Source organism: Neltuma alba, unplaced genomic scaffold (genome assembly GCF_004799145.2).
Source record: "Neltuma alba isolate B1F8T4 unplaced genomic scaffold, ASM479914v2 tig00002910_pilon, whole genome shotgun sequence".
Taxonomy (NCBI): domain Eukaryota; kingdom Viridiplantae; phylum Streptophyta; class Magnoliopsida; order Fabales; family Fabaceae; genus Neltuma; species Neltuma alba.
Window position 1 is genome coordinate 1 of NW_021633068.1, and position 68,288 is coordinate 68,288.

Sequence of the window (68,288 nt, forward strand, 5' to 3'; positions counted from 1 at the left end):
TGTGAAAAAGATCTCAAGGAGAATGACATTAACACCATCATGGAATTAAAAAAAAAAAAAAAACAAAAATCGAATGATACACTTATATAAAATTATATTAATATAAAATTAGATAACTAATTTTTAAAAATTAAAAAAATTAATTAGTTATTTATTAAAATATATATAGATTGTTTTTCATAAAATATCATCTTTAATTTATTTGCGCTTTCACCTTTTCCTTTCTTTTTTATGGAAACCCCCTTATTCATATGTGCAATCAAAATGATTAGTTTTAAAATATATATAAATTAAAGATATAAAATGGGTTGAGATGAGCAAATTAATCCTAATTAACTTTTATATTTTGCATTGGAGAGAGTATATAATTATAAACTAAAATCATATTAAAAAAAAATCTAACGTAGAGTATACAGTACACCACATTCAATTATAAGTTTTAGAAATATTAATTACAAATTTATCATAAAACGTGCACATTCTATAATCTTAAAACTTTATTTACAAACCTTAAAAAAATGAAAACCATAATAATTCATCCGGTCCTAAATATAAGATCCCTTTTATAGTGTAATTTCACAACAAAATGTGTCTTATATTTAGAACCGGAGGAGTATAAATTGTTGAAATTGTGTTGGAAATTACTAGCAATCCAATTTCATTACCTAAAAAGTTGATTAGATGATCTTTTTATTTTTCTCAACTAAAATTTTGGAATTTATGAATGATTTTTTTTAGTCACAAAGTTTACACAACTTATATATATATATCATATAAAAATTATAAAGCTATTTCATTTAAAATATATCTTTAAAATGCACCTCCATTCATTTTTTTCCCTTCACTTCTTAAGAGGTAAAAAAGTCTTTCATTGTACCAGAAGGATCATTAATGTGGGATTGTACTGAATCTCTCTTGCCCATGAAATCCTCCTCCCATTGATTCATTGACTATGTTTTGATAATCTGATGCCCAAAAAAAAAAAAACAGAGTTCATTTTAGTACTTCTCTAAAATAATAAACAAAGGCGCTTTACTCGTCATCTTCAAATAAATTACTCACTTCCTAAATTCTAATGAATCCTAACCACAACCATTAACCAACAACACAGAATTCCATGCTTAACAAGGAATTCCAATCCTTGCCTATGAAAAATTCCAAGTCTTGACCTAAGTTAATTTAGCTACCTACTTGAGTTAACTTGCCATGCCATGCATTTAATACTTGTCTTTGTACCAGTAATCAGAGTCATCATTCTTAACTTCATACAAGAAATTTAGAGTAGTCTTGACCCAACTTCCTTCTATCTTTTCATCAGCTAGAGCCAACATACACACATGCATTTCCCACCCCAAAGAAGACACTAAAAAAGAGGTAGCCAGCTGGCAAACAACTAAGCAGAGATTAAGATCATCACTGATCCTCTTCCATTATATAATTCACACCAACCTGCCATGTTTCTTCTTCATCTCTGCACTAAACATGGCATTATGGCAGCAAAAGCATGTTCTCTCAGTTCTGATGATAATTCTTTGCCTAGTACTTTGTGTTTGTTCTCATGAAAGGCATTATTATACCGCTCCAAGTGTCACTCCTTTAACGGATTCTTTTCCTCATGTTCTAGTTGATCTTTGGTTTTCTAAATCCTTTGGTGCCTCAAATATCAAGTTTCTGAATAATGGGTCCATGGCCACTCTGGCTCTGGACAAAACTTCAGGTTACAATCATGGCTTGCTCAAATCAATGCATAAAGTTTTAATCTTTGAGAGCTTTTTGTGATACCCATTTGAGTTCCTGTTGTTTCTCAGGCTCTGGTGTGGTCTCGCGAACCAGATACTACTATGGATTCTTCAGCGCTGCCATCAAGTTACCCGCTGGTCAGTCATCTGGAGTTGTAGTAGCCTTCTATGTAAGCTTCTTCTCTAATCTCTCTAATAATTTCATCTTTGAAATGTTTATGAGACTATAGCTTCTGAAGAATTAACAAGAGGAAATCTCAGCTGTCGAATGCAGATGTGTTCCCTCACAACCATGATGAGATAGACATTGAACTGCTTGGTCATGACAAGAGAAACGACTGGGTCATTCAGACAAATATATATGCCAATGGGAGTGTCAGCACAGGAAGAGAAGAGAAGTTCTATCTCTGGTTTGACCCAACACAGCAGTATCACCATTACAGCATACTTTGGAACAACTATCACACCGTGTAAGGCAAATCATGTTTCAACCTTAAAAGACAGGAGAAAATGTTAAATTTACTCTGAGTACCTAGATTCTTACTAAAGTTTTCTCTTAATTCGGTTATGTTTTCAATGAAAGTCCATCACTATATTGCTAGATTTTGCTGACATGACCAACCATGTGCCCGTTAAGCATTAAATATTCAGATACCAAATAATCAAATTTTTAGTTTCAATCATCCATATTAGAGTGACAATATAATAAATGACTAGCCATGTTAATTGAATTTTAACAGTATTGATAGGATTTTAATGAGTGATTTTTTCCCAAGACTATAAAAGACTCAAGTACAAGCTTTTAAACTTGAGAAGCAGAACTAAAACTTCAGCAAAATTTTGAAAACAATTTTGATATAACCAGAACTAGACATGTTTTTTCATGCATTATGGGAATTTGAAAAATGAGTCGCACTATTTTTTGGTTTGTGAATAGCGCAACTTGCTATAGAACTTATATATTTATCTTGATGTCTCTGAATCTTTTAGTTTCTTGGTGGACAACATACCAGTGAGGGAGTTCACACACGGCAGCAAATACCCTTCTATATACCCATCAAAGCCAATGTCAGTGCATGCCACAATATGGGATGGTTCAAAATGGGCCACTCATGGAGGAAAATACCCAGTTAATTATAAGTATGGTCCTTTTGTTGTTTCATTTACAGAAATGGAACTCACTGGCTGCAAATCAAATCCCACAGAATCCACAGTGCCTTCTTGTGGCGAGGTCATTTCTTCAAGCTCATTGGACCCAGTTAATGGACCAGAGTTTACAAAGCTGTCACAGCAGCAGATTGAAGCCATGGACTGGGCAAGAAGGAAATTAATGTTTTACTCTTACTGTAATGACAGACCCAGGTTCAAAGTTTTACCACCAGAATGCCACTAAGGTGCATAAGCTATTTTGAAATGTTTACTTTTTTTTCTGTCATTGTTTTTTCCCCTCTCTATAATGGGGAAGCATGAGGAATGTTGTAATTCTATTTTATGGGTCAAGAATGGGTATTAAACTGATAACACAGTAAAAAGTCAATTCGAAAGGAAGCATTTTTATTTATGTGTCTGCTCTAATTCATCAAGTAATGTGCATGCTAAGTATTTATGATGAAAAATGCTGCACGATGCAAGCATCAATTGAAGTATATCTTCAATAATATGTATGTCTCCCAAGTAATATGAAAGTACTGCTCTTTTTCACCCCATAACTTCCACTCTTCATTGTTTTTTTTTTAATAAGCTTTCAAGTAGTTAGGAAATTAATGAGTTTGAATCACCAAAGTTGCAGGAGTTATTCTACTTACCATTAATTTACCATTAAAGAGAAACGGGTGATTTCTTTTTGTTAGACAAGAGAGAGGAAAAAATAAATATAAATAATGCTACTTGTTATAAGTTTTATTAGATGCATTCAGCTAAGTTACTGACTTGTGAATTATACAGCTTATTAGAGGTCTTATATGACAGATTAATTGTTGTCTTGTATGAACTTGACTAGAGAATAGTGAAAAGGGGAACATAATATAAAGATGTACAATCAAAGAATAATGCAAAGTGCCTGATCTAGCTCAGCATATCCACACATGTACAGCAAAAAGAGATTTCCCACTTAATTCTAAAGTCACAAAGCTTGAAACTAAAGTATCAAATTCAGAAGAAAAAAAAAAGAATATTTTATTGTCATGAAAAATAGTAGGTCTATATAGCATGCATTTTGGTCTTTGACCATGTTATATTTTAAAATGTCATCAATCTTGCCCTCACAGGTGACAATCTATGACAGGATTTTATAAACAAATGATGGCATGTCAAAAATATATCATCAATATAAAATATGTAGAAAAATATATTAAAAAAATATAGTTAAATTTCAATTATGGTGAAGATAATATTCTTATTTATCAAATTCAGTTGACCTAGGAATAATACTTTAGAAAAGGAAAAAAATGCCTATATTCTGTGATTGGTTAATTGTCTGAACAAAAGAATAATATCATTTTTAGAATATTGTTTGACTATTGATTCTCAGTAGAACTTTTATGCTGGAAAAATAAAGTGATTGCCTTTTAATAAATCTGAAGGAATGATATTAAGTTATCAACGCCTTTTTAAAACAAGGTTTTTTTTTTTTGGCTGGGTACAAATATTCTCTTGGAGGTAATCATACTTGAAACATTATTAGTCACTAAATGAAAAAGATTCATCAAGTTGTGAGAAATAGGCTCCTTAAGATAATCATATTTAAGACATTGTTAGTCGCTAAATGAAAACGATTCATCCATACCAGCTGTGAGAAATAAGCTCCTTCCATAGTTGTTTTTCTAAAACAAGGTTGAGTGGGCCATGAATGAACTTAATGTAGAAGCCTTGGACTTGTTAGGAGAAGAAAAGGCAAGTGAAACGTAAGATCTAAGTCATCACTTGAGCATCTCGTTCAATTTGTAAATTCTTATCTAAAGCTATAATAGATGCTACCTTTTTTGCGAATTTGAACTAAAATGAAATTATGGATCAAAAGTAGAAAGTTAGAAAAAAAATTTGGGATTAAAAATAATGTTTGACAAAAAATTTTCTTTTCAAATGACATCTTTCTAAAATTTAAATATTTAATCAACCCTATTTAGATTTGTTAGGTCCTTTATGGGTGAGAATATCAAATGAGGCTTTTTGCTAAATTAATTAGAACTTGATTTATTTTCTGGTATTGTAACTATATAAGAAGATTTAATAATAGTAAATCCAAATCATATATTATCTTATTAACTAAGATATTGGGAAGACTGTAGTAAATCTATCATAATATATTACTCCTCCGGTCTTTAATGTATGTAGAGCTTAATTAACTAATTTGAGTATATCAAATATGTTAGTTAAATTAGTTAATATAATATGTTTTTTTCTAAAACACTTTAATCATCTTCTTTAATTCCTTTCATCCCTCCCTTCCTCCCTCACTTGATTATTATTGAAAAAATATCAATAGGGTTAATATAAAAAAAATTTGATAAACATGTGAAATATGTCATACATTTAAGCATCCGAGTAATTGATAAGTATCATGGAATGTCTTATTTTCAGAAAATGCAAATATTTTACCTTCCTAAAATATTCTCTCTCTATAAATACAATGTCCGCCTATGAATACACAGTCCAACCTTCGAGTTTTCAGGTTATCTATCTAGTCCCTCTTTCTTCAATGAAGAACTCAGTTTTTTTCCCCCCAAAAAAACAATTGAAGTTGAATTTTGCATGCAAATAAAGTTCTTAAACTTTGAACTATTTGCAAATAAATAATGAACAAAACTAATAGGATAAGAGTTATCAATATAAATGTAAACTTTCAAGGTCCATGAATTTTAAGGATTGCGAAGATTATTTATATATGACATAAAATTCAGAAGGATTTTATATAATTTAGCCTATATGGCTTGCTGCAATTTTTGCTAATATTAATATTATTCTTGGCATCAAATTGCTTTACACTGGGAAGCCATAGTGGTTTTTAACTAATGTGAATGTAGATGGTAAGCATCAAGAGACCCTGATATTAAAATTTTCGCCATATATTTTTACTTTTTCTTGTTGCTTTGTTTTTAAGAAAATCTTTTATCTTTATAATTTTAACTGGACTGTAACTTAATCTTTTTATTTTAACTTGGTGTACGCAGCACTCATAGTTTTGGCTGTTTCGTCATCCACACTCTATACAACTTAGTATCTATAGTTTAAAAGTTTTAAAAATTAGTTCTTGTATTTTAAAAAAAATAAAATTATGTATTTTATGAAATTTAGGGACTTAAAGTATAAATGATTAAGATTATAAATTTGTAAATTAAAATTTAGGAATCGAATTAAGTTAAAGGTATAAATATTAAGGTGCATCAAGTTAAAAGTAGGGCCTAAATTATAATTAGGTAAAAATTTTAAGAAAAACATTTAGGGACAATGACAAAAAAAACAGCTGGAATTTTGTAAATGCCAAATAAGAAATGTTAACAAAAATTTATTGTCATTTACAATTTCAGATTATCAATACCAAATAAAACTATGTTATCAAACCTAATTTGAGATTTATAATTTTCAGTTTTTTTTTCCTGTCATTCTCCTAAAGATCTATATATTTTAAATATTTATACCATTTCGTTTTGGATCCGTCCCTGACCACAAAAACGAGGGAACCCAGATGGTGCAAAATGCAAATTGCGAAGAGCACCAAATCCCAAAGGAAAACCCTAATCGAGAGCTCTATCATTTTCCTTGTACTTGGCAAAAAGTAACACGTAACATGCATTTCTTAAGGCTTTGTTTGGATATAAAATTTTCTTCCCTTTCATTCCTCGCCTCAATTCCCGCACCAATCAAACGCTTTCCCTTCAAAGCAGATTCTTTTACTTTCCAACGTACCCCACACAGTCTTTATGTGATTCTTTTTTTCCAACTCGCTTCATATTACACCATGCCAAGAGTGTTGGGTCGTCCCTTGTAGTGAAGTCTATCAAAATCATTGCTTTTGGAGTTCCAAAGGCTCAATAATTGAGATTTTCTTTGACACAGCTAGGTGGGGAAGCCATGGCTGAAGAGAGTGTCGTTGAGTCTTGCGATTTGCCTGCGAAGAGGCAGAGGGAAGACGAAGAGAATGGGGTCTCTGCTTCTACCGTTTCCATGGAGACAGACATGAATGGTGGCAAGCATCCTGATTTTATGTCTTCAGTGATTCCTGGCTGGTTCTCCGAAGTTAGCTCAATGTGGCCGGGTTAGTTCTCTCTCAAAACCCTTTATATGATGTTTTCAGAAGCTGCCTCCTTTCCCCTGTTTGGTTGCTAATACAAGAACACGTTACCATTCTTTCTCATATGAGGATACGAAGATAGACCATTAATCATTGATAATTGATATTAATCATTAATAATAATTCCTGGTTCCATTTCTTGTAGATTCGTGCCTGCGCGAAAGCACACACTATAGTTTTAGGTGATTTAGTTGATTACTTGTTTTGGTGTCAGTTGGCCAGGACTTTTCTCTTTTTACGGAAGCTGTTTGCTTTTCTTGATTTCTGTCTATTTTGCATCATTTGCTTTTCCCTAATATGATAATTAAGCATTTTTTAGGATTGATAATAATTGACTGTCTGAATGTGCCCGAAAGTATAACCACCGCTAGCGAGTCTTCAATAATGTCCCCCTAATTGCTACTACAGGCAAGTTGTTTTTAATGGTTGTCATGTTTTATACTTACATTTGCAAGTTTGATTTCTCCCTTATCTGCTCACCAGATTCGCTGAGCACATTTTTTTTTTGTTTGTTGCTCTGATTTTGATGTCTGCACATATGAGAGCCGCGGTTCGGCTTGGTACCTTGCACCAGAAAGAAGTTAATTTTTGGGTAGATGCAACTGTTATCACTTCTTTCTGTGCTCATGAAATATATGCATTGTCGCATACTATAAAAAAGAAAGAATTTTATTACTCTCTGTAATTTTGTCCTATGCACCAATGAAGGACTATTTCCTTTGCTCAGGCGTCTATACAAGTATACATAATTTCTGTTAGCGACTGTCGTACGTTAATTGTTTTGTCTTCTGTGAAATGAATATCTCTGCATCTTACAGCCGTAGTTTGGCAAGGTCAGAGCATTACTGATACACTGGAGATGTAAGCCAGATCTTATGGATCTACCTTTGTGATTATATTTATGGTTTGGAACTTGGTTGTTATTTTGCAGGAGAGGCACACTCTTTAAAAGTTGAAAAGATCCTATTCCAAGGGAAGTCTGATTACCAGAATGTGATGGTCTTCCAGGTACAGGAGGCTTCAGTTTCAGCATATTAAGTTATTTTTTCTTTATACCATTTTCACGGCCCTTTCTCTATTTACAATGCAATGCTGTCAATTTTTTCACAGTCATCATCATACGGAAAGGTTCTTGTTTTGGATGGTGTGATTCAGCTCACTGAAAGAGATGAATGTGCATACCAGGAAATGATCACACATCTTCCTCTATGCTCCATTCCAAATCCCAAAAAGGTCCTCAGATAATTCCAAAATTCTACTATATGTATTGTTTACATTTTTTTTCTCTGTTACCTAACATTTGTTGGTTGACAAGTCGCTCAAAGTACTGTGAAGTAGTATATGAATTCATCCCGAAGCTTAGAAGAATTGGTAATGAGCATATCTTATTGATCTAACCATGGCATAATATATGCAGCACCATTCGTTATATTTAGATTGGCAACATTAGTTTCATTTCCTATTGATTTGTGCCTGAGTTGACCATAGCCTTTCACAGATAGTTTGCTGAATGGCAATAGTTTGAGTTGAGGCTAACACTATGGAATTAGGGGAAACATCTAATTTATGGCTGGCCAGAACCAGTCTTGGTTTTGTTTTAAAACAAAATTTGAGGGATATAATGAACATAGACATGTTTGAAGTCAAATAGGGATACATTTTGCTGTTGGGGAATGATTAGCTGGTTATATTGTTTTAGTTATTATTTTCCTCATTGCAATTTTCTTTCTTAGGTTTTGGTTATTGGTGGGGGAGATGGTGGAGTCTTGCGGGAAGTTGCACGGCATTCTTCTGTTGAGAAGATAGACATTTGCGAAATTGACAAAATGGTTGTTGATGTGAGTAACGACTCAGGCCTCTACTCTATTTTTTCATGCATTACTTCACTCATCCGTGTATTTTCTCAGCTGAGTGGTAATTTACTGAAGAAATATTACTTATTACATGCTGATTCTTTTTTACTTTGTCTCGAAATGATTATATTGTTGAGCTCAGTGGCTTCTGGCAGCTGCATGCTAAGTGTTAAATTAAGCTCATAATTACAGGTTTCCAAACAATTTTTCCCTGAAGTAGCTGTAGGGTTTGATGATCCACGTGTAACACTTCATATTGGTGATGGTATGATCATCTTCGTATTATTTTTCATAAATACTTGCTCTTTTTGGAGAATTCATCTCATTGTCACTTGTCTCAATGGTTTAGGAGTTGCCTTTTTGAAAGATGTTCCTACAGGAACTTATGATGCAGTTATAGTTGACTCATCTGACCCTATAGGTATGTGTGTCCTCTAAAATTTTGGTTCGTCAATGGCAATTTAATTTATTATCTAAACATATGAGATATTATCCAGGTCCTGCTCAGGAGCTTTTTGAGAAACCCTTTTTTGAGTTGGTTGCGAAGGCTCTTCGTCCTGGAGGAGTTGTGAGCACTCAGGCTGAAAGTATATGGCTTCATATGCATATTATTGAGGGCATTGTTGCCAATTGTCGCCAGATATTTAAAGGCTCTGTTGAATATGCTTGGACTTCAGTTCCCACATACCCAAGGTATTGTTATAATTTTTGTTTTGACTGAACTATTGTGAGTCCTTCAGAGATGTATGAGCCACCAATATATCCCTTAAAATTCAATTACCATCATTTTAACTACAATTGTTTTTAATATGGTAATGTCTTGAGCTCTTCCCAATCATCAATTCAAATTCATGACAGAATGATATCGAAGTAGAATGATATGGTTTTTTTTTTTTTTTTTGGTAAAAAAAAATGATATGGTTATTTTGTTTCGAGTACTGATGATGGAGAATGCATTTTTTAGGGACCCAAGTGATAAGTTTACTCTTTACTATTCTTCTAGGAAAAGGTCATTCTAAAATTGACTTGTCTCAATCTGTATGCTGCCTTGCAGGAGAACTCTGTTTTAATAACTTGAAAATGAGTATCCACGCTGATGTTGCTTTTATTGTTCCTTTTCAGTGGGGTAATTGGTTTTATGCTTTGCTCAACCGAAGGACCTCCTGTCGATTTCAAGCGTCCAGTGAACCCCATAGATGCTAATGATAATCAGAAATCAGTAAGGCCGCTCAAGTTTTACAACTCTGAGGTCTGCTTCTGTTTCAACCATTTTCTCTTATATTCAAATTGGTACCTTTTGACAGTCTTTATTCATAAGTCCTCTCGTTTCTATTCAGATTCATGCAGCGGCATTTTGCCTGCCATCGTTTGCCAGGAGAGCGATCGATTCTACAGCAAATTGAGAATATTTTCCAGATTCTGGAGGAGCATGTTAACTGTTGCAGAAAGCTACCTTCCCTTTCTTACTAGAGTGGTTTGCCTATCAATGAATCACCAAATAATTTAGGACTCGAATTCAACATCAGCTAGTAAGACTTATGCAGAGGATACTTGGAATGAACTAACCTATGTTTCTTTATGAAAAAAATGATTGGTGATGTTGGAATTAGTTGAGCTATTAATAAACCTTCTCGTTTCATGCCAATTGTTCACCTTCTTGTTCAAATAAGAATGCATTCTTATGATTTGCTATCTGTCTTGCTTGCTACTGGCTTATGAACGATGTGGTTAGTCAATTTTTGTATTCTGCTTATTATCTATCAGTCTGATTTCTTGAGAAAAACAAATTCGTCTTGCTTTCACTTAGATAGTTCTGTGGTAAAACTTACGAATCTCATCGTAGACTTCTCCCATAAAATGATAGATAAACTGAACTAATTATTAAACAAAGGGAAGATTTATACGCAGTCTGTTATATCTGTAATCAAAACAAAACCAATTTATGGTTCACCAGTTTAATCATCCACCTTTTATGGTATTATAGAAAATCATGCACTTGTCATATTTGATTATTCTAATATTTAAGTATATAAAAAAGCTACATATAAATATAGCCTTAAACGTGTCAGCAAATCAAACATGGATTTGAACCTTTGTAATTCAAAACACACACACACACACAAAAACTCAGAGATTTGGTTTGGCCTGTTTATATTGTTTAAACCAATCATACAAACAAAGTTTTACATACCAATACCACATGCATCTGGGAACGGCAGATAGAAAGCAAACACAACTACTCTTGAAGCCTTCATGGGATGAGCAGGTTGAAATTTGATAAGAAACAACTGATGTTTTATGATATATATGTATACACATAGATATTTCAGATTATTTATAACAATAGAGATAAATATAACTCCTTACTCAACTAGATGAGAGTAATTACTAATCTCTTTCTCAAGCTTGATTGCCAGTAGCCCAATCTTAGTTCTTATATCAAATAAACTGCACCATTCACTTTGTGGCCACCAATTAGTTCTTTCATTCATGAACAGCTTCAGTGTCTTTGCCCAGTTCCTCATCAACCTTCTTCTTCACTTTCCTTTCCTTGCACTCATGGAAATAGATCATACAGGCCACCCATTTCAGCAGATTCACCACACAGAACAATCCTGCCTGTACTATGATTCCATTCCCCTCTTTGTAGCATCCTATGTACAGGCATGGAATCCTTAAAAATTGTCCCCAGGCAAAGAAAAAAAGCATCAGAAACAGCCCTCTCCTCTGACAGCCTCTGTTGAAATAACCAGAAAGTACTAACGCATCAATCCCATGAATCCCTTCCAATACTGAGATCACAATACTCATGTTCCACGTAGCACTCCATTCTAAATACATTCCTAACAGTTTTGCAAAACCCAGACTGCAAATTACTGCGAATAGCCCATAGAAACTGACATATCTCAACACAACTAAGTAGATGGTGACTATAAATAGTAATCCAAGCATATGACAGTTAGTTAAGAACTGCACAAATATGGAAGTTATAAACGTGCCTCCCAAGTTGGTTGTGTCAATGCATTTCTGAAACATGTCCTTGAGATTCATATGCTTCTCTCCTGAACGTAGCTTTGATGCCAAATCAATAGTAACAATTGCAGAGCAGAGATCTAAGACATGGAGAGGCACCAAGTAGATTAATCCGAGTTGAATCAGCTTAAGGACATAATTTTTACTGAATCTTCCAAGGATTTCGTCTGGATACGAACGATGATAATATCGCGAGTAATCAGGTGGTATGTTGAGAATGTCTGAGGTTTCAGCTAGAGTTTCTTGGAGGAAGGTTTCGAAGTAAACCATGAAACAGAAGAGTGGAAGCGAACAGAGGAAGGTGAAGATGATGAAGTTGATGTTCTTAAGAAAGATTAAGCCAACAGCTTCCTTTAGGATATCGAAGACCTCAAGCTCCTTCTTCTTCTGCTTCTTATCCTGCTGCATAACTTGTTTGTTTTCACTCTCCATATCTCTCTCAGATTTCAAATTCCAAAACCCAACTTCTGATGATGTTCTAAGAAACCAAGCTTAATGCTAAGTTCAGATTCACACAAACGACTATCTTCCCTTGTTTCTTCTTTTTTGGGGCAACACTTGAGTTGACTTGAGAAATCAGATTTGAGGCAAAGACTTGGTCTTTTTCCTTGCATGTGGTTATGACTTGGGCATAAATTGGCGTCACAAACGAGCCCAAAACTGAAAGTTCTGAACGCTGGCCCCTAATCTAGTCATTATTTTCATGTACGTTGACTCTGTACATTATTTGACTTATGAAGCGGTTGGTGTGAATTATTCAATGATAAGGGATGCACTATTTTATTCTTATTTTTGTTTAAGTCTATCCTTCTACAGTATTTTAAAAAAATCAGATTCATTTTTTTGGTTTTACTTCTGTTTAGTTCAGTTTGATTTTAATCTATGTTTGCATATTTTTATGTCTCCATATTTTAAAATCTTCAAGTTTAGGCATATTTGTTCTATATTTGTTCAACCCAAAATTATATGAAATGTTCAAAATTATAACTCTATAATAAATAATTAATCTCAAGTTACTAGTTGTTCTTAGTAATAATCAATTTAAGCACTTGTATAGAAACTATATATTTTTTCCCATGCAGCATAATAACCTGGTAGGAACTTTTTTTCATTATTGATTTGAAGAGAATTTTAGGTGAGAAATTAAACATTTAAATTCAAACAGAAAACTAACATAGATAAGAGATAGAAATAAAGAGATAAAACTGAAAAAATGATCCAATAAAAATATGCATAGAATTTAATACGAGCTGCACGTTTGCTAAACAATTTATATTTTAAATTGATCTATCTATTGAATTAAGAGTACAGACACTACACCAAATAAAAGAGAGAATATATCATAAAGAGATGAGTAAGTTCAATGAAGACACTTAAATTTAAAACATTAATTAATCTGTAAGTCTTTATAGTTTCAACTAATTTTAAATCAGATCCTTATAGTTTTTTACTTTTTTATTAGGTCCTTATACTTTTACTTGTTTTTAATTAGGTCCTTACATTTGTTTTTCTTTTTATCAAGTCTTTATAAGTTTACCTTATTTTTAATTAAGTCCCTGAATTTTTTATTCTTTATTTTATAAATTCTAATAGTACTATTCTATAAACATAAAATAGTATATATTATTTAATATTAGTTTATAAAGAATAATATTCTAAAAATAATGAATTATTATAATAATTTTATTTTTTTCAACAAAAAAATTAATTGTTCCAAAAAATTTTCCTGAATTAATTATTTGTATTACTTTTTTTATTATCTAATTATTAATTTAATTTAATTATTAATATTTTATATTTCAGTATTAATCTATTTAATTAAGTCTATATTTAATTAATAAATAAAAATTAAAACTACATGGACCTTATTAAAAATTTAGTGAAATTATAAGGACTTAATAAAAAGAAAAGTGAGTGCAACGACCTAATTAAAAACAAATAAAAGTATAAGAACCTAATAAAAAAAAACTATAAGGATCTAATTCAAAATTGATTGAAATTATAAGAACTTGTAGATTAAATAATGAAAACATTATGAATTATTACTTATAGCATGACCTCAATTCACAGATGCTGCTCAAAAGAAAACGCAAGTCCAAGTAACAAATTTTTTTATATGGCTATCTAACTAGGTTAGATTCGAGCATTGTCTAGTTCAATTACTAGTAGTTCTCCTAAAGGTATTTTCTGCCTTTTTATATAACTAATCTGATTGGATCATATCCAAGCATGATCGGGCTTAATTAGAAGTAGTTGTTTTAAAAATGTTTTCTTCATTCACACAGCTCAAACTCGAAACGTCGTGCTTAAGCTATCAAAACCATGGATGAGTTAATCATGCTTACATGTGAGTCTCTTGCCGCATAAGTAATGTACCTTTCCTCCGTGACCTTCTCAAAGGTAAGTTAAAAACATATTAATAAATTTAATAACTAATAATTTAAAATCCATCATAATTTCTGAGTTAGTCAGAACTGTGATGGGGAACCAACTGACTATTAAAAGGATTGCAAATTGAGTCTTACTTAACGGGCTAATTTGTGAGTCGTTATTATCTAAACCCAACTTCTGAGTCAAGATTTACGCAAACTGGTATCTTCCCCGTTTCTTGTCATTATTACATTATATCCATTTCATTTTGATAATGCCAAGAATTTAAGATAATCACAGCCAAAGAGAAGTGAGATAACTCTGTGTACGGCAAACAAAAGTGATGAAATTGAATCGGTGATGTAATTATTATCTTTTTGATAAACAAAACAAAACGTCAGTCTATTCTTTTTTTTTTTTTTGGGAGTATAAAGAGAATGTACTGCTAAGATATGTACAAGAAGTTCAGGCTAAACATACAGGCAATTAGTTGGAGCTAGCAACAGCATCTAAGAGCCTCCTGGCATTAGAGGTGTGAATAACAAAAGATTGGACAAGAACAAAGATGTTTTCTTGGGAAAAGGGATCATCAGCAAATATGCGCTTGTTCCAGTTGTCCCAAAGTTTCCAACATAGCATGCCAAAAGTGAGCCACCAATGAGTGCCCATGCATCGAGGATTGAGATTCCGAAGTAGCCAGTCTTCAAAAGGTTTGGAGAAGAATTCCTGGGTTTTGTCATGGGGTGTTAATTGCAGCCAACATGCCTGTACTGTGGGACAAAAACGAAGAATATGGCTCAAATCACAAGTTCCTTCCATGGCTATGCCTCTTCTCAATCGCTCTGAATTAGAAAGGAGTCTATTCTTCTTGGCTAGCCAAAGAAAAGTGTGAATCCTTTGAACCCCAGGCCTCTTCCAGATCCAATTCCAGCATTTTCCGTGAATTTCATAATCAAATTGGTGATTGGCTTGATACACCCAATGAACTGTGAAGGCTCCATTGGCGGTTAGGTTCCAGTAGCATAAGTCGTCTAACTGAGGCTCTTAAGGGGGACCAGTTGCAGCGATTTGTAAATTCAGGCTTGTTGGAAGCAGGTGTTGGAATTTAGTCCGGTCCCATTCTCCCTAGCTAGTAATGTAATCAATCGTTGATTGTCTTGTTAAGTTCGGTCTCTGATACATCTGTGAAAGTAAGGTATTTGAGAGGACCCACTTCACCAACTCAATAATCAAGCTAGAATCTAGTCGTCTTACCATTCCCAATATGCTAAGTGATATTTAGTTCAGTGTCAGTCTATTCCCTTGTGTGTATCACTATATACATTTGGTTCAGTTCAATCCCATGCACGTTTGTAATATAGGTTTATCTATCTATCTGTGCGTACTACATACATACATAATCTTCAAGTTTAGGTAGTCTATCTATATTTTTTTGACCCAAAAATTTGCAAAACAATCATAAAAGGTTCAAATTTGTAATCCTATAATTAATCTCAAGTTACTAGATATCCTCAGTATAACCAATTCAAACATTTATATAGAATTTTTTTTTTTCATGCAAAGTAATAACCTAATAAAATTTTTTTATTGCAATTTGAACAAAATTTTTAATGAAACTTTTTAATAGTAAAAAAACAATTACAGAGAAGAGATAAAAGTAAAAACAATGATGCTCTTATGCGCACAAGATTCTAAGTTTTTCAGGTATTATCATGCCTGTAGAATTACAGGGCCAGCCTGTTTTACCCTTTTTTTTGGGGGGGGGGGGTTTGCATTTGAACTTTTTAGATACGGCAACAGAAGATTTCTTTTTTTTTTTTAACATGGAAAGGCAAGCCGAAGCTTGAGGAAAATAACGCCTTAAAAGGCTACACAAACGAACAACAGAATAGTCATGTTAACATCTTGTCTTCCAGGAATATTCCTTTGCAACCGTTAGGCACCTCCCAAGAGAGAATCATTTCTGTCAATCCTGTGTGGCCCTGTCTTGCCATAGAAGATTTCTAAAGTAGTGCATAAAAGACATATATGTATGTACGTACGTAAGTTTATTTCTACACTTTCTACAATACGATCCATTAAACAAAATACGATTCGCTGTTGGATAAGTACGTTGCCTTATTGTTTGGGAGAGAACAAAAGATGGTGTCCCATGTGCATAACGAAATAATGGGTCCGTAGATGAATCAAAACCTATATTCTCATGCAAAAATTGCATTGAAAGAAACTATTCAGCCTAATCATTGGCCTCAAGTGATCAGTCAAATAGATCTTCTCCGTTTATGCAAAGAAGGTGACCTTTTGATCTCGTAGCTGCTCCTGCGTTTACGTGTTCTGCCCTGTTGTACTGGAGATCCCTCAGGGGTTCTGTAGCAGAAATAAGCAAATTCAATGCGGTAATTTTAGATATTAGCTCTTTCAAACAGATCATCCACACTAATTATAATAACTGAGCAAAGAATCACTACTGTTTATTATTTCAGTTTTATATGTTTCTCATCAGTCCCATTTGCCAGCAAATTAGATTTCACCAAGTTTACAGAGAATATGAAAGCATAAGAAAGAAGACACTGAATCAGGCCTTCGGTGATCCTAAAAAATGGAGTAACGTAAGAGAATGCCGTAATTATAATTCCACATTTTCAACGAAGCCATCAGTGAAAGGAGAAGACAACAAATTCCAGAATGACCGTGACTCCCCAAACTTTGCAAAACAAAACAAAGCGATTACCACAACCAAATCAGATGCCAACCTTATGGTGATTTAATGAAGAATCAACATTAAATTTAAGGCAAATTATCAATTCTTCAAACAGGGAACTTATCAGTAATCTTTTCAGCAAACAGTTCGCAAACATTATACATCAGCCTCGAGTCATAAAACACAATTTACAAGTGAATTCATGCTCTGCAATCTGTGAACCTATCATCTTTATTATTTCATTTACTCTGGGGTTCAATATTTGATGAAACAGCTATAACCCTATAACTACTTGAAATGCTTAATTGTGTTAATTACTTTCTCATCACATGGCCTACAGAGCAAACAAACCTGCGGGGCTCATGCCTATAGCCTGGAGTAATTCCGATATGCTCAAGGCGGCAACGAATCCTCCATCTTCCTCTGACCTCTGGACAGTCTCGAGCTAAATGACCAGATTTACCACACCTGTAACATCTACTGTCGGGATTATGATGTTTTACATGCCAACCATTTCTACCTGTATGGCGTTCAACATTCGTATCAATCTTGAGACAAATTCTAAATGAGGATAGAGTAAAGAAGAAACAAGTATGAATTTACTACGACAAAAGAAAAATGCCATAACGTATGCACAGTAATAACTGATATATTGAGTACTGACCGTTCAAATCATGAACTGCATTAACTGCATCCCTCAGGTCTCGAAACCTTACAATAGCGTAGAATGTCCGTCGGCTTTTAGTTTCAGAAACCCAGTGGGAACTGCATTGAAGGTATCAATTAGTCAAACATTAGCAGAATTAAGTGCCTCAGAAAGATGCAGAGTTCAACGCCGGATAGAGCAGTATATCAACAACTCGGCAGATAGAGAAAAACGCAAATGACAATAATAGCAGAATGGTGGAATTATGATGTTTAATTAAATCTTTCCTTCACAAACACGCAAATATAGTAATCGAATTATAGAAAGAATTAAAAAAATCTGTCCAAGAAACTTGGTTTCTTTGGCAAGAATGTGCAAAGAAAAGTAAAATCTAACTGGATTACCTCCTATAAGAAGGATACAGACGCATTTCATTCGGAAGATCCAAATCAGTAAAACCCAAATTCCCAACGTACACTTCGGCATACATTGTCGAGAACCAGCATCAACCTACTGAAGAGATGGCGAAAATAAGAACCAAAACGTCCGATCAGATAGCGAGAATTCGCAGAACTTAAACAATGGAAGGGAAGCAAATGGTTCGAGGAATCTCAGAGATTGCTTTGCGTATTTTGAAAACTTTGAGAGAGAAAGAAAGCGAGGCCTAATATACTCAAGACTGGTAACTCGCAAAGCTTTTTGTTGGCGCGCTTTAATAGTTTCTTTACATTCATTTTGAAATTAATATTAAAAATAAATCATTTATAAATAAAATTAGATTAAAACAACCATTTTTTTGGGCCAAGAAGATTAAATTAACCTTTTTTGGCCAAGAAGATTAAATTAACTTTAATCATCTCTATTTAATACTACCTCCGATTCTATTTATAAGAGCTAGTTAACTAATTTGAGAAAATTAAAGAAAGAAATTAAGTTAGTCATTTATAATAAATAAATACTATCTTTCCTAAAATATGTTTACTAATCAAGTGTATTGGCTAAAACTATTATTATTAGAAAGACTATCTTGGAAAAAAATATATAAATATGAGAGACAAAGTGAATTGGAGTATTATATTTAGGACCAAAATAAAAGTCAAACGAGGTCTTATATTAAAGATCGGAGGTAGTATATTTTTGCTTTGAAGCATGTTATTCAACTTCTCTAGCAATTGACATTCAGTTTTTATTTAGGTTCTGTTAATCATTTAGTTTATTTCAAAATATTAACATTGGCACTTCGTAATCCGTAAAAGCACTTCTGAAACCATGGTTTGGTTTCTATCCAAACACCCCCTTAATAAGAGATCCCCAAAACTTTTAATTAAGTCCGTGCAGATAATCACAAACTATCAATTTTATATTCCTTAAATTTTATTTTATTATACTTTTTCTCAATTTTTTATTTGATATCTATACCTTTTTTCTTAATTAATTTTACTTTATTAATACAATTATTCATTGAATCTCGATTCTGTTAGTACTTAGTACCGGTAATTCAACTGTAGTTAACGATGCTGACATACCAAACTTAAATAATTTAAAACATATAAACAGCAAATTAAAAATTGATAACACACGCGCACACACACTTACGCGATAGTTTTCTTCCCTTCATTCAAGCACAGAAACATTGCACCGAATCTTTTATTAGAAAGGCCAGTGAGGGAAGCAGTGAGCAAATTAGTATCTTCTGGATTTCCTCTCTCTATTGCAGAGCCACTTTTGTAAAAATCTCATTGACTCTATCCTTGGAGATAAAGGTTGAAGGGTCACTTGTAGCACTACTGTACTGGAAATTAAAGGGCTCCTGGCTCTGAGGTGGACCATCACGGTTCAATTTGTTCAAAAAGAATGCAACCAAACTGCTGATGGGCTAGCAAGTTACAACTACTGTACCTCTTGACATTGCTCCTCCTCAACACATGAGGGCACTGATAGATAAAGAGGCTTTGGGATCTCAATCCCTATTGGTCTAATTTGTTTTCAGCTACTATCTTTTGTGCCCAAAAAAAAATCTTGGAGTAAAATACGGTCTGACCATCCTTTTATTTTGTTTTAATTATAAAAACTTTAAAGATACTTTTTAATCCAAACCATTAAGTCTGTTAAGACTTTTTTAAAAAAAAATTATAAAAATATATTTTTAATGAAAATCTATATTTTAACCTGTAGGACCCGTTTAGATTGATAGTGGAAAAAATAATTTATTTTTATTTTAGTTTTAAAAAAGTTAAATTAGGTAATATGATTTATATTTCGATAGACTTTTTGTAAATAAGTCAGTTTCTAAAAGTGAAATTATTTGTGTTATTATTGAAAAAGTAAATTTAGTTGTAAAATGAACAAAAATTATATGAATTTTATTAAATAATATATATAATTTATTCTCTCTCATATGGTATACTCTCTAGTTACATTTTTCAATACATTTTTTTTTATCATTTATTATAAGGACATATATTTGAAATCAAAAACATATTTATAACATATTTATTACTTTCAATTAATTCTATCTAATTCTATGTTATTTGTAAATTAATTATTTGAAACTTATAATAAGAACCGGAAGAACTAGTAAATTTCTTAAAGATAAAATTCAGCTCCTTTTTTAACTTCTTCTCTCTTCACTTTTCAAATGTCATAAACTTATAGCTTATTATGACTTTTTATACAAAAGTTAATTTGTGCTATCGTCAATCTAAACACTACAATTACAGCTCAATCGTTCTTAAACTCCATAAACAGCTTACAAGTCACCGCCAACCCAAACAGAGCATCCCAAATCCCAAATCTGTTTTTAATACTCGTTTGCAAACCTCAAGAGAAAAACAATGGCTACAGCCATGAAGTGGAGTGCAGGTGCAGCGATAAAGAATGGTGACACCAAAGAGGTACGAAGCTCCCCCCTCCCCCCCAAAAACAACAAAAAACCAAAAAAAAAAAAAAAAAGAAAATTCAGATGCCGTTATAACATTGTTTCGCGGTTTCCATCCTTAAAACTATGGAAAAGAAATTGTTTTCTCATCTATGGCTAAAATGGCCAACACAATAGAAATTTCATTAACTACTATCTCATATTCTTAATATAATATCTTGCTTGACTTTTAATTTAATTCTAAATATAAAATCCCAATTCACTTTGTTTCTCATAATTATTCATTTTTTCCAACGTAATCCTTATAGTAGTTATATATATTTAGGGTGTGTTTGGATTGACAGTAAAAAAACTGACTTTTATTCTATTTGACTTTTATAAACGTAAATTAAAATAGAAGTTAGTGTAATATAATTTATGTAAATTAAAAAGTTAAAACTTGTTTAAATGATTAATAAAAAAGGTTTAAATATAAAATAACTGAAAAGGATATAAATTTATTATAGTGAAATAATTTTAGAAGAAATATTAAAATGAAAAATATAAAAAATAAACATAGTTAATTTATTATGAGAAAAATTTTGAAAATAATAAAATACTAAAAATTTTCAATACTTGAGTTTTATTAAGCACATGTATTCATATATATTATATGTATATAATTTGACAAATTTAAGACACATTAAAATATAAAAAAAAGAATTATTTATTTATTATTAGAAACATTATAAATATTAAAAAACAATTGGGTTTGTAGCGGACTCTCATTAAATTTTATTAGTTTTTTTTTCCTTGTAAATATCAAATTGTTGGGGTTTTTTAAAGAGAAATTCTATCTTTTTATTTTTTATAGAGCAAAGACGAATCCCATTTTATCTTTTTCCCTCTTGTACATCGTCTCTATAGAAATGTGCTTTTTCTCTAAAAGTAACATAAAATAGTTTTCACTATCCCACACAGGGAGTGTTTAGCAATATGATGAAACCATGGTTTGGGTCTCAAATTTGCCAAACAGGGAGAAAAATTAACAAAACACAGTTTCAGGCCAAAACCATGGTTTCAGTATAATTGAGGGGGTGTTTGGGAATGCTTAAAAGTGCTTCTAAGAAGCACTTTTTCACAAAACGAAACAAATTTCTCTACATATTTACTTTGTAAACCGTAAAAGCACTTTTAAAATCATGGTTTGGTTTACATCTAAACACCCTCTGAATCCATTTTGCTTCTGGCTTAAATTAGAGAGTATGATTGTGCCTGTCAGAGTAGATCTCAACGATAATATGACTTTAACACATCTCAATTATTTTTTTTATAAACATATTTAATCTTATATTTTATAAATATATACACATATTAATTAATTATTAATTATATTATCTTATGTATTATTAATTATGTTGGTAAAAAAATATTATTAACGATTTTATTCCTTCAAATTAAAATGTATCATAAAATTTATCTTTTATGTAATTATTATATTAACTTATGTTTTTTTTAGTAATTTGTACATATAAAAAGTGCTTCTAATAATAATTATCTAAACACTCTCACTTCTCAGAATCACTTTTTCACAAAATTTATTTTCCTAAAAATCTATTCTCTAGAAACTATTCTCCAAATCATGATTTAATTTTATCCAAACAGTCCCACTGCAAAACTAAAAAGTTCACTTGCACAAAAGCTATTCCAAACAAGTACTCCTCCCTAAATAACCCTGCACTGCACATTGCATAATGACCCAAGTGTGTTTTTCACTCCACATGAAGATCCAAACACTTTCTAAATATTTCATGAAATGATATTTAATTAGTAAGGATATTTTAAAAAAGATAATACCTATTTATTACAAACAACTAACTTAACTAATTTTTTTAATCTACTCAAATTAGTCAATTAGCTTCTATATTAAGAAATGGAGGTAGAATTAGTAATTAAAATAAATAATTTTTTTATAAATGTGACAAAAATTAAAATTATAAAATTTCATAATAACATGAAAATTAATAAATTTCATAACATATTAGAAAATTTGAAAATATATATTAGAATTATTTTTTATTGTATAAATGTTTTTTTTGGCAAATATAAATATTAAAATAGTTCTTATGTTAAATAAGGGTATTTTGGCCAAAAAAATTTAATGGTCAAATTCAATAATCAACTAACAGTACGATGGATAAAAATATAATTTCAAATATATAAGAAAAATTTGTGTAATATATATTTTAAGTTTAAGGAAGACTTATTCGAGTTTTCAAAATCAAGAGAAGGTATATGTAATTAAGACAAAAATGAAAAGTTGTTAGAGTATTCACTCTCATGATTAACCTAGTCTGATTTGATCTATGCGCACTCTTGACACCAACTAATCAAAACTCACTTGAAGCGAAATATTGGTTAAAATTTAAATGTGTAAAAGTTATAATTTTATTTGAAATATACCCTTACTTACGAAAATGTTGGGTGAGAAAAAGATAATGAATGAAAAAGATATGAGAGATAATGAGTGAGAAAAAAATATCTAATTAATTGAAATAAAACACAAAATATTGCTTATATATGAGACCAATCTTACATAAGATAATGTTTTTTGTAGGAAGTGCAAAAAAAACTTTAAAAAAAAATCTAAAGACCTCCGGTTTTTAATATCAAAGTTAGTCGGAGATTCAAATTGATTATAAATATAAAATTTTAATATACTTTGTCTTCGATATTTATCTATTTTACTCCCAAATAATTCTCATCGAAATTGCATATGTCAAGTAATATCTATGAAGGGATAGTTTCAATATATATAATTAATATGAGTATTTTAAAAAAAAGATATCCATTTATCATAAATAATTAAATTAATTTTGTTAACATTTATAAATTAGTTGGATGTAGTAATGAATAAAAGACATATGTATGGATGCATATATGCACTTCTAGAATGGATTCCGTTGCCCGGTAAGTACATTGCCTCATTGCTTAATCGCGAGAGAACAAAGAATGGTGTCTCATGTACATAACAAAATAACGGGTCAGTAGTGTAGATGAATCAAAACATGTATTCTCATGCAAAAACTATATTAAGTGTAGATGAATCAAAACATGTATTCTCATGCAAGAACTCAACCTAATCATCATTGGCTGCAACTGATCAGTATTCAGTCATGGCGAGGACAACGATGATATGAAGGAGACCTGCTGAACCTGTGGCTGCGTCTGCGCTTAAGTGTTCTTTTCCGTCGTACCGGAGATCTTCTCCCAGAAGGTGATCTGCTCAACCTGTGGCTGCCGCTGCTCTGAGGTGTACTTCCTCGTACTGGAGATCTTCTCCGGGGGGTTCTGTAGCAAAATCAAGCAAATTCAATAATTTTAGGTATTGGCTCTTTCAAATTGATCATACAATAAAAACTGAGCAAAGAATTACTACTATTTATTATTTCAGATCTGTGTTTGTCATCAGACCCTATTTGCTAGCAAATTAGATTTCACCAACTTTACAGAGGATATGAAACCATAAGAAAGAAGATACTGGAGCTCTTAGGATCCTAAAAACTAGAGTAACGTAAGACAATGCTATAGTTATAGTTCCACATTTTCAACGAAGCCATCGGTGAAAGAATAAGACAACAAATTACGGACTGGTAGTATAAGTGCTAACTTCCCAAAATTTGCAAAACAAAACAAAGAGATTACCACAACCAAATCAGATCGATGCCAACCTTATGGGGATTTAAAGAAGAATCAACATTAAATTTAAGGCAAATCATCAATTCTTTAAAGAGGGGAAGTTATCAGTAACCTTTCAGCAAACAGTTCGTAGACATTACATCTCAGCAACTACTCATAAAGCATAATTAGAAGTAAATTCATGCTCTGCAATGCAATTTACGAACCTAGCTAACGTCTTTATTATTTTATTTACTGTCGAGGGTTCAATTATTGATGACGCAGCTATAAGCCTATAAGTATTTGAAATGCTTAATTGTTTTAATTACTATATCATCATATGGCCTATACAGCAAACCAACCTGCGCTTGTCATGCCTCTCGTTTGAACTGCTTCTATGCTCAAGGGGCCAATGATGCCTTACATGCCAACCATTTTTGCCTGCACGAAACTCAGTATTCGTATCAATCTTGAGACAAACTCTATAAATAAGGACAGAGTAAAGAGGAAACCCTACGAATTTACTATGACATAAGAAAAATTCTGTAACTCTATACAATACAGAGAAAAATGCAAATGACAATGTAATAGCAGCATGGTGGAACTATGATCTTTAATTATATCTTTCCTTCACAAACACGCAAATATCGTAATCGAATTATACGCAGAATTAAAAATTTTCCAAGAAACTTGGGTTTCTTTGGCAAGAAATGAGCAAGAACAGTAAAATCTAACTGGATTACCTCTTAAGAGTAAGATACGGACCCAATTCGTTCCGAAGATCCTGACTAGTAAAATCAGCGCCCAAATTCCCAAAATACACATGGGCCATCGTCGAGAATCAGCAACAGCCTATGGAAGAGATGGCAAAAATAAGCATAAAACATCCGATCGATGGTGAGAATTCGCAGAAGTCTTAAAACAGTGGAAGAGAAGCAAATGGTTCGAGCCAATCTCAGAGATAGCTTTGTGTATTTTCAAATTTCTGAGAGAGAAAGGAAGGAAGCGATGGCTCATATGCCCAAGACTTGTGCTCGTCAGGCTTCTGTTGGCGTGCTTTTGTAATTTCCTTGCATGCATTTTGAAACTAATATTAATAATGAATAATTTATAAATAAAAATAGATTAAACTAACTTCAATCATCTCTATTTAATATATATTTTTTGCTTTTAATTATGTTATTCAACTTCTCTGACTGACAATTGACATTCAGTTTTTATTTAGGTTCTGTTTATCATTTGTTATTTCAAAATATTACAAATATAACATTGGCATATATTTTTATTATTGAATTAAGGATAAATTATATAAAATTTTTAACCTTTAAAACTTAATAAGAGATCTCCCTAAACTTTCAAGCCTATGCACATCACCCCAAATTATCAGTTTTATACTAGCTAAACTTTATTTTTGTAAGCATATAACTCCTTTAAATTTTAAATTATATGCAGATAAAGTTCTTAAATTTTAAGTTATTTGCACGAACAAAACTAATACCATAAGAAATATTTATAAATTTAACATTTTGAGGTGGTTTATTGTAAAATTTAAAGGAGAGACTGGATATTTACAAATTAAATGAGTCGAATAAACTTTATTATTATTTTCTGTACCAAAAATTATCAATACTATTAAACTAAATAATTTAAAAGTTATATTTACAGTGATAAAATTTTCAAAGATTATTTTCTTGCTTCTTTTTCTTTGGAGGGAAAATGACATGAAAAGACCACCAATATTATAAGGAACAATGTCTTTAATTAGAAATAAAATAAAAAATGTCCTGATTACATACATTCAGCTTTAGGTCCAATCCAAAAGTTAACTCATAAGTAGGAGGTATCCAAAAGATATTTAAACATTGTGGGCGTCAGGGCTTCAGGCAGTGGGACTTATCATCACCGCTCTTCACCCCCTCCCGCAATCAAGGCTCTGATACCACATCGGGCTTTTAGGTCCAACTTAAAAGCTAGCTCATGGTGAGGTGATAAGTCTCACATCGCCTGAAGTCCTAACGCCCATAATTTAAATATCCTTTGAGTACCTTCTACTTATGAGCTAATTTTTAGGTTGGACCTAAGAGCTTGATATGGTATCAGAGTCTTGACTATAGAGGAGAGGGATCCGCATTCCGTGCTCATCATCTTAATGAGCACGGATTGCTCAGCACTCAAAATGTGGACGTTTTGAGTGCTGAGTAGTATAATGAGAGACCTTTATTTCTTTTAAATTTTTTTCACTACAAAAAAAATATATGTATTAAAATTAATTTTAGTTAAGGTTTATCTAATACTCTGAAATATTTTTTAGATAAATTTAATATTTTAAAGTATTTTATGATATCCTAAAATATTTTCTCATGTGTATTTAGTGTTTTAAAGTATTTTATGATAGCGCATTTGAAAAATATTTAAGAATCCTATATTTCAAAGTATCTTGTGGTTCATCTAGTATCCTAAAATATTTTTTGATATGTGTTCATCATTCTAAAATACTTTATGACCGGACACTAAAAACATATTTCAAGGTCTAGTATTCTAGAGTTTTCTATGATTTATCTAGTATCTTTAAATATTTTTTTAACATTCTAAAATATTTTGTGATACAATATCACAAAATAGAAAATTTTTTAAGACATTAAATGCATGTGAAAAAAATATTTTAAGGTATTAAATGAATCATAAAATACTTTAAGGTATTGAAAACACCTAAAAAAATATTTAGAGTACTAGATAAATGTTAATCCAAAATAATTTTAATACATACTTCCTCTGGTTTTTAATATAAGAGGTAGTTCAACTAATTCAAATATATTAAAAAATTATCTAAATTAGTTATTTGTAATAAATAGATAATATTTTCTCTAAAATACCTTTTACTAATCATATGTTTTAATTAGAACCACCAATTAATTAAATCTTTAACATGTCTAATTATTACAAGGACTATTTTAAAAAAAAATAGATATATATGAGAGTCAAAGTAGATTAGGACCTTATATTTAAGATTAAATTAAATTTCAAACTAATTTTTATATTAATAATTTGAGGTAATATAAATTTTTTTAGCAAAAATAAAGTCAAAAAAAATAAAGCGCTCACCACTCAAAACGCGCAACGTTTTGGGTGCTGAGCATGGAATGCGAACGCCAAGAGAGGGTGAAGAGCAGTGGAATGATAAGTTTCATATTGCCTGAAGTCCTGACACCCACAGGGTTTAAATATCATTTGGGTACTTCCTACTTATAAGCTAGCTTTTGGGTTATATCTAAAGGCCTAATGTATCATACTCTTTCAATCCTAAATGAGTCTTATATTTAGAATCAAAAGAGTAATTTGTAATTTATATCGTCCCATAATTGGCAACTAAATTTTCATCACTTATTATAAAATAATGAAAGTAAAATTGCAAACTTTTTTATTTACTCATCACAATATGTTATTAAGGGTGTTTTTAAAGTAGAGATTGCTTCTAACAAAATGAATTTATCTGATTTTTTAATATATACCTTAACTGCAATATTTACATTATCTGCTTATAAATGAGGTCCATGCATCAACAACGAAATTTAATCACATTGTTTACTAGCTTAGCTAATTTACATTGGCTCTTAGAATATCAATTAGAAATATGTAAATAAGTTTAAATAGTTAAAATTTAATATTATATATATATATATTTATATAGGTCATAACTATAATGAAGTCTTCCTATTAAATTTGGATTGGACAGTTAAGAAATAAGACGTAGGAATGAACCTTTATCGGTCATTATAAGTATTAGAAAAAATTACAAAGGTTCGAAAAAATTCAATTTTTTTTATCACTTTTATAAGTTTAATTTGTAAATGATGTAATTATTAATAAATATGAAAATTTCATATGTAAATATAAGTCATTATATTTATTTTGCAAATATATAAGTTTAACTTGCAAATACGTAAATGTAACTGATGCATATAAATTTTTTAGATTTCTTTCTATTTAATTTCTCTGAAAAAATTATTATGAGGTTGAAAGTATACAGTTACTTAAAAGTCTTATAACATATTGCCATTTCTTTTGTCAAAATTTGTCAATGTATATTCTCACTTGTTGTAAAACTTTTCAGGGAATACTACCTCCGATCTCTAAATAAAAAAAATAGATAAAAAAGTTCGAATATAAAATTTTAATTTACTTTATTTTTAAAATTTATAATTTTTTAAAGTATTTTCATTAATTGCACATATAAAAAAGATTTTGCATCATGAGATAATTATAATATATATGATTAAAAATACTTGAGAAAACCAAACTAATATTTATTATCAATAATTGATTTAACTAATTTTTTAATATGTACTCTTTTTGATCCTTTTTATAAAAACCTCATAATCGAATTATAAGATTTAACAAAACAATTAAAATTGATTAAAAATAATAGATATGTAAGAAATAAATTTTTCTTCCAAACACGCTCTTATTTGTAACAGGTAAGTAAAAGAGAGAATATGAAAGAGAATGTAATACACCGAGTTACCAACCTTTTAATTAATGTAATATATAAAATTAATTAGGGAAAAAATGGTAAAAACACACTAAACGTTCAGACAATCATAATTGAGATCTTATAAAAGGACCAAGGCAATTAAAATTTTATGTTCTGATAAAGAGAACCAGAAGGAGTATAAATTACTAAATATAATTTTTAATATAAGAGATAGATAACTAATTTGAGGAGATTAAAAAAATTCACTAAATTGATTATTTATAACAAATGTATATTGATTTTTCCTAATTATCCTATTTAATCATACATATTAAGACTATCTCTTGGTGAAAATGTTCTATAATTAATAAAAATATTTTTAAAAAAATATAGTAAATTTGACAGAAAAAGAAAACTCAGGTTGAGTTTAAAATACTATATCTGATCCTATTTATAAAATTTTATTTATAATCTATAAATAAAATCTTATAATTAATACGGAAAGCAGTTTATTTGACTCTTATCTTTTGTTTTTATCTTATGCGGTACCAATAGCACCCCTACGTTTTCGGTCAATGCCGTGCAGAATTCACGTTGCAAAAACCCGGACACATGCAGTCTGACACTGATCCTGCTCCAGTATGGTGTCCCTCTTCCTGGTCCACATCAACGACCTTGTCTTTTTTCTCATTATTTGTCTAAATTATCATGTTGCGGGTCCGCCAGATTCCCTTCCAAGTAAATCAATAATAATTTATCTCTTTTTTCAAAAAAAATCTATCATTGGGCATTACTCATTCGTGATTGAAGTGCTTCGTGCTTTGTCCTTGTCTTTTGCAGCCAATTCAAACTTTCTTCTATTCCTGCTTCACAAATCCTACAATTGGTCGAAGATTTAGCAATAGGATGAGATTTTTTCTCAAAAACGATCGAAATTTACTGATACCGTTTCACACTTTCAAGAGCTGATACTGCACTAGACTAGAGTCAAAGCTTGGAGACTTTGAGCCGAATCTAAGTTTTTGGGCCAGTGGTTCCCCCCCCCCCCCCTTTTCTCACGGTTCTTTGTTCTCTGAAGAATGGGAGTGGATAAAATTGAAGAGAGCAGTGTGAGATTGTTGGCTAGTAGCAGCAGCGGTGGAAGCACCGGATCTAGGTGGGTCGATGGGACGGAAGTGGAGTGGGAGGTTACTCCGTGGACGAAGGAAAATGAGAATGAAGGATTGAGATCAATTCGAAGAAGGCTTGTGAAGAAGCCCAAGAGAGTTGACTCACTTGATGTAGAGGCCATGGAGATTTTTGGGAAACACGATCACCACTCCAAGGTAGTTTCTTCCAAGTCCTTGACTTTATGATAGCTTTTTTGACTATGCATGCTCCAGTGACTAACGAGAAATGAATCGATATTCAAAGACCAACATAGGGGTTGAAATTTTTGAGCCTATGTATTTGAGGTGAAACTCTACATCCAGGACTGTGGTCTTGAATAAAACACCAAACTTGTTTGTTGTTAAATCATTAGTTCATTGCCATTTGTATTGGAAAAGTTTATGAGAGATAAAAATTACATTAAAATGCTGCGCTAGAATTATCCTTTCCGCATTCAAAGTGTGTAAAAGGGGAAAAGAACCAACCAAATATCAAAACGGGGAAGAAAAACAGCTAGAACCTCAGAGCTTGGGAGTATTATTGCACACTTAATAGCTGAGTAAGATGGAAAGATGAATGGTTAAATGATTAACTTGGTAGAGCACATCAAACTCTTATTACTTTACATTTAGAATTATCCATTTATTTGGAAGTAGCTGAAGATCGAAGAACTGTATTGTAGTGTACTTATAACTGTAGAATTGAAATGTAAATCATGGAGAATTTGAATGCACATTACACCACTTCCGACAGCGACTCCTTTTGACCATATAATGGTGAATACAAAGGCATCTCTCTTTTTTAATCTTTAGCACTTGCGTGAATCAGGATCCTTCCTTTTGGACCACACTGGCACTAGCATTTCAGACTCTTGGTGTGGTATATGGTGATATGGGAACAAGTCCTCTATATGTTTTCTCTGATGTGTTCAGTAAGGTTCCGATTGAGTCAGAAATTGATATTTTGGGCGCCTTATCATTAGTGATGTACACAATAGCAATTATACCCTTGGCAAAGTATGTTTTTATAGTCCTCAAGGCAAATGATAATGGAGAAGGTAATGAATTTGCAATTTCATTGTCAAGTCTTCACTTTGACTTATTTGTCATTATTATAAATCCAACTCTTTGTGCATTTAATGAACTTAATTGTAGGTGGAACATTTGCACTGTACTCGCTGATTTGTAGGTACGCAAATGTGAGTCTTCTTCCAAATCGTCAGCAAGCTGATGAGCTTATCTCTAGCTTTAAGCTTAAACTACCCACTCCAGAGCTGGCAAGGGCTTTGACCGTAAAGGAAACACTGGAAAGAAAGTCATCTCTGAAAACCCTTCTGCTGCTGTTGGTTCTGATGGGGACTTCCATGATTATTGGAGATGGTATTCTGACCCCAGCAATATCAGGTACATAAACATGCTATCTTCATTAAGTGAAGTCGCAGTGACAAACTCCAAAAGAAGCGACCTTGATGTACTTGACTCTGTTTTAAATCTGCTGAATGTTCAAAGATCATATCATCAGCTCTGAACATTACAATGTGAAGATTGGGTAGCTCAGAGAGTACTTTTAACCCATTAATTTGCTATGGAATGGCAGTCACATGATTATTTATCAAGAGGCTATGGATATCCTGATTACCAGTGAGATTACTATTTGCATTCATTATTTAGTTAGCGTCATCTGTTCCAAGCTAATGTGTTTCCTATGGGATCAATCTTCTTGTGTATACTGAAATAAGATCCCCATCTAATTGAAAGGAAATGTTTAGTATTTATATCCGGTTTATCAGCATTCTGATAAATTAATTAATTTCCTCATATCATGCAAAGTGCCAGTATTACACAATAACCTGCCTCCTTAACTGAAACAAGTTTTTCATTTTATATAGCATGAACTAAGTGTATTTGGTGCCATCATGGGGGCTTGCAGCTGTGGTCCATCAAAGGCTGGGGCTGGACTTTGTTAATTTCATTAATTGGCTTTGCATTTTTACTAGAACATCAATTTCATGAACTTCTTATTATTTGTTTAACATTTTCTGTTCTATTTTTAAGCTGATGTTTGGAAAAAATTTGCCTGTGTTGCAACTTAACTGGGACTTTGATGCTTCTTTGTCTCTGACACAGTGATGTCTGCCATAAGTGGTTTGCAAGGTCAAATTAATGGATTTGATACAAGTGAGTATATTTTCCACTTCTCTATAAGAATCTTGCTTTTCTTCAGTTGGATAAAAACGAAAACCAACCAACAAAGAATGAAAGCAGAGATGAATAAATACACAATTTAGGAGTGTAAATAGTACTAAGATTCCAATTCATCTTTCAATTTCATCTTTTAATTGTAGAGGTTTTATTTATATGGAGGTTCTCGTGCTGCCTGCTTCCTTCTTCTATTATTTCCTTAGGAATATAGGGCTATAAGCTACTGTGGTCAAAGTCTTGACATATCTTCAAAGAAATAAACCAGTGGCCTTTTGTTAAGGGCTGGTTAGATAGATCTCCCTATTTGAGATAATCCAAAGGAATGAAAGATTAATCTATACATTTCTGGAGCAAATCTCTTGAGGCCAAAGTCTTTCCGAGATTCTCAACCAGTGAGTCTGGTAGGCTTTGACCTCAGTAGGTCAGAGATGGTTCTGTCTAAAAACATACTTTAGTAAATTATCTTTTTCTGAGGAGTCAAATTTTTGCTTGTTAAATTGGCATTTTGACTTTTTAACAACTGACGCTTTGGTTTCCTTAAGAATGCTGTCTTGTGGTGTGTAACTATGAGCAACAGACAGTGCTGGTATCTCAACAACAAAGCTTAGTTCTTTATTCCCTTCTTATTACTTGCAGAGGAGGTGGTTATTGTTTCAATCGTAGTCCTTGTGGCTTTGTTCAGCATACAGCAGTTTGGAACTGGTAAAGTGGGTTTCATGTTTGCTCCTGCGCTTGCTTTATGGTTCTCTTCGCTGGCTTTGATTGGAATATACAACATATTCAAGCATGACATCAGTGTTCTGAGAGCCTTCAACCCAGCTTATATCTATTATTTCTTTATGAAGAACACCAAAACTGCATGGTCATCTCTTGGAGGTTGTGTTTTGTGCATTACAGGTACGTATTTCTCTTGATCTTGGTTGATTGGCTTTGCAGTGTGGGTTTGACCTTTCTTATAGCCCCCGATTATGACCGTTGCTTCTCTCATCTCCATCGTATAATCACTTAGTGCCCTTATTTTAGACTTTTGTTTTTTCCCTTAAAGGTTGAGAATTGTGAGCCAGGAGATGAGATGATTATAATAATTTAGGTGGTTAATTTTAGATGCTAGTAGAATATGCAATAGCATAGAAGATACAAGAAAGACTTGCTGAAACTATCCTACTCTTTCCTCTCACTCTTGCGCTTATGCACAGTGAAAAGGATGATGATTTGATAACCATCACACCTTAAGACGGTGGTCAACATGTGAAAAGTTTTTGCTAAAAGGAAAATGTCTCAAAAATAATAATTGTTAGTTTGACTTAATTTGTACCACATCACATTGCCTCTCTATGACAAAGCAATGAAGCTTTTTTCTTTGTTTCAAAGATGATATACTTGGTATTGAGTTTGCTGATGCCTGATGATACGATTCTTGATATGTGTTTTGGTATGATGCACATACCACAGATTTGCTAGGATACACCACAAAATGTGAATGACCTAGAAGTTATTCTAATACTCTAAATTTAATATGATCTTTTCCATGATAATGAGAAAATTGTGATACGTTGAAATAGGCCTTTCACCTGGGGGCTAAAAGGAACCAGTAGCTTGTATCTATCTTTTGTTTTCTTTTGCAGGTGCCGAGGCAATGTTTGCCGATCTGGGTCACTTTTCTGTGCGATCAATTCAGGTTTGTGATTCATCAATTTCTTTCTTGAAGATTTAACCCATAAGATAAGTATGTTAATCCTTGTATGAGTAGTTTAAGTTTCATTTCATTGCTCATACAGATTGCCTTTTCTTTTGTGGTATTTCCCTGTCTCCTCCTTGCTTATATGGGCCAAGCTGCTTATCTGATGAAGCACCCTTATGCTCATTCAAGAATATTCTATGAATCTGTTCCAGGTGATGTTGGTTGATATAACTGCAAGTGTGCTAGTACATAAAAGTATTGTCCTTCAAATTATAATGAAGAGGTGCATATTCTACTGTAATCATTTTGGCACCTGCTGTTTCTTCCTTGTGTAATACAGAGAGTCTGTTCTGGCCAGTGTTTGTGATAGCCACACTTGCTGCTATGATTGCCAGCCAAGCTATGATATCTGCTACATTTTCATGTGTAAAGCAATCCATGGCTTTAGGCTGCTTTCCAAGGCTCAAGATTATTCATACCTCAAAGAGGTTTATGGGTCAAATATACATCCCTGTAATCAACTATTTTCTGTTGATCATGTGCATAGTAGTTGTTTCCATCTTCCAAAGCACCACTAGTATTGCAAATGCATATGGTAAAGTATCCCACCTCTCAATCTTCTCGAAGTGTTGTTTTCTCTTTTCTGGTTCAAAAGCGACCCTTGAATGGATTCTGGAAGTACTTTGTAGAATAATTTACTGACTATTTCTTATCCTAGGTTTGCCATCTATGTTTGAAGTTGGTCATGATTACAATTCGAAGTGTTAAAAAATTAAATAACTGCATTGGTATTGTTATGTGAATAAAACTTTTTCACTACAGTCCAAAATTAAATGGCGTGGGTGCTTTTGAACACAGTAGGATAAAATACATCACTATGATAGAATCACACTGTTTATTCCCTTTGTGTTAAAACACCACTTGAACATAGTTCCTGAATGGTTTATTTAGTATTTTCTGATGCCAGTAATAATAAACCATATGCCCGCACTATGGATTGACTTGAAATCACTTTTTCTCTTGATTTTTAGATAAAAATAATTTATCAAATTCCATTTCTATGCTCAAATGCATTTTCTGCATTCATATAAAAGCATTCAATTGCTGGCTTACATGAAAATTATGTTATCGCATAGCTTAAAGGGACAAATTAGGTAGGTCAACATACAGCTAACATGGCTAGTACTATAATACTCGACACCATATTTAATCTATCTTTTTGTGAAATTCATATCATTGTTGCAGGCATTGCTGAAGTAGGTGTCATGATGGTTAGCACCACCTTGGTGAGTCTTGTAATGCTTTTGATCTGGCAGACCAACTTGTTCCTAGTTTTTGGTTTCCTACTCGTATTTGGATCAGTAGAGCTCGTTTACATGTCCTCCGTCCTATCCAAAATCACAGAGGGCGGCTGGCTTCCACTTGTTTTTGCTTGCTTTTTCCTCTCTATAATGTACACGTGGAACTATGGAAGTGTTCTGAAATACCAAAGTGAAGTCAGGGAGAAGATCTCCATGGACCTCATGGTTGATCTTGGCTCCAATCTTGGAACTGTAAGAGTACCAGGAATTGGATTGTTATACAATGAACTTGTCAATGGCATTCCCTCTGTTTTTGCTCAGTTCCTCTTGAACCTCCCTGCTGTCCACTCCACTTTAATTTTTGTTTGCATTAAATATGTCCCAGTCCCAGTGGTTCCTCTGGAGGAAAGATTCCTGTTTCGAAGAGTCGGTCCAAAAGATTACCACATGTTTCGCTGTGTTGCCCGGTACGGCTACAAAGATGTAAGGAAGGAAGATCACCATGCATTTGAGCAGCTTCTCATTGAAAGCCTGGAGAGATTCTTGAGAAAGGAGGCTCATGATAGTTCCTGGGAGGTCAATAAAAATGAGGACGTGGATAGTGTCTTGGCGATATCAAAGGACTCTGACCTTCCCAGTGGGAATGTGTCTGAGGACCTAAGGATTCCATTAATGCAGGGTCAAAAACCAGAAGAAACAGGAGCTTCTACCTCTAAGCAAGCTTCAATCTTGCTGCCGGCTAGCGCCATGTCATCAGATGAAGACCCTAGTCTTGAATATGAGCTTGCTGCTCTAAGGGAAGCGACGGATTCAGGATTCACCTATTTGCTTGGACATGGGGATGTGAGGGCAAAGAAGAACTCCATTTTCGTCAAGAAGCTAGTGATCAATTATTTCTATTCATTTCTGAGAAATAACTGCAGAGGAGGCACAGCGAACATGAGAGTTCCTCACACTAACATCATTCAAGTTGGGATGACTTACATGGTCTGACTCACTCTAGTGGTTGTCTTTGATATCTGCAGTGAAAGTCATTCTGGGAAATTGAAGTTACCATTTGGCTCCCCGTTGTAAATTATCTCTATAACCCCTAGATTGTATTGCCTATTGTAGAAGTATTGAACTATATTGGGTTGTGGAATATTTATTGCCACCCAGATTGTATGGCCTGCTAGACAGTTATTTCTAGAACTCCTAGATTGTTTCATATTTTTTATTAATTTCACATTCTTGTGGAAATTTTTTCTACAATTATGTTATCCTAAAATCAGAACGCAGCTGCAGAAGATAGCTTTATTATTTTTTTTTATTATTATTATTATTATTATTCGGTTTACAGGGGGAACCAAACATTTAAAATGACAGCTCATAAAATGAAGACATTGGATGACTGGGCCGATTTAGCCTGTGAAAATCACAAGGGTAAGATGCATGTACTTTACTTCAATTTTAGTAAAATTATAAAAACCTCCACTGCATTTTTTAAAACATATAATTTAGTCTAATTTTTAATACAATTAAAAATATTTCATTAAAAATTTCAAAATACTTTTTTATTAATCAACTTTATATTGTAGAAAAATTATATTATTAATCAATTCTTATAACATATTTATTTATTTTCTCTCTGATTTCAACAATCTCAAATGATTTTGCACAGAATTTCATTTCTATTCATTTATGAAATAATAAAAGAAAATTTCTTGAAAATAGATTTTAAAGAAGCAGATTTAACTGCCGATTGAATTGCTAAAGTTTCATTAAGAGGATTTTGCCCTTTTGATTGGGTAAGGAAACCTCTTTTTTGCAAAAATTGCTTATGGCTGCTCTTGGAAAACCTTTGTTGGATCTTTCACTCAGGATTTACTTTCGAATTTCAATAGAATGAAACATCCACTTAGAAAAAACCAAAAAATATTTTAGTTCTTAGTTTATTTTTGATCGTCTAGCATTATGTTTGAAGGCAGTTTTAGGTCCAATGAAATCTTCTAGTTGGCAATAATATATAACAAATAGTAGTTTAGTGAAGAGGGTTAGTCCCTTATAACATGACAAATTAAAATTTAAGTCCCCATTAAAAGAAGTAATTACCTTCTTTACAATTGATTGGGAAAATTAATCTGAAATTTTCGATAATTTCACCTCACATTTAATCAAGTTTTATATATTTTTTTTCATTAAGTCTTTATATTAATAGGATCTTTGTAGTTAGTTTTTATCACGTGAAAGTGAAACTAAGTGTTCAAAAAACCTTCAATGTAGAGATCTTATTAGAAGTCAAATGAAAATTACAGAACATGTAATTTTAAAGTTTATTTCATAAGATGAATTACTTAAGATTATTTTTTCTCAAGTAATATATACAGTAATTACATATGTTAATTACTTACTATTAATTTATAATTCCAACACACATGATTAATAAAGATATTTTAAAATTTATTACAAATAATTAATTTAACTAATTTTTTTAATCTCTCATATTACATTGGTTAATTATTTTTTTAACGTAAAACGAATAACATTACTGGTGGGAAATTTTCATCCAAAATAATGATGATGATTGTTAGTGGTACTCCATTATAAATTAACTAGTTAATTAGTTAATAATATTAATTCATAACTGATAATCGACGAGGAAGATGACGAATGCACACGAACCAAGGAACATTTCTCTGGTCACTGTTCGTCTTCAAGAAAGACAAGCGAGGGTTTTCTTTATCTTACACTGAGTGGTCGGAGACCAAAGAAGAAGAAAGCGACGATCAATCATGGCTATGGCAAGCTTCGCTAGACGGAAGGCTTACCTTCTGTCGAGAAATTTATCCCCGGAGACTCTCAGGTACTCCCTGTCTCTAGCTTCTTTCTCCAGGGGATTCGCTTCGGGATCTGACGAAAACGACGTCGTCGTCATTGGTGGTGGCCCTGGTGGGTATGTCGCCGCCATTAAAGCGGCTCAGCTTGGTCTCAAGACCACTTGTATCGAGAAGCGTGGCGCCCTTGGTGGCACCTGCCTTAACGTTGGCTGCATCCCGTCCAAGGTAATCTATGCTTTTGCATTTAATGGAAGAATACTTATGTGTCTGAATTTCCTTGTCAGTTGTTACGGTTGAACCTTATGGAGTATCCTGTCCAGTTTCTTCTAGTTGAATTCTGCCTTTTTACGGGTTTTTTTTTTTCCTTTGTTTGACCAATCCAGCTCTCCGGTTTACTTCTTGGTATTAAATTGTTGTCCTGCTTGACAAAGAATTTTCTGGAAAAGAGATTTTTCTTTTTAGGGTACAAATAGCTTAGGCGAGCATTAGTAATCTCAGTTGTGAATCATACTATTTCTAACCTATGGACGCCGGTTGTTTGCATCAAGGGCAGTCTCATTAGCTCAAGAAAGGATAAAGTTAGTAATGCGGTGATATCGAGAAGGTTTGAAGAAGTATGAATATGGATTTCGATGTCTCTTGTCTGTGATTTGATAAACCTTGTATGACTTGTCCGACTTGGCCAGTTTTGTCTCAGAATTTTGGATGATTCATTTTTCTCCTCGGCTATATATCTGGGCTTTATATACCATGCCCCTTATTGAAAGAATGAGTTGATCACATATATCAATACCAAAGTTCGGATATGGGCACTGGAGCATAATTTGCATCTTAGAGAGATTATCAAATGGACATGAGCCCTTAAGACCCTTCCTCATTACTTCAGAATCTGAGTTGCAGCTATTTTATACTTGTACTTTACATGATTTGTCATACCAAATCGTTTTGCATTTGTAGACTTGCGTTGATGTTTCATCAAGTTGTTTTATTTCCAAATGTAAAATTGAGTCAAGTAACCTTTTTTATCCTCGTATCATGAACTGAAAATTGAAGGTGCACATCTGAAAAAAACAATAATGGATGAAGTCTTATTTTTAGACAAAATACTTATTTATTGGCAGTCTTTTTGATGGTTTGGTTCAGGCACTGCTGCATTCTTCCCATATGTACCACGAGGCAACACATGCATTTGCCAGCCATGGGGTGAAATTTCAATCTGTTGAGGTAGATTTGCCAGCCATGATGGCGCAGAAAAATAAAGCTGTGTCTAATCTTACTCGCGGTATTGAAGGTTTATTCAAGAAAAATAAGGTAAGCTATGTGAAAGGATATGGCAAATTTACCTCCCCATCCGAAGTCTCTGTGGACACCATTGATGGTGGGAATACTGTTGTAAAAGGCAAGAATATTATAATTGCAACTGGTTCTGATGTGAAATCTCTGCCTGGTGTCCCTATTGATGAAAAGAAAATTGTATCATCAACTGGTGCCCTTTCTTTGTCGGAAATCCCCAAGAGACTTGTGGTCATTGGGGCAGGCTATATTGGGCTGGAAATGGGATCAGTATGGGGCCGACTTGGCTCTGAGGTAACTGTTGTTGAGTTCGCCCCAGATATTGTTCCAACCATGGATGGGGAAGTTCGAAAGCAGTTCCAGCGTTCTCTTGAAAAGCAAGGAATGAAATTCAAGCTGAAAACTAAGGTGGTAGGAGTGGATGCTTCTGGGGACGGTGTGAAGCTGACAATTGAACCAGCAGATGGAGGTGACACGAGCACTATCGAAACAGATGTTGTTCTTGTATCTGCTGGTAGGACTCCATTCACAGCTGGACTTGGGTTGGACAAGATTGGAGTTGAAACTGACAAGGTGGGACGGATTTTAGTTGATGAAAAATTTATGACAAATGTGCCTGGAGTTTATGCAATTGGAGATGTGATTCCAGGTCCAATGTTAGCACACAAAGCAGAAGAGGATGGGGTAGCTTGTGTAGAGTACATTGCTGGTAAGGTTGGCCATGTCGATTATGACAAGGTCCCTGGGGTTGTGTATACACATCCTGAGGTCGCATACGTTGGGAAGACTGAAGAGCAGGTGAAGGCACTTGGAATTGCGTATTGTGTGGGGAAGTTCCCTTTCTTGGCTAATAGTAGGGCTAAGGCAATCGATGATGCCGAAGGACTGGTAAAGATATTGGCTGAAAAGGAGACAGACAAGATTTTGGGGGTGCATATTATGGCACCCAATGCAGGAGAGCTCATTCATGAAGCGGCCGTAGCCTTGCAGTATGGTGCATCGAGTGAGGACATAGCACGTGTTTGCCATGCACATCCGACAATGAGCGAGGCTGTAAAAGAAGCTGCAATGGCCACTTTTGACAAGCCCATTCACATTTGATCACCTCGTTACTTGGTTTCCATTTTGCCCAACATTTTTTACCTTGTGTTCCAAGCAGATTCAGGTGTTTAAATCCTGATTGGCTCTTCACTTGCTTATATTTCTAATAATTTACTGATATTCATAATAACAAGAGTAACTGTGTTCATTTTATTCTCTCAATGCAATGCTTTTTTGACTGCCCATGTGCACAAGCTTCAGTTGAGGGTGGCATATCCAAGGGCAACCAGGATCCGGAATCGCAGAGATTGACTGCCAAAACCAAAGTATTTCTTTGCCCCATACGATTAAGTTGGTAAGCTTTTGAACGGAGATATTGGAGGGAAAGAGAAATGAAAGTTTCATTGAGACTTTAATTTTCTTCCGCTGAAAGTTTTTTCCTTCTAGTGTTTTCCCCTCGTGAGACATTAGGATAGGAATATCTTCAAGCCTTAACAAAGACTAACCTCATATTGAATGTGAACAGTAAAGCCCATCTTAATTATTAACCAAGTTGTTTCTTCCATGAAGGTTGGGAATTGAACTCAAACTACTGGAGGAACAAGTGCTTTTACCTTCCACCTAAAACTTTCTAAGGGAAGGGAGGAGACTTGGGATTTATATCTTGAACCAAGACCCTGGTAAATATGTAGTATGTACTGTCACTTTGAAGTTAAGAGTTCCTTTTTGGTTATTACTTCTCTTTCCAATGGCAGTCAGGACCTTTTTTAATTGTGGGAAATAATATATTTTTAAAAATATTAGAAAATTTAGATTAAGTACAATCACATTGACTTCCTATCAATATTTTTCTCTATTCAAGTTCTAGAAATGCATTTAAATTTTATGAGAAGTGTACCAAGTATTGTTTTTCAGGTTATCATCGACAAGCTCTATTTTTCTGGTACAACATGAGAATATAAATTCATACATGCTCAATTTTATGTAGTACTTTATCAGAATATAGGGTGGGGAAATACCATGTCGTTTAAAAAATATAATAATTTAATGAATAATAATTCAAAATATTTTAAAAGGAAATACATTATCTAGTGAAAATAAAATATATTAAAAAAAAAGATTAAGTTTAGAAGAAATATATGTATGAAGACTGCAAAATATTAAATAATACGTAGTATAAATTTATAATATTAATTAAAAAAACGTTTAAGTTAAAATATTAAATTCTGGTCAAAAAAAAAAAAGTTAAAATATTAAATTGCATATATTTGGGTTCAATAAATTCATTATGAGAAGACTATAACATTAAGAAGGTGTTTGGATAAAAACCAAACCATAGTTTTAGAAGTACTTTTACGGTTTACGAAGTAAATATGTAGAGAAATTTATCTCGTTTTACGAAAAAATACTTCTGAAACTATGGTGTGGAAGTTGTCAAACACCCCTTAGGATTTTATATCATATACTCATTTAAAACTTAAAAGTTGAAAAGAGGCATTTGCCTATCATCAGCCCGATGCACTTCCATCAACAGATATGAGCTCCGGGAAAGAAAAAGACGTACTTCTTGTTTTGGCCCAAAGGACGCATTAATGACCTCGTCAACATGTGTGAGGGCGTTTGCCGCCACTGAAGTATATAAATACCTTGTCACATAGAGCAACCAATAAATATATATACGAAATTGTCAAAACAAATTGAGTTGGGACAGATAAATATTCCTGGCTTTCCTTCCAAGGATCCAAATCATGTAACGCGTAATTTAAGAACATTTTGCAATCTCAGACCTGATCAAATGCATATAATCTCCATCAAAGCGATCAAAGGTCTACTTCACCCAGAATGAATTTTCTATAGTGATTTCATTAGCAGTGAGGAGAAAGATAAGCAAAAAATAATAGATCCCACTTCAAACATGTGGGTCTCATTACCATTTTATGTCCATATCTCTCCTTGCTTCAGGTAAAGTCACTTTGGAGCATCTGTGTTACTATTTCATCATAGGAAACCAGAACCAGGACCAGTGATGGGACCATAGCTCGCCCCTTGGAAATCAACTTCCAACCAAATCCATCCATAATCCTTAAGACTAGCAACTCGAGACATCCTTCAATCATCTGGATCTTCTCGCATGTCTGGCCGCCTTCTTGATTGCAAAGCCAAGCGTGCATCTCTTTCTCGTTCAAACTCACGATAATCTGCTCGCTGCAAGAAGGAAACCCTATCCAGATACTGGTTTGAACTCTTCTTGTAAGCATCAAGCTCCTCTTCCAGTCCCTTATTTTCTTCCTTGAATTCTCCCCAGTCCATTTTGGTCTTATCAAGTACACTGAGCTTCTGTTTTTTCTTAATTTGTTCAAGCATAACATCCACAGCAGAAGCTGCAGGAGCTTTGGTTCTTTCTATTGCCTCCTTTGAATCAGCATCGACAAGCTTTTTAACTTCAATTTCTTTACCAGCAAAGTCCCGAACTTCCGTGATCTATCCAAGCAAACAAATAAACATGAATTGATACACAAATGACTTGCTTATAGATGTCACACACGGAAGCCAGTAACGTTGACCACCTTAAAGTTCAAAGCACATGAAAACATACCAACCTATACCCAAACTAACGCCAGAGTAAACAATAAAAAAGTTCCTTATTCCAACTACCAAGAAAGATATTGGAACACCAATACACAAACTAAGTGCCATCTATGTCAAAGACTACCTGATATAATTCAGGGTGCTGCACTGACTTGAAAATAAAGAAAAAAATCTAGCATTATCAGATACACATCTTCTCTGTTTCTTTTTTGGATGAACAATATTGCCAAGCCTACATCTCCACTTTAGCCGACCAATAAATATTATTTGTAGACCACCCAAAAAAAAAAAAACAATCACAGGTAACCTTAAGGAATGCTTACTGAAATTTTCCCTCTGCTTGATGCTGCTGCTGCAGCAGCAGCAGCGTCATCTTTAACTGCTGCCAGAGCAGCAGCAGCAAGTTTCTTGGCTTCATCACTTGTATTGCTCTCCATAGTGACAGTTCCCTTCTGGGATGCATCTTGCCCAAGGGATTCAGTTACCTTTGGTGCCATGCCCAAATAAGACATCCAATTCTGTGACCAAAAACATCAAGTGAAGAGAAATCAAACTCAGGCAAAAGAATAAATAAATAAGCAGAAATCAAGCTCAAGCTAATTCCAAAGGAAACCATGTTCTTTCAGAAACACCTAGCAACCTACAAAACAGAGCCTCCCCTCCCCCGGGGGGGGGGTGTTTGATTTATTGCTAAAAAGAAGAACTTACAGTGGATGCCTTCTTTGCAGTTTTCTTGGCAGTGGAATTATGTTTGCTAACAATACTTCTGAGAATCTTGCTAGATACTCCTTTATTCATGTTTTGCCACATGGCATCAACTTGGGCCTTTATTTCTGGCAAGACAGAGCATAATAACAAGTTTATTCACAACTGTAAATCTCAATTCCTTAATGGAAGTATACATTACAGAAGAACAACAGCACATTGATTGAACATGGAAGTTGAAGATAAGATGTCCCAAATTCTCACCAGTCACTTCCTGTTTCCCCTCCGATATTGACCCAGGAACAACTTCGTTGACAGAATCAGAAGAAATAGCATCCTTCCCGTTGATATTATCTGAAATATGAAATATAAATTAATATCCAAAGCAATTCTACCCTATATTCCTTTTTTCCTTATATGACATAACAAAGGCAAGAGCCTAAGACTCCTAACCAATAACAGTCCTCATTAGACCACGCATAGTAGCTTCTGATTCTAGCTTAGAATATTCCTGAATAGAGAAGAGAATAAAACTACCTGTTTAAACCATTGAAAGCATCTGGAAAGCGTAACCCTTCCCTAGTAATGCTTCTTAAGCCAATTAATCACAGATTTTGACAGAAAAACTTGCTTAAAAAATTTACATTGACACCATTCAGATTTCGCCATACAGGGGACTCAAGAAAGCAGCATATCCAGCCAATTAACCCTTGAGAAGAAGTAATTAAGTGTCTATGATTATAATGCCACCGGCCAAAAGCGCCCAACCATCATAAATAAAAATAAACAAATTCAGCTAACATGGTATTTCCTTTCATTTACCAGATAAACACATTCCAAACACACTACACCAAGCTCAAGAGTCTATGCTTGATGCCTGAACGGAGAATGCAGAACTCACCGTTCCGCATGATATGATTGATGTTACTGGATCTCACGAGCAAACGAAATCCAAAAAACAAAGAATTCAGATAATCTATCGTGTCTTTTCTCTACAAATCGCACTTTTTACGCATCTAGAATATGGCCTCCGGCGTGAATGCCCTGCGGGAAGAGACGACGATAAACTGTAAATCTGCAAACCCTAGCACGATCGAGGTGGAAGACGACGCGAGGAACGGCCCAGTGATGATGGATCTCACCGAAACGCACCGTTGCACTTGTTCTCATTTTAAATTTTTTATATTTTAGTTTAGCCCACGTTGCATTTAATTCGATCATATTATGGCCACGTGTTTTTTCCGAAGGCCCAAAAAATGGTTTTTTGCCAAAGCGGCGACGTACGTTTTAGTGGAAACCGAGATATATAACTATTCAAGTGGCCCAAAAGAAAAGCCACATCCACTGTGTACAGAAAATTTATTAAAAAAAAATTAAAAAGAAGTAGTACTTCAAAACATAACGAACCAAAACTCAAATTTTTACTGAGAAAAATATTCATGTTTAGTACTCGATAGTACTTCAAATAGAATTGTCTCTGATATAAGAATACCTTTACATAACAAAAAAACATTAGGAAAAAAAAAAAGAATTGGATCTAACAATAAAAGTTAATCTTTTACAAACAAGATTCAAATCTCACAAAAGAAGTGTTGAGTCTAGTGGTTAAAAAAGTTTTTAAAAAAATGGTAATTGATAGTAATTGTATTTAGGTTCGAGTAAAAACTATTCAATGTTCTCTCGGAAATAAAGAAGGGGATAACAAATCTCACAGATGACAGGGAACATGGCATTTAAAGACCCTGAAAATTATCACATTCCAATTTAGGTACTCCAATTCACATAATTCCTGTAAGAAACCCAAACTTAAATTGGAATTATTAAATCATGAAGAAAAGACAAAAACATCTTTCCGGAAACAAAATTAGTGTCCTTTTGTATTGAAATCATCGCCGCCTTCATGGCACACATTTGGCAATTTCTTCTTCCACTTTGTCTCTCATCCCTTTTGTCAGGTCCAACCATTCATCTCCCTCTCTCTACTTTTGCTTCTAATTTTAGCTTATGACCCGTTTTTCCCCTCTTCGCTTGGATTGATTTTAATCTCTAAATTTACTTACTAGTTAGGAAAAATTACAAATAAAGACCCTCTAATATGTAAAATTACGATTTGAAACTCTCAATTTGAAAAATAGCAAATAAAGACCCAGTCTCACTTTTACAATTATGAAGTCATGGTAAAATGCTTGAAATGCCCCTTAGCCAAATGACAAATTGACTATGGGAAATAACAAGTTCACTTTAGCGAATGACAATTTCAGTAGACCAAATCATAACTTGGCTGAGGATATGTCAAATGACAAGTTGACTATGAGAAATGACAAATTCACTTTAACGAATGACAACTTCAGTAGATCAAATTAGGGGTGTTCACGGGATGGGACGGGACCGGGACAGGCCCGTCCCGGTCCCGTCCCAGTGAACAGGGACAGGACGGGGTTTTAGTCCCGTGTCCCGTACCGGGACAAGACGGGACATCCCGTTCCCCTCCCCTTTTTTTTTAAAAAAAAAACTATAATTTTTTATATGAAATTTTTTTGTTATAATGCTTATTTTTTGTTAGGCTTTTAAAGATAAAAACATTATAAAAAATATTATGTAGAAAGCTCAATTATATAGTATAAAAAAGGTGTAAAAACAATACTGTAAAAAAAATACGATAAAAGAAACACTGTATAATGGCTTTATGAATTATTTTATTGAGGAAGGAGATATTGTTCAGATAATATTACAACTTAAAAATTAAAAATCACTATAAAAATAATTATTATTATTAATAAGTAAATTGAATAATCTAATAATAATTATTAATAAATAATTTTTTAAAAAAAAATCCCGGGACGGGACGGGACGGGACAGGACAACCCCATCCCGCGTCCCGTCCCGTCCCGGTCACTGTCCCGTCCCGTCCCGTACTTGTCCCGTCCCGAAATTTTTTTTGTCCCGTCCCGTCCTGTCTCGAACTCACCGGAACCAGGACGGGACAAATTGAACACCCCTAGATCAAATCACAATTTGACTGAGGGACATTTCAGATATTTCACCCATATTTTATATTTGTAAAAGTGGGACCCAGTCCTTATTTGTTATTTTTCAAATTCAGGGTCCCAAATTGCAATTTTACATATTAAGGGGTTTTTATTTGCAAATTTTCCTACTGGTTCCTATTAATTTCTTGAAATCGATTGATTTAAAAATATACATGTAGTTGCTTTTGAATCGATTCTGACCTCAAATCAGTTGTTTTCCTCGTTTATGCTGCTCATCTTTCAGTTTACTATTCAATTTTCGTGTGATTTTTCTTTCGATTTATTTGTTTTCTTAGCGTTGAATCATACTTTCGATATCTTCTTGAAGAAAACAAAAACTTATGAAGGGATTTATCCCTGTAGCAGAAAAAATTTTAGAGTTTTGAAAAGCAAGAATTGAAATTTTTTTTAATCTTGGTACAAATAAAAAAAGTTAGATCAGTTAGGTCCCGGAAACTTACTAGGATCAAAGCATACTTTCAGGTTCAAAAGGCACTTGTAAAGATACTTACAGATCATCTACCAATAAGATTCTCATGTCGACAACAGGACTTGAACTCAGACCTGATAGGTTATGAGTTGACTTCTTATCAACTAGACTAACTCAGGAATTGAAATTTTTAGTTGTGGGGTTGGGTTTTTTCGAGTCGTTAGATGGGCTATGATTTGTCTTCTTGCTGGGATTGTGGGCATAGTAGTCTGAAAGGCTCTAAAGTCTGCGACTGTCTTTTGCATCTTGTTGTGCCTCTCAAGTTATCAATCTGAGTATCCGACGCTACTTATCATACTAAAAGCCGATGGTACCTTCCCATAATTCCGTACTCACACCGCTCTTAGCGCGTAATGCCTGAGGATTGAATGGGAAAAGGACTCGGATAATGCTGCCATGATCCAATATTAAACACATCAAAAAACCACTATAGAATCATGGCCACGCAAGGAATGTTATTTGACTAGCGTCTTATGCAACTTTCATCTTTCTCAAATCAACAAATTATACTAGTTGCTTGAAGATAAAATAAATAAATAAGTATTAGTAAGCAAACAATATGCCTACCATAAGAATGTTGTTATTTTTAAGTAAAAACTTATTATTAGAAACTAAATTATAAAAATAATATCAATTTCTATTCTAAGTTGAGTTAGCATGAATAGTTTTTTAACACTTATTATTTTTCATACTAAACTTGTGGAAATATTGCTAATTTCTACTAATGCTTAGGTTATTGTGATTTGTGAATACCTTTTTTAATACTTGTTATTTTTTATATTAAACTTGTCATTTACAACTAAATTGTGAAAATAATACTAATTTTTGTTAAAATTTCTATTATTGTGAATAACTTTTTTAACATACTAGATTTTAATTCCAAAGTTTAGTGTTGATTAAGTAATGATCGGTTTGAGAAAATAATTATGAAAATATTTCAATTTAGATGTTTGAGGCCTCGAAACCTTAACGATGATAAGTGGAGATCATATGCCTCTACATTATAGAGTAGTCTTGAGATTTAAGCATTTTAAATGGTCAAATAACAATATTTTTCAATGATTCTTTTTGTAGTTGAAAATAGACATTTCGGTTTTTTCAATTACAGGTTTAAAATAAAGAATTATAAGTCTGTAACAAAATAAAATGATTAGGGCATACAAGAAGATTTATGCCCTGTTATGATTCCTATTCCCTTTCGCTCTAGCTATCTCATTTTCTAAACGATAGTTACACAACAATGGATTTTCGCTGCTCTTCGTCCTAATAGATTGCTACCCTCAATCTCCCTCGTTGTCGAATTTGTCAAAGTGCCGCCAATGCTTCAAGAAGGGAAGGATGCATGAGAGTATTGGTAAGCCTCTTGACTTCTCTCCGACATTCCTGCCACTGGTATATGCACGCAAGAATGGCCAAGACGAAGGGGAAAATGAGAAGGAAGAAAAGTAGAGGATGAAAGGGAAGAGAAAGAAGAAGGGCATTTGCATCTTTCTCTCAACTTTCATAATTTATACTTAAGACCTAATCTCTTGTAACAATTTTGTGAATTGAAAAACCAAAGTGTTATTTTATATATTCAAAGTTCTTTTATTACAACTTTTCCTGGATGATCTAATTTGTTAACACATGATTCCAAATAAATGTATTCCAGAAAAAAAAATTAATAAGTTGCTCTCTGTTTTCTTTTTATATTAATAAGTTGCTCCCCTATATCAGTCCATTATGGGGAAAAATTATCTCTATCTATCTGTTCTTTTAAAATTTGAAAATATTGTTAATTACTATTTTAATTATACTATTATTTTCATCAACTTTAAAAATCGGTCAACAAATTAATTACTAAAAAATTAAAAACATATTAGAAAATTTAAAAAGAATTCTAACATACTCCTCCGGTCCTTAATATAAGACTCATTTAACTAATTTGATTAAATTAAGAAAATTAGGTAAGTTAGTTAATTATAAGAAATGTGACATGTTTTTCTTAAAATACCATAATCATCTTTCTTAATACCCCATCTTCCTCTTCTACTTAATTATGGTTGAGGGAGTATCCATAGGAGTAATTTAGAAAAAAATAGATAAATATAAGAAATAGGTGTTATATTTAGGATCAAAACCAACTCAACAATTAGGTCCTATATTAAGGACAGGAGGAGTATTAATTATATTTCCTAACATATGGTAAAATATTAAAAGGCAAATAAAAATGAACATAAAGAGTATGTCAGCAAAAAATATTAATAATAGCGTTAAAAAAAATTACTCCCTCTGGCTGTGAATTTATTTTGGTATTTAACGTAGAATTTTAATAATTTTGTCTCTCTCCTTAAATATTTTTTCTCATAATATCCTCATTAATTTTATCTTTTTTTATTGACAACACTTACATCAAATTTGTTATATTCACTGTATCAAGTTCTTAAATCACACATGATCATGTATCCTATTTTTAAAATATTAGTATTTAATTATAAATCTACATGAAACAAAAAAAGACACATGACTTTGTATAATTGAAGAATTTGACATAATAAATATAAATAACTTGGCCTAATTTTTTTTCTTTTTTTTTAATTATCTTTGTCTCCTACATATAATATTCTCATGAAAAGAGGAAATTGTTTTAAAAAAAAGACGCATATTTGTTACGTAATAATGACATATACTTAATCGAACCAATTTTTTCATCTTTATAAATTAATTAAATATGTCCTATATCTACAAACTCACAAAGTAAACAAATTAGGGTGTGTTTGGGATCATATTTAGAGGCTCAAACATGTATTTCTACTGACAAAAAGAATTTTTTGAGTTTAAATGGTGCTTATGTTCACGTTTTTGGAATCTGGAATTTGTGTCTCAATGAGCTTTTTGAGAGAAACTCAATTTTCCTACTCTCACGTGATGGCACCGTTGGGAGAAGGGCAAAAAACGGCTTTTTTAATCCAGATACGACTTGAGTCCAAAAAAAAAATCCAGATACGACAACAATGAAAAAAATTACTCAGATACTACACCTGAAATCGTTCAAACAGTGAACGAGTTTAAATTTGTATAGAAGTTGTTTAGGCCAAAAATGAGTTCAGTAGGACCCACATCACAAAATAACGAAAGTTCTTCTTAGTCTAAACAATTTCAGTGGGACCCACATCACAAAATAAAAGTTGTTCTTGGTCTGAACAACTTCAGTGAGACCCACTATACACATTTGTCTTACACTCTACGTGGGTTCCATGCATTTTCAGCTTTTTTATTTTTGATCAGACTATACTTCTACCTTTTCTAGCCACACGCAAAGTGCTCCTTCTTTCCCCAAATATTCCCATCAATATAGAGTAGTCATTCATTGTCTCTCATGCGCGAGTACTTTGTTTTGGCATGTGAGTATATAGTATGAATTCTGTTTATATAAGCCATTCAGCATTCTCACTCATCAGAAGCCTTCTCCTCACTTAACTGAGTGAAAAGTGCTTTTATTTTGCATGTTTTGGGCTTTACAATCGGACCCAGCTCTGTGTTACTCGGGGAATTTTTACCAAAACACTGCAAATAGAAAAAAAAATTCTTCAAATGCTATGTAGTGGGAATTATTTCTCCAAATACTACACTCAAAGTTGTTCTTGGCTTAAACAACTTTAAAAGTTCATCTTAATAAAAAACAATTTCTTCAATGAATGTTGGTTCCCGTGCAGCTGAACTTTATCTTGGCTTGAACAACTTTTAAAGTTCATCTTTGTAAGAACAATTTCTCCAATAAACCTTGTTTTCCATCAAGCTGAAATTCATCTTGGTGTGAACAACTTTTAAATTTCATCAACATTTGAACAACTTCTTTACAATCTCTCACCACATAAATATTCCTACAAGGATGTTAATAATAATCATATCATTAGAATAATGAGTTAATAATTATATAATGATAATAGTAATAATTAATATTATATTAATTAAAAAGTGATTAAAGAAAATAAGTAATGATTAAGTGTTGTAAAATTAATAACAAATAACAATTAAATTGACATGAACAAAAATGAGAATTAATTTACCTCACAAATAATGATTCCCGGTGCCATATCTTGGTCTCCTCCGCGCACGCTATGGTCATTGTTGTATATTTACTTCTTTAATTTGATCTAATATCTCATTTATCTATGTAGTTGGTGTATTTAAATCAAACCAAAGTGATTCGACTAAAGAAATTGACTGTCGAGGGGTGACAAATATCTCATTTGATGGACCACCATGCTCAACAGAAGAAGTATTATATTAATCGATAAATAATGTAGGATCATCAAATAAGGACATGAATGACTGAAATTAAGAAGGATTGGGTGAGTCAGAATGGGGTAATGTCAATGATGATGGCATGTGATGAGGGTAAAAATGAGTTGGATTGGAAGAGGTGATAGGGCTTGATGAGACCGGTATGTTATGGGAATGACTACAATTTTAAGGCTCTTGTTCACTTAAATTTTCATTTACAATTAGTAGTTGAGTAGATAAGTAACCGCCTTGCCCTTTGCTTGGTATATTATCATTGTATATTAAAATTTTACGAGTTGGGAATATTATTCCATCAATTTTTCTTTAAATATTCAAGTGTTTTTCATGGCATACTGACTGGCATAGGAGACGTTTGATTACCATGCTTACAACCAAATATTATCTAACTAAATACATATTTAATCTGACTACATATTACTCAAACACTATCTATTAAAAAAAGTTATATATATTTAATCAGATTATTAAAAAGTAAACTGTAATTTATTTTATATGACAATTAATTATATATCTACATGTTTTAATTAAAACAAACTCAACATGTAAAAATGACTAAATATAAAATTCTTATCCATCATTTAGCAAAATACATATCAAAATTAAAAAAAAATTAATCAAGAGAATGTACCTTAGTCAGAAGAAAAATTAAGCTTCAAGTTAAGATAAAACGTATACAATATTTGCAAGGCCGCACACACCACCGACTTCACGTGAAAGTGTGGAAGGAGAAAGAAGAATTGAAGAAGCTGCAGATAAAACGTATTCAATTCTTCACGCGAATGCCTTATATATAGAGAAAGAATAATTGAATTATACGAAGAATTGAAGTTGAGATAAAACATATTCACCTACTTCACGCGAATGCCTTATATATAGAGAAAGAAGAATTTGAAAAGTGAGGAGAAGGCTTCTGATGAGTAGGAATGCTGAATGCCTTATGTAAATAGAATTCATACTATACACTCACATGCCAAAACAAAGTACTCGCACGTGAGAGACAATGAATGACTACTCTATATTGATGGGAATATTTGGGAAAGGAAGGAGCACTTTGCGTGTGGCTGGAAAAGGCAGAAATATAGTCTGATCAAAAATAAAAAAGCTGAAAATGCATGGAACCCACGTGGAGTGTAAGACAAATGTGTATAGTAGGTCTCACTGAAGTTGTTCAGACCAAGAACAACTTTTATTTTGTGATGTGGGTCCCACTGAAATTGTTTAGACTAAGAACAACTTTCGTTATTTTGTGATGTGGGTCCTACTGAACTCGTTCTTGGCCTGAACGACTTCTATACAAATTTAAACTCGTTCACCGTCTAAACGATTTTAGGTGTAGTATCTGAATAAATATTTTTGATCTTATAGCATCTGAGTAATTTTTTTTACTGTTTGTCATATCTGGATAAAAAAGCGGGGAAAAAACAAATAGAGAAGGAAGAAGAGAGAAGGAGAAAGACAAGGGAAGGAACGAGAGAGAAAAAAATCAAGGAAAAGAAATTTTTTTAAACACAATGATGTTAAATATATAAATTAAATAATACTATCCCTTTTAATTTTTAATATAAAACGTAATTAATTAATTTAGAGATATTAAAAAAATTATAAATTAATTATAGCATATGTTATATGATCTTAATAAAATACTTATATATGTTACCAAATTATATATAAGTTTATAAGTCTAGTTTTCAATAACAATTTTAATATTTTATATTTACATTTATTTTTTATTTTTTTAATTTTGATTTCAACATTTTTCTTAAAATTATCATGTTATACACATACAATATATATAATAAATTTCATGTCATTTTCAATCATTTTATATCTAAACCTCCCTTTTCATTAATTATCCCAATAAGTTTTATCTTTTCAAACTAATATTTTTACAAAAACCAATCCAAATATAAATCACATCACACTACCTAACTTTTACAAAAGTAAGATTAGAAAAAGCTAACTTCTCTTACCACTAATCTAAACATATCCTTATAAAAGTATAAACAAACTTAAGTTGGTGAATGGAGGGGGGAAAAAAAAGACCTCAAGAAAGTTATACTTATAAACATGTTTTACGTAAATCGAGATAAAACTTCTCTCATATATTTATCTCATATTTCATAAATTACAATTAAAAAGCTATCTATAAACTATTCCAAATGGACCCTTACGGGCTGATGTCACTAGCTCTAGCATATGCAAAGGCCATGTAATGGAAAATTTTGACCTTAGGAAAGTTATACTTATGGGTTGTTGTAACTAGGGGCATTCACCTTGTCCCGTCCTGATCTCAATTAGCTTGGAGCAGAGCGGGACAAGAGAAATTTTGGAATGAAAAAAAATTATTTATTAATAATAATTATTTTTATAATGATTTTTCGGTTCTTAAGATGTAGTGTTATTTCAACAAAATCTCTTTCCTTAATAAAATAATTTAGAATTATTACATGGTGTTTCTTTTATGGTATTGTTTTATAGTATTATTTTTATATCTTTTTTATACTATATAATTAAATTTTTTACATAATATTTTTTTAATATTTTTATTTTTAAAAATCTAATAAAAAAATAAATATTATAACGCAATAAAATTCATACAAAAAAATTATAATATTTTTATTTTAAAAAAAAGAGAGAGAGAAAAACGGGACTTCCCGTCTTCGTCCTAGACCGGGGACGTTCCATCCCATCTACAGCCCTAGCTGTAACTAGCTGTACTTGATGCAAAAGCTATATAGAAAATCTTTATGTTTTGTGTTTCTTGTCTTTAAAATATTTTGTGACTAAAAATAATTATATCTAGAGACTGATGGACGGTGGAGTTATGGTCTGGCTTAGGTGAATGCATGAGACAAGAAAACCTACCTCCCTAAAATCCCGGGGTTGGGTATTGAATATTGATGACCATCTTTATGACTTTTGGTGGCGTTACTATCTCCCGTCTTATTCATTCCCCCTCTTATACTCGTTTACCGACTGGAATCTTCTTTTGACCAGATCCACCCGAATCTTCTATTCCTTTTGATTCCTATTGTGAACGTGATGGGTCAAGACATGAAAACATCCACGATGTACCCTGTAAAAAAGTGCTCACATGCCTAATAAAAAATAATCTAATTAATAAAAAATCGACTCATAGTTTATAAGTCATGAATTTGAAACTCACCGTTAATATAAAGATTTGGTTGATAAGTGAAGTATTAAAATTTCTATATATATTTTCTAAACTTAAAGACATATTATAATCCTAATACGTTTTTTGGACCCAACACACCCTAAACTTACAACATTTATTATCAAGTTTGTTTGGTTTAGCTCATGTTTAGATTTAAAAAAAAAAAACTGAAAAGGAGGTCAATCTGGCTCTATGTTCATCCATCTCTTCTATACAAGGAGGCTATTTTGTCACTAGAGCAATGCACCAAGTGCACTCGTGTATAGGGAGGTGTTTGGCTAGAAATTAAACTATGGTTTCAGAAGTGCTTTTATGAATTACGAAGCAAATATGTGGAGGAGATTACCTCGTTTTGTGGAAAAGTACTTCTGAAATCACGGTTTTGAGAATGCCAAACACCCCTTAAATCTTAAATCCTCCAAAACCACGCCTTTTTTACCTAGTCTTCACCCGTGTTTTTTATTAAATGGCCTTTTATTTTCTTCAAAACTATAATATAACTATAATTTTATTTAAAATGACTTATAAACAGTTTTTTAACATTATTTATAAAATACAAAATAAGCATTTAATGAGAATTTTATTTTGATTTACATAAAGATACTTATAATCGTTATTGAATCGGTGATCAAAACAAACCCTATGTTTATCCCATTTGCCTTTATAGGTCTTTTGGCTGACATCAAGTGCAGGACTCATGCTCCTACGTGATATCTCTAATGTTATGGTTGCGATCTGTAATGAATTAGTCCAAATTAAACCAACTAATCAAATAATAAAATTAATGAACCACTCATTTATTTAGTCCAAATCAATTTATAATTATTCACAAAGTAGTCTTCATAATGCTCATTTATTGTTTATACATTTTGTTCCGTAGAAAACAATTATGTTTGAATTACAGTTTGTATTAAATATGAATACCTCTTTCAATAAAAATTTGAGCATTGGTTTTCCATATTACAAGAGAGCAGCATTTCCCATCAAATCTAATTCCCTTAGTTTTATATATCCAATTTATATATAACATTAAGATAATACCATCTATGGTCTTTAATATAAAAGATAATTTAATTTTTAATCTGTTCATAAATATAAGATCACAATCCATTTTATTTGTCATATTTATTTATTTTTTTAAAGCAGTTATTATAATAGTGCATATGTTAAATGTTCATCAAATAGTGGTTTTGACCAATATACATGACTAACAAAGGTATTTTAAGAAAAGTAATATTTATTTATTATAAATAACTAACTTAACTAATTTTTTTTACTCTATTAAAATTAGTTAACTAGCTTTTATATTAAAAATCAAAAGTAATATAATTTTTTTTTTTTGGGCCAACTAGAGGTGGTATAATATAAACAATGGCCTTCTCCCTCAGCTTTATCTTATTGCGCGACAGGCTATTAAGCACTATATTTGAAGCAGACAATGAAGGAATAACGAATATTCTTTGCCATTATATGAAAGATGACAACATTCACTTTCTTAATCATACCTAGGGATGTGCAGAAACTTGATGATCTGGTCTGGTTCAGCGTAATCTGAGATAATGTGGTTCGTCCGAGTCCAATCCAAATAAGCTATATTATAAAATCAAACTAGGTGTTTGGGTAACGCCAAAAGCACTTCTCAGAAGCATTTTTCGTAAATCGAAACAAACCCCTCTACATATTTATTTCGTATATCGTAAAAGTACTTTTAAAACCATGATTTTATTTCTACCCAAATACCTCCTAGATCAGACTAGATTGAATGGTTGGTTTGGATTGGGTTCTAAACCAAGTGATCAAACTGCTTAAACTAGCCAGTCCAATCCAGATGAAATTTTTTATCTTTAATAATTTGTAATCTAAATGTTATATTTAATTATTTTCAATGTTGTTAGAATTCCTTATGTACTTATCATTAATTTTTAATATTTTAAGATGAGTTTTATATGATTATAGGTAATTTTTATTATTTTAATTGAATTTATCATCTTGAAATCACGTTTCACATAAAAAAATTTAAAAAAAAATGGAAAATTGGGGTCTTGGACTGTCTAGATCAATCAATCATTTTGATTAAACAAGTCTATTCCAATCCGACCTCAATTTACTTTTGGACTGGATTAGATCACAGACGACGAAACTCAACCAGGTTACAAATCATACCAGGGATAGGTTCCGATCCAATCTAGCCTGTCTATTGGGCAGCTATAATCATGGGAAAAGGACAAAAAAATAACAGATTAACTTAGGAATGACAGAAACGTCTGCTGAATTTGCAAAATTCCATTTTAGTCACATAAGACCAAATTGGGATTATCATATTAAAAAAAAGACTAAATTGCTCTTCATTTTATTTATTGTTTTTAAAATACCAAAGCTCCTACTGGCTGACCGGTCACCAGAGCTCTGGCAGTATACTATTTTTGAAAATTTTCACAACTTTAGTATAACAGTTAACCACTTTTGTAACGCTATTAATAACTTTAGTATAACAGTTAACAACAGGTTTTTTGAGAAATTAAACAAGTTTTGGCAGCCATAAACAATTTTTTTGAAAATTTTTACTACTTCAGTATAACAGTTAACAGCTTTTATAATGTTATTAACAACTTCAATATATCAGTTAACAACAGGATTTTAAGGAAATTCAACAATTGGCTACCGGTCGTCGGAACTCTGGCAGCGGAAAATAATTTTTTTGAAAATTTTTACAACCAATTGTAAAAATGCTACTTTATGAATTTCTCAAAAAACCTATTGCTAACCGTTATACTGAAATTGTTAATAGAGTTACAAAAGTTGTTAACCATTATACTGAAGTTTTAATTTTTTTTTTAAAAAGTAGTTCTTAAAGTTATAAAAATGCTTTTTTTTTTTTTGAATTTTTAAGAAAACCCATTGTTAAATGTTATACCAAAGTTATTAATAGAGTTACAAAACTTATTAACAACGTTACTAAAGCTGTAAAAATGCTACTTTTTGAATTTTTCAGAAAATCTGTTGTCAGCTGCTATATCAAAGTTGTTAATAACATTTTAAAAGTTATTAATCATTATACTGAAGTTGTAAAATTTTTTTTAAAAAAAAGTAGTTGCTAAAGTTGTACAAATGCCATTTTTTTTGAATTTTTAAAAAAACATATTGTTAAATGCTATATAGCACTTATTAATAGAGTTATAGTACTATTGAAGTTGTAAAAATGCTACTTTTTGAATAAAAAACCTGTTGTTAATAGCATTACAAAAGTTGTTAACTATTATATTGAAGTTATAAAAAATTTTAAAACCGCCAGAATTTTGGTGACCAATCGTCGAAAAACTTGTTGTTAACTGATATACTAAAATTGTTAATAACGTTACAAAAGTAGTTAACCATTATACTAAAATTGTAAAAATTTTCAAAAATAAATTGTTTTCGACCATCAGAGCTCCGGTGACTATTGTCGTCGGTGTTTCAGCGACTGGCCGGCCAGTAGGGGTTTTGGTGTTTTAAAAATAATAAATAAAATGAAGAGCAATTTGGTCTTTTTCTTTAACATGATAATTCTAATTTGATCTCATGTGATCAAAATGAGATTTTGTAAATTTAATGGACGTTTTTGTCATTCTCAAGTTAATTTGTCATTTTTCTGTATTTTTTCCTACAATCATTCTATCATGCTACTATTCATGCTTTTAATGCTCCCCAACTTTTTGGTGCCAAAAGAGGACAATATATTGATCTATCTCTATGCAAACACTGACGTTGTTAGACAGAAAGGGAAATGTTATGATTTTTTTTTTTTGAAAAATCTCGTTCAATATTTCTCTATATTATTCTCGTACATACTAAATTCTCAGTCAATCACATTATTGTTACAGTAAAATTATTTATTGTTCATTATAAATCATCAAAATCATTAAATATGCACGATTAATTGCCCAACTCGCCTAGTATAAACTTCCATGATTAGCCATAGCAACCAGTGGATCAACAATCAACAGACGTAATAACATTAAAAAAGACAAATACAAAATAATATAATTTTGGGTTGTTGCAAACTTTTTAAGAAAAATGAAAAATCAACATAAGACTACTTTTGATTTTTTTTTTATCAATTCAGTTTTTGGTTAATTTTAAAATTATCTCTACAGGTTCTGCCACTATATAAATGATGGAGGAGACAAGAAGAGCTAATAAAAAAAAAAATCACAAGTGTATTCCAATGAAGGAGTTTCCTTTAACTCACGCATATAGCAATGAAGGCGAGTCCATTAACAGACAAAGCAATACTTGCAAACCCCAATCTTTATTCATGAAATATAAGAGACATTAAGATAAGATTTTGCAAAGTAAATAGAACTAAAGTAACTTAATTATTGGATTCAAGGTTATAGATAACTGGGGTGAGAAAATACGGAATAAGATATGGAATGATACAAAAAACATGAAGTGATTTTTACCACCTAGGCAAAAGTTGACGCAGCAAGCATTACCGCCCTAGTGCTTAAAATCATTGCTCAGGCGCTTAAATCACTGCCCAGGCTTTCTAACACCAACGTTAGTAATCCAACATTGTTTTCTACATTCTTCATCGCAATTTTTGAGAATTGGTTGAAGTTCAATGGTTAGACCTTGGTTGGATAGGATTTGAAGCATGCGAAGATTTGACTGAATATTTTGAGTTTAAAAAGGCTAAAAGGATTTGACATAGTGTTTAAGGGGGTGTTCCACTAAAACTCAAATCATGGTTTTAAAAATAATCTTATGGTATATAAAATAAATATAAGATAAAAATTATTTTGATTTGTATGGAAATATTTTTAAAAAGTGCTTATGGGGACTGTCAAACACCTTCTAAACTGTCTAGTTTTGCCAGATACCAAGAAAGTAAGGACTTGGGTAGAAATTAGTATTTCTCCGGTCCTTAATATAATACCAATTTAATTAATTTGATTAGATTAAGGAAATTAGGTAAGTTAGTTAATTATAAGAAAAGTAACACATTTTTCCTAAACCACCATAATCATCTTTCTTAATACCCCCTCCCCCTCTTCTACTTGATTATGGTTGAGGGAGTATCCATAGAGGTAATTTAGAGAAAATTGATAAATATGAGAAATGAGTCTTATATTTAGAACCAAAACCAACTTAATAATTGGATCCTATATTAAAGACCGGAGGAGTATTATGGTTATTGCGTTTGGACTCGTTTTGAGGCAGCAAATTGATTTTTGGTCTTTGGTTATTTGAAAGTTAAATTGAGCTCCTATTGGTTTACATTTTTTTTTGGGTCTACTCTCGAATTTGATGATGCGGAAATTTATGCGGAAACTCTTAAGCATAAAATTGTAGAATTTAGTTTGTTGAGGTGGTTTTGAGATAGTTAATATAAAATTGAATTAGTTGATTAGATACTATAAATATTGTTATACATTGGCTATGTAACTTTAATTTAGCTCTAGTATCATTGTGATTTTATGCTAATATAAATGTTGTTAATTATATATATAAATTATTGATTTGTGGCTTAAGGACGAAACAACAAGCTGTGGTGATTGGTGCTCTAGAAAAACTCATAATAATCAAAGGGTTTGGGGCGTCAGCTGTTCCCTTTTAGCTTCCTATTAATATGTCTCTGCTTCATAATTCATAAATGTTTATTTTTTTAATATTATATTCTGCATAAAATGAATGAAATTTTGTATCATACTCGCAAAAAAATGGTGAAGTATTTAAAATTTTTTAATGATTTTTGAAAGATTTTACATCTAAATTAAAATAAAACTACACTAATTTTAGAGTATTTTTATAAAAGGAATTGTAAAAAAAATTAAAGAATAAGTCATTTTTTATGTATAAGATATCAAAATTTCACTCATTTAATATAAAATGTAATGATAAAAAAATAAAAAAGGTATTTTGAAAATAGGAAAAAATTAAAAAAACAACAGAGGCACAACTAACACTCCAAAATTGGAACATGAGGGCCTGGATTGAACCTAGTCGGTTTTTTTTTTTTGTGGGGTTTTCCTTCTTTCTCTTGTATTATTTTTAAGGGTAATTTTATCTTTTTTTGTCTCTCTCATTTTTATCTTCGAAATTTTAAGAACCATGTGCCAAACAATTTTTCAAATGGTTGGGTAGTTTTGGCAACCTTTCCCAAGTGGTCATAATTACAAATGACAACTTACAATAATTAATGTTAACTTTTACGGGAAAAAAGCAGAGAAAGCGTCTTGTTTTTTTGCCAAGAAGAGGAAGCTCTAATGTCAATTAATGCACGATATTCAATTTTAGTAGTCAACAAATTCAATCGAGAGTATAGAATTGTAAGGCGCATCAATTGCATCGACGGCTTTGCTTTTGGAGTGTTTAGAAACCAAAAAACTTTTGTTTTTAATAAAATAAAACTATTTACACAAATCACCTTTAAAATCATACTAGTATTTCATCCAAACATTAATAACTTTTTGTACTAATAAAGTGCATTGAATTATACATACAATTAATGTGAATAATTACGTAATCAATAAGATTGATTTGGTAGGAATTATAATTATTAATTACTATAATTAATGACTGTAATTTTTTTATTACAAAATAGAGAAAAATTGATCGTAATTTATAAAAATATTATTTAATGACAGCAAGTCATAACAATGAGAAGAAGAAATAAATATGGGTACATTGTTCCAACTTATTACAATTAATTGATCAGGTAAAAAAATTACAATTAATTGATAAATAATTTTTTGTGCAATTAACAATAATCAATTGAAATCTTATTTTATTTATTCAAAAATAAAATAAATTAAAGAATTCTCGTCATAATATTTTCGTAAATTTGTTGGGATTATATAAACTTTCACATTAATGATTAATTACAACTTATGCCTAATGTTAACTTTTTCTTATAACTTTATTATTGATGTAACAATTTTAATATTGTTTAACTTCAAACTAGTGTGATATATATAAAAATTAATATAAAATGAAAATTATAAAACCATATACATTGATTTTGCATTAATTTTCTTGCTTGTTTTGATTGTTTTCCAATTTTTATTACCTTTTTTTGCCGAACAATTTTTTATAAGATAAGGTGTTTAAATATTCTGAAAGTATTTATGAAGGAGTATTCAATATTTAGAAATTTTTTCTGGCTTTTTTATACCTTGGAAGTTTATTTTTATAGCAAAAATATCCTAATCATTATCCACCGTTAAGTTTAATTTTTAAATTATACAGTTTGATTAGTATCTTTAATGATCAAACTTGATTGCAGAAAACAGAATAAAAATACTACTCCTCCGGTCCTTAATATAAGACCCATTTAACTAATTTGATTAGATTAAGAAAGTTAGATAAGTTAGTTAATTATAAGAAAAGTGACACATTTTTCCTAAAAACACCATAATCATTTTTCTTAATACCCCATCCCCCTCTTCTACTTGATTATAGTTGAGGGAGTATCCATAGGGGTAATTTAGAGAAAATTGATAAATATGAGAAATGAGTCTTATATTTAGAACCAAAACCAACTCAAAAATTAGGTCCTATATTAAACACCATAGGAGTATTATAAAATAAAACTTTAAGTTTCGATATATATATGAGGAAAAAAAACTTTATAGTCTTAATAACTTTTTATTGTATTTAAGGAGTGTTTGGATGAAAATTAAATTATAATTTTAAAAATATTTTTACATTTTACAAAACAAATATATAAAAAAATTTGTTTCGTTTTAAAAAAAAATATTTTAAAGGTTGCCATTTGCCAAACACCTTTTCAATCCTAATTCAATTTTTTATTACTATCCTTTCAAATGGACATTTGGTGGAAATTTAATATTATATATATGATTTTTAATTTAATATTTAGCAGAGACTGATGGATTGACGTGATAACCATTGAAAGGACGTGGCTTGCGCACGGTGAACCCTTCCGCACTGGATTGCTCCTGAAATTCAAATCCAATGTATTCTCTTCAGAACCCGCGGTTCCTTCCCTCGCTCTCTTTTCCTCACAGTATATGAACCAATCAGTAAGCACTCAAAGAGCTCACTTTCACTTAGCTAATCGCTCTTCATCGGCAATCTCGCCATACCCAAGCCTTTTCTGCTTCACCAATGGCGCACGTTACTCAACTCCCCTGCGATTGTGACGGTGTCTGTATGGTTTGCAAGGCGAAGCCTGCTGACGAAGAAAAACTGACGTGCAAAACCTGTGCTTCCCAATGGCATGTCAACTGTCTCTCTCAGCCACCGGAGACGATGGCGGAGACGCTTAAGTGGGAATGCCCAGATTGTTCTGTGCCGCCCTCAGATTTTCCTTCGGTTACCGTTGGCAAAGCCGTCCTTGACGGGGCCGGTGACTTGATGGCGGCGATCCGAGCGATTGAAGCGGATTCTTCTCTAACAGAGCTTGAGAAGGCGAAGAAACGACAGAAACTGATGAGTGGAAAGGCAGGTTCCGAGGAAGATGAAGGTAGTGTGAAGAAGGTAGAAGGTGAAAGGAAGGACGTTCTGGATATTCTCAGCGGGACTCTAAACTGCTCATTCTGTATGCAGTTACCCGAGAGGCCGGTCACGGTAACTCTGACTTCACTCTGATACTAAATGAGCGACATCTATTTTTGTTTTCTTTAATACTAGCAACGATCCAGATTTTTCTCAATTTTCTCTCATGTTTACTTCGCCAAAATTGCTGTTGTCAATTGTTAACTCTTTTTATTTGCCAATTCTTTGTTGTTCCATTTAATCTTAACTAAAAATTTAATCTTTAGGGTGTGTGGGGTTTTCTCTGTCATTTGATCGATTTGGTAGTGAATATATATCGCGATCATCAAAAGCAACCCTTTTTTTGCCTCATATTTTGACGTGATTACTTGTATTGCTGCAGAATCCATCTATTCGATTGTTATTGATTGAATATTGCTCATTGCAGTTGAAAATTATCATGACACTTTAATTCGACTGCTCATTTTCAAAATGAGTTATTCTTTGCCTTTTCTTTTTGAATATTGTCCTGACTTTCACACTGCATCTTTTCTTGTCAGGTTCTAATCTTTCAGCATATAGTCTGCCTTTATCTGAGAATTTTCTTATTTTGAGTGAAATTCTGTTTCATGATTCCTCCCAACACCTGCACTGTCAATGTGGACTTCTGTTGTGTCCCTATCTGTCATTACATTAGTATCTAGTGTTCGGAATTTTTCATCAAAGAAAGCAAGTTTTCGTAAGACCCTTGTGGTCAGCCTAGTTTCTTTGCATTATTTACATTCTGTCTACTTTCACTATTCTATTCTGTTAAGGAATGGTGGTAATTAGCATACTATAATAATTCGATTTAACAAGGAATCTAATTCAATGGCCTTCTTCAGACTCCGTGTGGCCACAACTTCTGCCTAAAATGCTTTCAGAAGTGGATTGGACAAGGAAAACTAACATGTGCCAAGTGTCGTAGTGCTATCCCTTCCAAAATGGCTAGTCAACCGCGTATAAATTCTGCGCTTGTTATGGCTATCCGTATGGCAAAAGTATCCAAAAACATAGGTGCAGGAGAAACCTCTAGAGTTTATCAGTTTGTACATAACCAAGATAGACCAGACAAGGCTTATACTTCAGAGCGGGCCCAAAGGAAAGGCAAATCAAATGCTTGCAGTGGAAAGATTTTTGTAACTGTGCCTCAGGATCATTTTGGTCCAATCCCAGCTGAGAATGATCCAGTGAGGAATCAAGGTGTGCTGGTTGGTGAATGTTGGGAAGATAGACTTGATTGCCGGCAATGGGGTGCTCACTTCCCTCATGTTAGTGGTATTGCTGGACAATCAAACCATGGTGCACAATCAGTAGTTCTTTCTGGTGGTTATGTTGATGACGAGGATCATGGAGAGTATTTTCTCTATACTGGAAGGTTTGTAAAGTTTATTGAATTGCTATATTGTTTTTTGTTTTTCATCTTGATATCTATCTGTGTCTAAACCGTTTGCCCACTAGCCTATTTGGTCATGCTGTCTTAACCTATGAGTTTGGGTGAATATTCTCACTAGTTTTGGTTTCTGCTGATTGTTTACTGTTGTTTTGCTGTCGCATGCCAAGCGCTCATGTTGCTTCCATCTAGTTTCTTATATTGCTGCTTTGCCTAGTCCTCCCATTTTTTAAACCTTTTTTGGTCTTCTGTTTTTCTTGTCTTTCTTTACTTTTTTTTTCATACTTCTGATTCATCTTTCCTTGTTTCTATTGGCTTTTGTTGAAATGGCTAACACGTCCCTTCTTGCAGTGGTGGTAGAGACTTAAGTGGAAACAAGCGAACAAGCAACGTACAATCATTTGATCAGAAGTTTGAAAAGTCCAATTTAGCTTTAAAAGTTAGCTGTTTGAAAGGTTATCCAGTTCGAGTTGTAAGGTACGCATCTGTGTTCAGAAAATCACTTCTTTGTTCATCTATCTTGGGAAGCTTATTCTCAATAAGGTGCTCCTGACCTGGTGAAAATTCTTTTGTCTAGCTGATCTCAGTTAGTACCATACAATGTGAAGAGCCAAGTAGTTAGTTGGTTTAATGACTTAGTGAAACCAACAAAACATAAGTGGGGGAAAGGTTAGCCGGAAAGCCAGTTTCAATTATGAATGAAGGCCAATCTTTCTTTCTCCTCTCTTTTCTTTCATTACAATCTCAACATTGGCTTTATTTCCTCATTTATGTCTTTACAAGTTCTTAAACTAGTGACATTTGGCAAGTTGACCTTTTGAATGATGGATCATGCTATTTGTTCTTTTTCCCCTCTACCAACACTTTGTGATGTTAAATCTATTGTATGATTGACATGCTTATTTATAGTTTGCTTAACTTTGAGAGTTTCAAAGATGCATTCTATTGAGCTTTCATCCATACTTACTAAGCTTTGTGTAACGTCTGAATGGCTAGATCTCACAAAGAGAAGAGATCCTCATATGCCCCTGAACAAGGATTACGTTATGATGGCGTTTACAGAATTGAAAAGTGTTGGCGGAAACAGGGGTTGCAGGTAGATATGATATTCCTTTATTCTTGTATTTCCTATGTTTTGGTTCTTGATTCCATGCAACTTTTCTAAAGGCATATGCTTAATTAGGGCTTCAAGGTTTGTCGGTACTTATTTGTTAGATGTGACAATGAGCCTGCCCCATGGACAAGGTATGCATTATGTAGCTCACTTAAATGTGCTGATCCTATTTGAAATTCCTTCTACTAAATTATTCTAAATGTGACATAGTGATGATCATGGAGATCGTCCCCGACCATTGCCAGTAATTCCTGAGTTAGAAAAGGCTACAGACTTAGTTGTCAGGAAGGAGAATCCATCGTGGGATTTTGATGTGAGTGATATTTTAGGATTTTCCCTCTTCAAATTTCCTATTCATTTTGTTGTCAATTTATAACCACTTCCTTTCTTCCTGAAATTGTTACTAAACGACACTATTTAGAATGTTTTATCGTATCATTAGAATTAGAGTTTTGGGAAACGTATAATTAGTTGATGTTTTCTTCAGGAGGAAGGATCTTGTTGGAAGTGGAAAAAACCACAACCTCCCAGTCAAAGGCATGTGAAAAGTATGGATCCCCAAGATGTAAAAAGGTCAAGGAGGGAAATAAGGAAAGCACAAAATCTTTCAATCAGGGAAAGATTGCTGAAAGGTATTATCATTATGCTTTGCTTTTATATTGGTCAACTTATTCTTTACTGCAGCGTTAGTTTGTCCTTACTCCCATCCGATTAAACGGGTTATTTCCTGCGTCTAAAACCATCAGTGATATCATTTAATATGGTCTATTTATTTTTACTTTGTTGTGCTTTCTATATGCAGGATTTGGTTGCCTTATCTGTAAAGAGGTTATGGTTACTCCTGTGACGACGCCCTGTGCTCATAATTTCTGCAAGCCATGTTTGGAAGGTGCGTTTGTAGGTCAATCTTTTGTGAGAGAAAGAAGCAGGGGTGGAAGATCTCTGCGGTCCCAAAAGAACGTGATGAAATGCCCTTCTTGCCCTACTGACATTTCTGATTTTCTTCAGAACGTTCAGGTGAATCATGCATAATTTGCTCTTAACTCTTTACTTTTGTCTGATCTTGATGACTGATTCAATGTGAAAATTGTTAAATTGATTGATAAGTTCCTCTGATGGCATGCATGTGTGACAGGTCAATACAGAGTTGTTGGGTTTAATTGAATCATTGAAAGCTGAGGCTGAAGAAAATAAAGATGAAAGCGAGGATGAAGATGGAGCCGAGGCAGACTGTGATGATGCAGTGGCCACAATGGATGAAGATAAGGATACTTCGGTTGAAGAACCCAATGATTCACCTGAGGAATCTGATGCTAGCAAACTAAAGTCAAAAGAACCTGGAGTGACCACTCGTGCAGCCAAGGATAATTGCAAAAGAAAGAGAGCCAATGCTGAAGAAATTTCTCCCAAAGGTGGCAAAAGTAAAAAGGCTGAGAGTGATGGAAATGATTCACCAGCAAGTCCTCTTCATTTGCCATCAGACAGTTAGTCATTACCAATGGATTCGGATTTTTGCGGGCTCTTTTTACAGGTGCTTTTTGGTAGACAAAACATTGGTTTATTTGCTTATGTCCATTACAACCAATTATTCAATCAAATCTGAACACTTGGATTTTATCATAAATATTGCTATGATCCATTATATTTATGTAGATGTTGTGACAGGGAAGCTCAAGGTTTGAGAATTTATTGAAGAATTGGTTCTGTAATGTGCATAAGCAAATAGACCTAAGTTTTCCTTTTCCTTTTTAGCTTGCTGGAAAACTGTTGATGAATAGGTATATCCTCAAATCAACAACCGTATCCGCATTGATGGCTCAGTGTTTGATGGGAAACCTTTCATGTAATTACTGGTGTCTGGTGCCTACCCAATTTCCTTTACTTTTGATCACTGAAGTAGTATTGGGGGATGATTCATGGAGATTAACCTCTGGTCAATTCAGCAGCCTGCAATGTTTAAGAAATTGTTAGCTTTAGTAAATCCACTGGTTCAGGTTCATTTGCCTCGTAAATACGCATCAAACTTTAATGTGTTGGTTCTGGTTCTTCTGATGCTAAACCAGTAATGTTCCTAGTACTAGTTTTTGGTCTTGAGAAACATTGAATTATTTTCACTCACACATCAGCTAGTTTGTTTACTTCTTACTTTTTAGCCTCCACTTCAGTGGATTTTTCCTTTTTATTCTTTATTTTTACTGTAATCATATTTGTTGATGGATTGGAGATGCCCCTTCCGTCTGAAATATAAATAAGGTATAATTAATTAACTTCATGGGAGTGAGCAAGGGAATTAAAAGTAGTCTAACTATTTAAATTGTCAAAAGTATCGGGATAATTTCTGCTTTTACCTCTATTAAATGGAGGTGCATAAATGTCACAAGTCACATCCATTGACTCGCATTTAATTATAAGGGTAGAATTTTTGCCCTAGACATTATTCAAATGAAACTAATATTTGGAATCAGGGGAAACATGTAAAAAAAGAAAAATGTTTTGCTGGTAAAAAAAAAAAAGGGGAGACATGTTTTGAAAAAAAACAGTTTTTTGTAGCAAACAAGAATGCCTTTTACAGTTTCTTTTAGGGTTCCTAGTACCATCTGGTAGAGAAGAGAAAGATGATGCTTATAATAGCACTAGAGAGTGGGTAATTATAAATTTCAAGTAGGCAACATCAAGTGGTGAGTTTGAATCTTTTATAATCAATATAATAAATACTGCTTCTGATTTTTTAATACAAAAATTAGATAATTTATTTATGGCTATTAATAAAATTAGTTGGGTCAGTTATTTCCAACACGTTTGTTATTTTTTTTTAAACTATCCTTTTGGGTGAGAACATTCTTAATATGTATAATCAATAATGTTA

At 32.6% G+C, this 68,288-nt stretch overlaps 8 protein-coding genes across 9 annotated transcripts; 5 read left to right on the top strand and 3 right to left on the bottom strand.

The window, feature by feature from the left end:
* Positions 1-1,482: 1,482 nt before the first annotated feature.
* LOC114739799 (probable xyloglucan endotransglucosylase/hydrolase protein 33) lies at positions 1,483-3,132 on the top strand. Its single transcript, XM_028927876.1, has 4 exons — positions 1,483-1,717; positions 1,809-1,909; positions 2,001-2,209; positions 2,730-3,132. The coding sequence occupies exons 1-4, from the start codon at positions 1,483-1,485 to the stop codon at positions 3,130-3,132; spliced, it is 948 nt and encodes a 315-aa protein (XP_028783709.1).
* Positions 3,133-3,413: 281 nt separating this feature from the next.
* On the top strand, positions 3,414-10,635 carry LOC114739798 (spermidine synthase). Of its 2 annotated transcripts, XM_028927875.1 has the most exons (11): positions 3,414-3,424; positions 6,705-6,993; positions 7,961-8,037; positions 8,140-8,262; positions 8,763-8,867; positions 9,075-9,147; positions 9,232-9,303; positions 9,380-9,575; positions 10,005-10,131; positions 10,220-10,330; positions 10,366-10,635. In XM_028927875.1, exons 2-10 carry the CDS (start codon positions 6,810-6,812, stop codon positions 10,283-10,285), a joined length of 1,023 nt encoding a protein of 340 aa, XP_028783708.1. In that variant the 5' UTR covers positions 3,414-3,424; positions 6,705-6,809; the 3' UTR covers positions 10,286-10,330; positions 10,366-10,635. The 2 variants fall into 2 exon arrangements, with proteins under 2 accessions (XP_028783708.1, XP_028783707.1); XM_028927874.1 differs by having other exon boundaries at positions 10,220-10,635.
* Positions 10,636-11,366: 731 nt separating this feature from the next.
* Positions 11,367-12,347, bottom strand: LOC114739802 (uncharacterized). Its single transcript, XM_028927879.1, has one exon. It carries the CDS (start codon positions 12,345-12,347, stop codon positions 11,367-11,369), a length of 981 nt encoding a protein of 326 aa, XP_028783712.1.
* Positions 12,348-16,546: 4,199 nt separating this feature from the next.
* On the bottom strand, positions 16,547-18,122 carry LOC114739803 (serine/arginine-rich splicing factor RSZ23-like). The gene is made up of 4 exons (XM_028927881.1): positions 18,037-18,122; positions 17,651-17,751; positions 17,338-17,506; positions 16,547-16,652 (listed from the first exon to the last, which is right to left on the bottom strand). Exons 1-4 carry the CDS (start codon positions 18,120-18,122, stop codon positions 16,547-16,549), a joined length of 462 nt encoding a protein of 153 aa, XP_028783714.1.
* Positions 18,123-29,459: 11,337 nt separating this feature from the next.
* LOC114739800 (putative potassium transporter 12) lies at positions 29,460-36,237 on the top strand. Its single transcript, XM_028927877.1, has 9 exons — positions 29,460-29,963; positions 30,616-30,844; positions 30,942-31,190; positions 31,914-31,964; positions 32,625-32,885; positions 33,614-33,666; positions 33,767-33,881; positions 34,010-34,264; positions 34,915-36,237. The coding sequence occupies exons 1-9, from the start codon at positions 29,718-29,720 to the stop codon at positions 35,961-35,963; spliced, it is 2,508 nt and encodes an 835-aa protein (XP_028783710.1). The 5' UTR covers positions 29,460-29,717; the 3' UTR covers positions 35,964-36,237.
* A 1,408-nt stretch (positions 36,238-37,645) lies between these two features.
* On the top strand, positions 37,646-40,363 carry LOC114739801 (dihydrolipoyl dehydrogenase, mitochondrial). Its single transcript, XM_028927878.1, has 2 exons — positions 37,646-38,011; positions 38,930-40,363. Exons 1-2 carry the CDS (start codon positions 37,742-37,744, stop codon positions 40,178-40,180), a joined length of 1,521 nt encoding a protein of 506 aa, XP_028783711.1. The 5' UTR covers positions 37,646-37,741; the 3' UTR covers positions 40,181-40,363.
* Positions 40,364-42,147: 1,784 nt separating this feature from the next.
* On the bottom strand, positions 42,148-44,534 carry LOC114739805 (craniofacial development protein 1-like). Its single transcript, XM_028927883.1, has 5 exons — positions 44,316-44,534; positions 43,679-43,768; positions 43,418-43,542; positions 43,033-43,227; positions 42,148-42,601 (listed from the first exon to the last, which is right to left on the bottom strand). The coding sequence occupies exons 1-5, from the start codon at positions 44,323-44,325 to the stop codon at positions 42,230-42,232; spliced, it is 792 nt and encodes a 263-aa protein (XP_028783716.1). The 5' UTR covers positions 44,326-44,534; the 3' UTR covers positions 42,148-42,229.
* A 17,906-nt stretch (positions 44,535-62,440) lies between these two features.
* LOC114739804 (E3 ubiquitin-protein ligase ORTHRUS 2) lies at positions 62,441-67,058 on the top strand. The gene is made up of 9 exons (XM_028927882.1): positions 62,441-62,969; positions 63,761-64,293; positions 64,660-64,785; positions 65,305-65,404; positions 65,492-65,553; positions 65,633-65,735; positions 65,910-66,054; positions 66,225-66,439; positions 66,558-67,058. Exons 1-9 carry the CDS (start codon positions 62,508-62,510, stop codon positions 66,909-66,911), a joined length of 2,100 nt encoding a protein of 699 aa, XP_028783715.1. The 5' UTR covers positions 62,441-62,507; the 3' UTR covers positions 66,912-67,058.
* The last annotated feature ends 1,230 nt before the right edge of the window (positions 67,059-68,288 follow it).

Excerpts from the sequence above, each read along its gene's own strand:
- LOC114739800 (XM_028927877.1), top strand. The coding sequence starts at position 29,718 with ATGGGAGTGGATAAAATTGAAGAGAGCAGTGTGAGATTGTTGGCTAGT. Across the intron at positions 31,965-32,624 it reads AATTAATGGATTTGATACAA|AGGAGGTGGTTATTGTTTCA; the intron begins GTGAGTATATTT and ends TATTACTTGCAG. Across the intron at positions 33,882-34,009 it reads ATTCTATGAATCTGTTCCAG|AGAGTCTGTTCTGGCCAGTG; the intron begins GTGATGTTGGTT and ends TGTGTAATACAG.
- LOC114739803 (XM_028927881.1), bottom strand. The coding sequence starts at position 18,122 with ATGTATGCCGAAGTGTACGTTGGGAATTTGGGTTTTACTGATTTGGAT. Across the intron at positions 17,752-18,036 it reads CTGTATCCTTCTTATAGGAG|TTCCCACTGGGTTTCTGAAA; the intron begins GTAATCCAGTTA and ends CCTTCAATGCAG. Across the intron at positions 17,507-17,650 it reads TGCAGTTCATGATTTGAACG|GTAGAAATGGTTGGCATGTA; the intron begins GTCAGTACTCAA and ends AACGCCATACAG.
- LOC114739804 (XM_028927882.1), top strand. The coding sequence starts at position 62,508 with ATGGCGCACGTTACTCAACTCCCCTGCGATTGTGACGGTGTCTGTATG. Across the intron at positions 66,055-66,224 it reads CAGGGAAAGATTGCTGAAAG|GATTTGGTTGCCTTATCTGT; the intron begins GTATTATCATTA and ends TTCTATATGCAG. Across the intron at positions 66,440-66,557 it reads ATTTTCTTCAGAACGTTCAG|GTCAATACAGAGTTGTTGGG; the intron begins GTGAATCATGCA and ends CATGTGTGACAG.
- LOC114739802 (XM_028927879.1), bottom strand. The coding sequence starts at position 12,347 with ATGGAGAGTGAAAACAAACAAGTTATGCAGCAGGATAAGAAGCAGAAG.
- LOC114739805 (XM_028927883.1), bottom strand. Across the intron at positions 43,228-43,417 it reads CTGCAAAGAAGGCATCCACT|AATTGGATGTCTTATTTGGG; the intron begins GTAAGTTCTTCT and ends TTTTGGTCACAG. Across the intron at positions 42,602-43,032 it reads CAAGCAGAGGGAAAATTTCA|ATCACGGAAGTTCGGGACTT; the intron begins GTAAGCATTCCT and ends TTGCTTGGATAG.
- LOC114739801 (XM_028927878.1), top strand. The coding sequence starts at position 37,742 with ATGGCTATGGCAAGCTTCGCTAGACGGAAGGCTTACCTTCTGTCGAGA. Across the intron at positions 38,012-38,929 it reads TTGGCTGCATCCCGTCCAAG|GCACTGCTGCATTCTTCCCA; the intron begins GTAATCTATGCT and ends GGTTTGGTTCAG.
- LOC114739799 (XM_028927876.1), top strand. The coding sequence starts at position 1,483 with ATGGCATTATGGCAGCAAAAGCATGTTCTCTCAGTTCTGATGATAATT. Across the intron at positions 1,910-2,000 it reads GAGTTGTAGTAGCCTTCTAT|CTGTCGAATGCAGATGTGTT; the intron begins GTAAGCTTCTTC and ends AGGAAATCTCAG. Across the intron at positions 2,210-2,729 it reads TGGAACAACTATCACACCGT|TTTCTTGGTGGACAACATAC; the intron begins GTAAGGCAAATC and ends TGAATCTTTTAG.
- LOC114739798 (XM_028927874.1), top strand. The coding sequence starts at position 6,810 with ATGGCTGAAGAGAGTGTCGTTGAGTCTTGCGATTTGCCTGCGAAGAGG. Across the intron at positions 6,994-7,960 it reads AGTTAGCTCAATGTGGCCGG|GAGAGGCACACTCTTTAAAA; the intron begins GTTAGTTCTCTC and ends GTTATTTTGCAG. Across the intron at positions 8,038-8,139 it reads AGAATGTGATGGTCTTCCAG|TCATCATCATACGGAAAGGT; the intron begins GTACAGGAGGCT and ends ATTTTTTCACAG.